The sequence below is a fragment of the Heloderma suspectum genome, chromosome 2, assembly GCF_057233095.1.
Source record: "Heloderma suspectum isolate Gila_16-S chromosome 2, 16-S_ref, whole genome shotgun sequence".
Lineage (NCBI taxonomy): Eukaryota > Metazoa > Chordata > Lepidosauria > Squamata > Helodermatidae > Heloderma > Heloderma suspectum.
Window position 1 is genome coordinate 338,819,903 of NC_139459.1, and position 60,948 is coordinate 338,880,850.

General features: G+C 46.9%; 3 protein-coding genes across 7 annotated transcripts; all 3 read left to right on the forward strand.

Moving 5' to 3' along the window:
• Positions 1 to 3,249: 3,249 nt before the first annotated feature.
• Positions 3,250 to 41,674, forward strand: LOC146355123 (uncharacterized). Its single transcript, XM_084829842.1, has 4 exons — positions 3,250 to 3,578; positions 6,375 to 7,388; positions 32,332 to 32,397; positions 35,533 to 41,674. The coding sequence occupies exons 2-4, from the start codon at positions 6,449 to 6,451 to the stop codon at positions 36,708 to 36,710; spliced, it is 2,184 nt and encodes a 727-aa protein (XP_084685968.1). The 5' UTR covers positions 3,250 to 3,578; positions 6,375 to 6,448; the 3' UTR covers positions 36,711 to 41,674.
• Positions 17,868 to 30,487, forward strand: LOC146355124 (uncharacterized). 2 transcript variants are annotated; one of them, XR_014788597.1, is made up of 3 exons: positions 17,868 to 18,325; positions 20,114 to 23,480; positions 23,535 to 30,487. XR_014788597.1 is itself a non-coding variant. In XM_084840679.1 (2 exons), the coding sequence occupies exons 1-2, from the start codon at positions 18,299 to 18,301 to the stop codon at positions 21,143 to 21,145; spliced, it is 1,059 nt and encodes a 352-aa protein (XP_084696805.1). In that variant the 5' UTR covers positions 17,868 to 18,298; the 3' UTR covers positions 21,146 to 30,487. The 2 variants fall into 2 exon arrangements, 1 of the variants encoding a protein (XP_084696805.1); XM_084840679.1 differs by having other exon boundaries at positions 20,114 to 30,487.
• On the forward strand, positions 30,632 to 58,709 carry LOC146355125 (uncharacterized). 4 transcript variants are annotated; one of them, XM_084840682.1, is made up of 2 exons: positions 30,632 to 32,397; positions 57,096 to 58,709. In XM_084840682.1, the coding sequence occupies exon 2, from the start codon at positions 57,158 to 57,160 to the stop codon at positions 58,175 to 58,177; it is 1,020 nt and encodes a 339-aa protein (XP_084696808.1). In that variant the 5' UTR covers positions 30,632 to 32,397; positions 57,096 to 57,157; the 3' UTR covers positions 58,178 to 58,709. The 4 variants fall into 4 exon arrangements, with proteins under 4 accessions (XP_084696808.1, XP_084696810.1, XP_084696806.1 ...); XM_084840684.1 differs by lacking the exon at positions 30,632 to 32,397 and adding an exon at positions 54,100 to 54,196; XM_084840680.1 differs by lacking the exon at positions 30,632 to 32,397 and adding an exon at positions 54,193 to 54,813.
• Positions 58,710 to 60,948: the final 2,239 nt, after the last annotated feature.

Below are 60,948 nucleotides of genomic sequence, written 5' to 3' on the forward strand. Positions count from 1 at the left end.
CCTCCCCTGCCTGTGCTTCAGTCCTAATGATATCCCCAACTATCTTCTCAAAGAACCAGATAGCCTCAGCATTTTATGGTAAGCCATCATCCTAGGTGAATGGAGAAACTTTGAACATCTCTTGATTCCAAATCATAATTTCTTTCCCCACCCCAATGCCAACGTACTGTTTTGAGCTTTGTCAAGCTGGGGAAAGAAGGCTGAAGAAGTGGTTTTTCAATCAGGTTTTTGAGATTTCCTTTGTGTCACAAAATACTATTTGTTTTTCAGAATATTTTTTGATTCTCAGGTGAAAATATTTGGAAGCAAAACTTTAAATTCCTTCAGCTGTTTTGGTCCTGATATTTCTGAAAAGCTAAGAACGAGAAAAAATAAGTTAAAGTTATTACAAATGAACAATAAAGAGGGTTTAAAAAAAAATAAAATTATTTGCCAAAACCGGGAAAGGATAACAGTGGAAAGAGGGGATTTCTCTCTTCAAATCTCTCTGTCTCTCTCTGTGTGTGAGTGAGATGCATGTGAAGACATGCATGTGAGATACATGTGAAGACATGCGAGTATATGTAGGTGTGGGGCCATGGGGAGAAAAGGGAAGACCGTGAGAATGTATATGTGACTGCATGTGTACACGTGAGGTGGGGAGGAGGGGCTGGAAAGAGGAAGGTGATGGAGGATCATGGGAGAATGGAGCAGATAAGAGCTTCTCCCCTCCCTAGTTTTGTACACAGGAGAAAGTGCAAAGGAACATATGTTTGAGTGTGTGTGAGGAAGACATAATGGAGAGGGGAAGGATGTGTGTGCAGCAGAGGTGGCTCTATCTTTGGGGCAAATGGGGCAGCGACCCCCTGCCTGTCCCCCATCCACTTGTAGCAGAGAGATCCCCCACCAAACAGGCACACTTGCTCCACTGTGCAGCTGACGAGTGCCACGCGTGATCATCTACTGTCATCCACTGCCCCCATAACTCCAGCTGCCACTGTGTGTGTGTGTGTGTGTGTGTGTGTGTGAGAGAGAGAGCGAGCACTGGAAGATCAGGAGTGGGAAAATCTTCCTCTCCCCCTTCTCTCACTCCATCATGATTTTAAAATACATATTTATGATGCTCTTGCACTGGATTCCTTGTGGTCTCTCATTCATGGGGGCTAATTCATTGCCAGCTCCAGGTTTTTGAGCCCCTTGGGCAAGGGCTCTGCAATGCACCCTTTCCCTCAGTGAGTCGGCCTTCTCACCGCCATTGTCACCAGCTGCCCTGGCTCCTCATCCTCTTTCTCATCACTGCTGCCACGTCCTTGCTTGACAGGCAGGGAGCCAGGGAGCAAGTAGGCAGCGGCATCTCCTGCTTTTCATCACCAAGCTTGTCTGGGCTAGAGGGAGAGAGGCGGGGGAACAAGCAGGCTGCAATGATGAAGAGGAGCAAGTCGAGGGGGCTCTTGCCAGTGGGGCCCTGCTGAGCTGTGGGCCCACATGCCTACCCTTGATCTCCGTCCTGGACTAAGTAGCAGCAGCAGACCCCGTGTGGTTATTACTCCTTGCAAATTTATCTCTAACCAGCTCATTATAGTTCTTGTTCTAGGCAAACTGAGTGAGTGAGTGTCACATAACTAAAAACAATGAAGAGTCTTGTGGCACCTCAAACCCTAACACGTTTATTGTAGCGTAAGCCCGCTTCTGATGAGTTATAATCCACAAGAGCTTATACACAAAGTGGACTGTCCTCCACAAAAGCTTATTTATTTATTACATTTCTATACTGCCCAATAGCCAAAGCTCTCTGGGCATGTATACATTTCTCTGCCATAATAAATGTGGTCTTTACGGTGCAGCGAGACTCTGGTTTTGCCACCACAGACTAACACAGCCACCCCTCTGGATAGCATGTGCATAAGTAGGTGGGCCTATGTATGAGGTGTGCACACTAAAGGCGTGAGTCCCTTTGCTTGGAAAAATGTGTGTGTGCGCGCGTGCATGCATAACCATTAATCTTGTGTTCTCACTATTGCAAAGCATGAAAAGGGAATTAATTACAAGACATGCTTGTTTAAAAGATATGCCTTTCTCTTCAACCTAACGTGGTGCCGGTGTGGTGGTAGGAGTGTTTGACTGGGGCTCAGGAGATCCAGGTTCTAGTCCCCACTCATCCATGAACCTCAGCGGGTGACTTTGGGCCAGTCACTGACTCAGCCTAACCTACCTCTTAGGGTTGTTCTCTGGATAAAGTGGAAAGGAGGAGGATGATCTTGGGTTCCTTGGAGGAAAATAGGTGGGATATCAATATAGTAGTAAAAAATAAAAATAAATGTGTACAAGAATGGGCTTTTGCTCATTGCTGAATCCCCCCCCCCTTCTCACACTTCACTGAAGTGGAGGGCCAACCCTAAAATTTTCTGAGTTAGTAATGAGGGTGTGAGACTCAGATTTTTGTTGGGCTTTATGTAGGTCAGATGGAGGGTTGTATCCAATGTCAGTCCTACTTAGAGTAGACCCGTTGAAATGAATGGGACTTCAGTTAGGCTAATACTGGATACAACCCAGAAAGTAATGTGAGCCTGGGCTGAGAAGCTCAGCCTGTGTTTAATGGATGCCAGGATTCTACTCTGGGATATCTGAAACGATAACGCGTTCAAAGAGTTCCCCTGAGCGCGTGCAGAGCGCTTTCCCTTTACATCCCTGAGGAGCCGCGCACCACAGCCAGAGCTCTCCTCCGGGATCACGACTCAGCGCTCCCGCCAGAGCCGCCAGCGCAATTGCCGAGCAGGGCACGTCTGACTTGAGACGGACAGCGGGCCGGGGGGGATGGAGGCGGCTCGGCGGGCGGGGTGGCGGCGGTGCTGGCTGCTCGGGCCGCGGCCGCCAGAGGGCCCTTGCGGCGATTGTTCAAAGGCTGCTCTCTCTTCAGGACGGGTTGAGCTTCCTAGGTCAGGGTCTGTGGCGGCGGCTTCTTCCTCCACTGGGAAGCCGGGGAAGTCCGGGCGCAGCTTGGGCAGGAAGGGCGCTTCGCGCGCTGTGCCCCCGGCCCCCTCTCCATCTTGCTGCGCCCCTGGAAGAAGCGGCGCGCAGCGCAGCAGATCCCGGGGCGGCTGGTGACTCCGCGAGGGTGCGAGCAGGCGGGGGAGGGTCTCTGCAAGGCGCGTCCCTCTCCGGTCCCGGAGGGAGAGGGGGCCCCGTGCGTGCCAAGAGCCGGGAACGCCTAAGCACCAAGGACAGGCGGCCCCCTTGGCCGGCAGCAGCAGCAGCCATGCGGTGAAAGAAGGGACGGAAAGAGCAGCGGGGAGACCAAACACCCCAATGGGCAAAGGCGTGATCGCAGGCTGGAATTCGTTTCCACGGGATGCCAAAGAACAGCTGCTAGCTTACAAAGCAGTCCCGCCCGTGTTTACTTCGGGAAGCACGTCCCACTGGGCCTTAGTCCCAGGTGCGGCTAAGTAGGGTTGCAGCTGTAGATCGCTTAGAAAAAAAAAGTTAGATAATGTAACAGCACAATTCTATTTATTTATTTAAAATTATTTTCAGGCCAGTAGAATTCTATGCACGTTTGCTCAGACATAAATCCTATTAAGTTCAGTGGGATTTACCCCCAGGTAAGTTAAGATTGCAGCCTTATGGTGTGATCCTATGTGTGTCTGCTCCGAGTCTCCCTGAAGTCCCAAGTAAATGCGCTTAGGATGGCAGGCTTCAGGAGGGCTGAGGGTCAACCGCAACCTTCATGTCTCAGGCTGTTTCCTGACAAGGCTTTTATTGCATTGCCTTCGTTCACAGAATTTTACAGGGTAGAGGTGGAGGATGTCCAGACACCATCATCTTCCACTCATAACTCTCCCAGGTTTTCTGACCACTTCTGTTGTTGTTTTCTTACCACAGAAAATCCATTAAAGAATTGAAAATTAAATAGCTGCACAATGCCTTTGGATTGTGAGTGCTAGGAGCCCACCATCTGGAAGCACCCCGTGTGTCTTGGCCATGGGTCGGATCTACGGTCTGCTTTCCACAAGAGGAAGGGCTCCACTCCCAAAAGGTCCCTCTGCCTGATTTTGGGGGATCTCCCCCCCCCTACACACACATACCACAGCTGTTCCCATTCAGCAGGGTCTCCTGACTTGGTGTAGTAGTTTGAGGGGGCTGGAGAGGCTGCCATGGGAAAGAGGGGGCAGGACTGTCCACTTCCACCAGCATAGTTGATCCAGTGTAAATCTGGACCAACCACATGTTAGTAAATGAAACCTCCATGTTCAGAAGCAGCTTCCCTCAGTACACTAGATTGGGGCAGGAGGGAGAGACAGGACGGGGGACACTTCCCTTACTTTTGACTTTCTTTTCCTTTTCTCTCCATAATACACTTTGCCATTTACTTTAGATTTTAAGTGTGTTCTTGTTTTAATCTTTGAACAGAGCTTAGTAATTTTTGGTGCTTTGTAAATATTAATAAGCAGCAGGGAAGAGCAGCCTCTATTATTGCTGTTGTATATTATTTATTTATTACATACCTCTATGCATGCATGGCCCTTTACAAAGAATGAGAGTGCAGGTCCCTACCCTGGTCTAAACCTTCTGCACAAGGCAGAAGAAGATGGTGACAGGGAAAATATGCAAGTCTCTAGGGCCTAGTCCCAGTATCCTATTCTAATTAAACCTATCATGCTATTCTTATGCGAAGCTTTTGAGCTTCTAAAGGGCATCTGGCTAGCCACTGAAGGCATCACAGGGCTTAGGGTTAAAGCATCTGTTAGGTTGACCTATCAAGACAATTCTTCCAGTTTTGCTGTCATCCTGGGCTGCCCCAACTTTGGAAAGATTTGGGTCAGAGAAATGACCTCTCTGCCTCCACCCCTGTATTGCAGATGGCAGGCATGGGCTGAGGCTGATTGGGAGCAGCTTGCTTAATGCCACCCAGTTTGTTCTTGGCAGAGTCTCTTAGCCACTAAGCTATACCCCACCAGTTCTTGATCAAATAAGGGTGCAATCCTATGTGTGGAAGTTGTTGGACTTTTTTCTCTCTTAACACATATAGGATTCTGCCCTTAGTCAACCTAATTATCACCCTGGTTCTATACTCACAACCGCTAAAACCCTAGTTCTATACTCATCACTAACACAGACCCAAATTGCCACTCAGCACTGAAGCATAGTAGAAGCACTCCTTTTATTTGATCACACTGATAGTAAAGCATGCCAAAAAAGGTGATGTAGTGGGAGAGATTTCAGTGTGTTAAATGTGAGCTTTTAAAAATTTATTTCAGATGGGATTTTGATTTCCCTCTGGCATGTTTTAAGGTCACAATGCTGATTCTAGGACTGCCAGAACAGAGGCACCATTCTTAGTATGTTTTTGTGTGTGTGTTATTCTTGGACAACTTAGGTTTCCCTGGGGTAACAATTTCTGTTACAATTTCTGACATGTCCCTTTCCATTTTTGTCACTGATCTCCAGAGAAAATTGTTATCACACTTGCTTTTTAAATAATACTGAGAATTTGCTAGTGGCTTTTGCCAGTATCAGAGGCAATGTGTCTCTGAAAACCAGTTGCCAGAGAACACAAGCAGGAGGTTGCTGTTGCACTTCTGTCCCATGGTCAGCTACCCAAGGAACATCTAAGTGGCCACCATGGGAACAGTGGGAACAGAATGCTGGACTAGATCAGCCTTTGGTCTGATCCAGAAGGGCTTTTCTTACATTCTCATACAATTTATTTTATTTTTAAAAATGTATATCCTGCTTTATCTTCAGTTAACTCAAAGTAGCTTACAACAAATCATTAAAACAATAAATTTCAAACTACAAACCAATAAACTAAAAGACAAACAGCAAAAACAGTATAATTGAATAAATAAGAAAGCCCCAGCAGAACAGAAACAGCAGTAATAAATAAAAAAGAGGAATAACTCCTATTAATCTGGAATCAAAAGATGTTGTACATGTGACATCATTTGAGTGGACTTGTGCATCTTTAGGCCACAATCCTAGGTACATTTACTTGGGAGTGACTTAGTCCCTCTTCTCATATATCCACCACGGTGTGGGAATTGTGTCTTCATGGTGCAGTCCCTTGCCACTGGGGCATATGGTTGAATGAAGCAACCACTTGGATGAGACCAGTGGTGGGGATCTTCCTTACCAGCTCATAGTGAGGAGGAAAGGGCGACAATCAGGTAGAAAAAGCCCACCTGATTTCCTGTGCCCACGTGGTAGCTTCATTTGCACACAAGCCACAGCAACAAAGGATCACATTTCTCATGTAACTGGCTCCCATGCCCTTGTGGGCACATGAGGAGAGAGCCTTTGGAAACTGGGTTGGATTCTTAGTGGTTTTGGCCATTGTGGATAGATATGTGTAAAGGGGGTGTCACTATATCTGATGTTTGAAAATTATGCCTCCTCAGATATAGTGGACAATACAGGACACTGTGCCATGGAAGGCCGACTGCAGAGTCCCTCCCTCTGAAAACCCAGTGCGATGTTAACCACCAACCCTGAGTGTAGCCAGTCCCGCGAGAGCAACTGCAAGGTGAAAGCCAGAGAGGAGGGGATGCCACGGACCTGGCCAGCAAAAACCGTTCAAGGCATCAGGAAACGCAAAGACTTTGTGGTGTATCAGGGCACTCAGACAGAAGAGAAGCCCAACATCTGCATTGAGTGTGGGAAGACCTTCAGCCAGAACTCCAGCCTGGTCAACCACCGGAGGACGCACTCGGATGAAAAACCATACAAATGCCCCGACTGCGGGAAAAGCTTTGGGGTCAGCTCCAGCCTGAACAGACACCAGAGAATCCACACGGGAGAGAAGCCCTATAAATGCAACGAGTGTGGCAAAAGGTTCAACGACAAATCCAACCTCACCCAGCACCAGCGCATCCACACAGGCGAGAAGCCCTACAAGTGCATTGACTGTGGCAAGTGCTTCAGCCGCAGCTCGCACAAGAAGCACCACCTGCGGCACCCGCTGGGGAAGAAGCTGGGCAAAGGAGGGCAGGCGGACGGGGCTTGTGCAGCGGCCAGTGCAAAGCCCAAGGCCAAACGGAAAGTGGAGGTGCTGAACACCTGCACTGAATGCTGGCAGAGCTTCAGCCAGAACGCAGACCTCATCAAGCATATGCGCATCCACACCGGAGAGAAGCCCTACCAGTGCAACGTCTGCGAAAAGAGCTTCAGCGTCAGCTCCAACCTCTTCAGACACCAGAGAATCCACACGGGGGAGAAGCCGTATGTGTGCTCCGACTGTGGCAAGAGATTCACCGACAAATCCACCTTGGTTCAGCACCAGAGAATCCACACTGGGGAGAAGCCCTATGCCTGCCGATATTGCGGCAAGAGCTTTAGCCACAGCTCCCACCACAAGAGACATGAGAAGATCCACAAGGGAGAGTACCCTTTATTGTCTTACCCTGCCCCACTGAGCTAGCAGGTCACTGGTCGCAAGAGAGAAAAGGAGTATGCACTGCTGGGAATCTGTTTTCAGAAGCCTACAACCCACTTTGAAAGCAGTCAGGAAAAGCTTGAGGCTGGGCTGGGCGAGTGTTGTGGTGAACCCCATATGACTGCCAGCCCACTCAACATCAGCTGAATAATTCTTGGATCAAGGGCTTTTATTGAGTGGAAGCATACCATTCAAAAAGGGACAGGCTAGGCTAATCAGCAAAATCATGTGGTAAATATTTTCCTGGACTGTTATCATTTGAGACTGCACGTGGGGGGCATTGCATATTTTAATGGTCCTCACATTAACCAAACTCCTTTCATTTAAAAAACTAGCATGTTAGACTGAGGGTATCAGTTTGAACTTTTCTCCCTGATGTGCTAGTTTTCTACATATGGGGAGTGGGGTTTTTTTAACCCCTAATGTAGGAGAGTATTAAACAATGTGATCCCCTACCTGCAATCTGAAGTGGTCCAATCCAAGAAGGACCCTATGGTATGGTTTTGCTGAATATAGATCAGCCCTTGGTCTCTATGCAGAGATTCTGTCTTTTCCCTGCAGAGGCTGTTCTGGTGGTTAATTATCCTCATTGTTCAAAAATACCCAACCTCTTACTTCTATGGTGAACGTCTGTTGAACACCTTTTGCTGCTTTCTGCTAACCTCAAGAAGCTTCCTGCTATTAAACAAAAAAACCCTTCTTTTCAGAGCTACACAGAGGCTGTGGTTCCACCACCTTGTCAAGCATTTCCTCAATAAGCTGAAGAGGTTTGAGTAATGCTTGTTATTTCCAAACCTTGAAACTGTTGTGCAGTTTGTTTCCTCTAGTTTTTCAATTACTTTTCAAAGTGGGGAGGGGGCACTAAAACTGGACCCAGTGATACCACCAATCCAAGATGAGTGCCTTGGATTGGTGGGGACTTTAGATGGGGACTGAAACAGCACTCTGAAAATTCCCCAAATGAGCAAGGCTTGGAGAAGTTTGTGGGTTATATCAAGACATTGTGTGCGTTGTGCTTACCCTTTCCATAAAATATCCTTTATAAATGTTTGTCGTTCATAGAATGTCAAATATGAAACCAACCCTTTTGACCCGCACAAAAGGTAGCAGTGGTGTCTACATGATAGTTTTCCTCTTGTTCTTCTGGAATAGGAGGACGAAACAGCATCTCTTCCACATAATACGCCCCATTCATCATCTCAAGCACTTGTCATATCTCAGTTATTTTCCTCTCTCTTTCTTTAAAAGCATGGTTGGACAGGTTTGGTCCATACCAATGGACATGCTGGCAATGTATAATAAGCCGGAGAGGACCTTTGGCCTGTCTCTCTGCACATTTAATTTGCATGCAATTAACAATCTGCATAAAAATAACCGGTGGATTGCCAGTTCATAGATTTAGGCTGCATTGCACTTCTTCCCTTGTGCTGTTTATGAAGTTTCCAATATCAGGCTCCCTGGGCTACCCTGCAAACAGTCAGTTATTAGCGGAGATCTCAGTCTTTTACATTATCATTGGGTGCGCTGGTGAAAGAGAGAAGATAGTTGAAATGCATATTGCATACATTTCCCTATTATAGCCTGACTGAAGCTGTGAGTATTCCAACAATGAGGATTCTCTGTTCAGTGCTTGCGAGCAGAGCACATCCATTTCGTCTGCAGCTGTGGTTCATGGTTCAACATCTTCAAAGGACAAGTGGTCAGTAAGAAATGTTGCCTATCTTCTTTAAACTTGAAGAACCTTGTTGTTGTTGTTGTTGTTAAATTATTCTACTGCAGTTTCTGCAAATCACTTTGCTTCTTAGGGCTGTTCCTCTTGGCATGTTATGGTTGGAAATCAGAGTACAAAAAATACACATACCGCCATCAAGTACAAAGGGTGTAGGAGTGATGTTGCAGTATGAGCACAGAGACCACTAGGTGGGACTGTGCAGGGAGGCTTCACCATCTTGTGCTGGAAAATAGAGTCCAGTTCACCTCATCATGGAGTCACAGCTCTTGGTTAATTCTGTGGCATATATTTTTGTGTGTTTTCCTCTGGCCCTGCTCATGGCTATTTTAAAGTGGATGAGAATGAAAAAGTCATACATCTTCCCTTTGTACCTGACACGTAGTCAGTACTTGTATTTTGTATTCAGGAAGTCATACCCAGATACAGAAAATCCCATGAGAAGTGGCTCTTATGTGGCATATTGTCTTCAGGAAATCACTTTTGATCTTTTGGGTTATCTTCAGTGTCTTGCATCCATATCAAGTGACCAAGGCATTGGTCAAGGATCAACCATTTTTTAAAAAATGGACTGATTGTTTTTTGGGCAACTGGTCCAAAATCAAAAACAAGGCTATTTTTCCCACCAGATTTTTTTTTTTGGCTGTACAGTTTAGATTAATAGACTATTATTTGTCTGGACTCTGCTCCTGGGCCCATTATAGACAGCCAGCATAGTGTAGCGGCTAGAGTGTTGGACTGGGAGCCGGGAGATCTGGGTTCCAGTCCCCACTCGGCCATGGAAGCTCACTGGGTGACCTTGGGCCAGTCACAGACTCTCAGCCCAGCCTACCTCACAGGGTTGTTGTGAAGATAAAATGGAGAGGAGGAGGAGGATAATGTAAGCCGCCTTTGGTTCCTTGCAAGAGGAAAAAAGGCTGGATATAAAGGCAATAATAAGTAAATAAATATAAATCACCAGGTTCTACCCCCAAACCAGCCAAAACCTATTGGCTTCACCCCTAGGACTGTTTGAGCTCTGCCCCCAGGCCTTGCCCAGCACTCAGAATTTTTTTTAATTTCAAGAGTTGACAAACCCAGGATCAACACCTTGAGACAGAGAGCAATCCTAAGTGGTGCGGGGAGCAAAGCGGTGGATCATCCATCACTCCTAGAGCCCTACTGGCTCATGCTGGCCAGGGCAGGAGGTGGGAGAGTAGCTTTACCAACATTTTTAGCCCAGTAGATCTTCTCTTTTTACCCCTCCCCCTCCATTGAAAGCAATGGGAAGAGGGAATAAGCCACAGCGATCCAAATTGAGGAGCCTCAGGGAGAGGAACCTCAGGGGAACAGAGGGGCTACGGATCCAGCAGATCCAAAGTCGCCTTCATCCTGCCCCCAAAACACCCCATTTTGGGCATACCACTCACAACTGATTTACTAGGTCAGACATCCCCCCCCCCCATATCAGACATCCTTGTTCACCCTATCCTAACCCTTGCCAGTGGGTTAGGATTGCTCTGCCTGTGATTTTAAAATTAAATAAAATTGGCAATGGTCCAGTAGCTGTTACATTCCCTTTCTCATCTGTGGAATGCGCTTGTACTGATTGTGTCTTGCCTTCAGTAACCCAGAATACTAGTGTGGGGGGAGAAATCAGCAAGGCTGTTTTTTCTATGAATATTTTTGTTTTTTAAAGGTTAAACTACAAAACCATAATAAGTTTAGGGGGTTGTTTTGTTTTCCAACTTGGCTCAGATGTCTAAGAGTGCCATCCTATGCAGGTTTAGATAGAGAAAAGGCCTACAACTCCCAGCATTCCCCAGCCAGCCATGTTGGCTGGGGAATGCTGGGAGTTGTAGGCCTTTTTTTCTGTCTAAACATGTATAGGATTGCACCCTAAGAGTCTGACGCAAGTCACTTAGGCTGCAATCCTATACACCCTTACTTGGGAGTAAGTCCCATTGAACTAAACATGTATACAATATATTGAGTATACATGTTTAGGATTGCGCTGTTAGAGTTCATCCTGAATCAAATGGATATTTAAAAATAAATTAATAATGATAATCTTGATCCTTGGAACATGTGTTCATCATATTGCTTATTATTTGTTGAACCTCATTCAACTTTTGCTCTGTGCATAGAAGAGTCATCGTCAGACCTTAGTACCAAAGTCAAGACTGCAACAAATGAACCTTACAGTGGCATTAAGGTGTTTCAAAAACTATTTTAACTTCTTTCTTGTGCATCCTGTTCTGCTTATCTATCAGCATTGTACAATAACCAGAGATATTTAGCAAGCTCTTTATCCAGGAAAACGGTTTTTTTCTTAATTTACTGTAGGAACCCAGCAAAGCATACATGGAGTTCATATTGTTACTTCCTGATAGGCTATGTGTGCCCGGAAATTCCAACTTGTTACTTTTATAAAGGCATGAGACATTCTACAGTACTCACCCTCATGGCTTCTAAGCACTTCCCAGCTGAATTCAGTTGTCATTACAAAATAAAGTAAGATTCACTTCTAGTCTCTCTGAATTGCCTCCTCTATCATTTATTTAGTTATTTTAATCATTTATATCCTGCTTTTAAAAAAATTCCCCAAAGCAACTTACAAATCTATGAGAAAAACAATTAAAATCAATCAGACAGTATAATGAGCACAAAGACATCAGCATAAAAATCTAAGCAAACAGCATGAAACGAGAAAATAATTAAAAGCTTTCTGGAATAGTACAGATTTTCAGAGCCTGCCTATAAAATGGATGCTGAAAATACCTAAGAGCATAGGAAGAGTCATGCTGGATCAGACCACAGGCCTGTCTCATCCAGCATTCTCTTCCCACAGGAAATCCACAAGCAAAACATGAGTGCAACAGTATCCTCTCAGTGTGTTCCCCAGGAATTGGGATACAGAGACATACTGCCTTTGATTGTGGATGTAATACATAGCCATCGCAACTAGTAGCCATTGATAGCCTTATCCTCCATGAATTGGTCAAATCCTTTTTAAAATTGTCCAACTTGGTGGCCATCATTACAGCTTGCATGATAAGTTACACCTGCTGAAATTCCTCCTACATGAGTAGTAAAGTTATGGGAGCTCTGTCCACCTTTGCATCTGGCCATTTGAGTTGCAGCCAGCAAGCCATGCTACACAATCTGCCTTTATCTAAGGCCCTCTCTGGCCCAAGCAGAGGGGTCATGTGTTAGTTGTGGCCCCTGAACCCTCTTCCACCCATTTTTCTTACATCTACAATCTTCCCCTCCAGGTAATACCAGAAATGAGCCCAGCTGGGAGAAAAATGATGGGAGGGGTTGTAGATGAAAATGCTGCAGGTGGGGGCAGAATTTGGTAGGCCCACACCTCTTTGGCTCTCCAACTCACCCACACCCCCCACTTGGCACATTAATGAGACAAGTTTGGGTTTAAAGAATAGAGCTGCAGCTGTCATGTAGTTTGGGCCTCTGTGGGTGACTTGCTGGGAGAGTGAAAGCCATGTGAGCTGTAGCTATCAAACTCAGCAAGGAATAGAAATAAGATGGAGTGGAATAGGCAACAGCCTTTCCCAACCTGGTGCCCTCCAACTGTTTTGGGCTACAACTCCCAGCATTCCTGACCATTGGCCATGCTGACTGGGGCTGCTGGGAGTTGAAGTCCAAAACATCGGGAGGGCACCAGGTTAGGGAAGGCTACGATGCGGGGACAGAAACAACAGAATAAAGGAACAGTGGAAAGAAAAAACATTGTGTTGCAGAGAGAAGAGTGAGCACTGTGGGGCAAATAGAAAGGGAGAAATAGTGGAATCAGTGATGAGCAAGGAGAGCATGTTTGTGGAAATGCTGAAGAATTACATATGGTGAAATGTCAAGCAGGCAAAGTAAACATGACACACCATCACATGCATCTTTCCTTGGATGTTTTTAAATGAAAAGCAACCTTTGGCGATTTTACATTCTGCCAGAGGGTCATCCAGGGGAAGACTGCTTACCCCTCCAGCCATTTTGCTGTTCAAAAATCCCCCCCACACACTGCTTTTCCCCCCACAGGGGAACACATAAGGGTGGGGAGGGGTGTAATTTTGAGAGGAAAAATGGCAGGAAGGGAAAATTTAAGCAGACTCTCTGTCATTTTGATTTTTTAAAAATGTGTTGGAGGAAAGATACCTACTACTGCATGTCACACGTGCTGTGAAAACTCCAGAGGGATGTCTCTAAACTGAGTTAAGGTGCAATCCTATGTATGTTTAGACAGAAGAAAGTCCTACAACTCCCAGGCCTGCCTGGGAAATGCTGGGAGTTGTAGGACTTCTTTTCCGTCTAAACACGCATAGGATTCCTAGCTTCACATGCACACTGATGGAGTCTGAACTGGCTATGACTACTTAGGAAAGGAATCTTGAGGTAAACCCATATTCTGTAAACACATTATGTACACATCTGGAATCCTGCTGAGGGGGGAAAAGCGGCCTGTGGGGGAAAAACAATTTTTAGTGGATAAACTACCATTGGAGAAAGTTCTCTCCCTGCACACCACTCCTCCATTCAAAACTGCCTCCTGAGGAGAAATTTCTTCCCTTATTTATTAATTGGTTCCCCAGCACAATATTCAAGGTGGCTTACAGCAATAAAAACCATACAATAACAACTCTATCACACATCATGTGATGTAGGGGTTAAGAGTGTTGGACTAGGGGGCCCAGGTTCTAGTTTCCACTCAGCCATGAAGCTCACTGGGTGACTTTGGGCCAGTCACTGACTCTCAGCCTGACCTACCTCACAAGGTTGTTGTGAGGATAACATCGAGAGGAGGAGAATCATGTATGTCACTTTGGGTTCCTTGGAGGTAAAGGTAGGATATAAATGTAACAAATAATAATTACATGGCTTTGTGTGTAACCTGCCATTGGACCCCTGCAGATAAAGAAAAATAAACCTCTTACTAGTTTGTTGTCTGAACACTTGATGCCAAAATGCATGTGCAATCCATAGTGAGAAAATAGTATCATGGCTGATTAAAACAGCTAGATGCAAGGGCCTCCTCCTGTGACTTAACAGAAGGCAGGACAGGACAGGGCAGGACATCACAATGAGGATGTCTGCACATGCTTCTCTGCCTGCTCTTCCATTCATATATTCCATAGCAGCCAGCCACATCTGGTGACCATTCTGCTCTCTTCTTGAAACCTAGCTTCAGTAACTTTCCCATAGGCCAAATTCTGAAAGCAAGTGCAGAGGTGAAATTGATCTTATCAAGCGCTATTGAAGCCACATCCTCACCACCGGGGAGGATGTCAGCCCCACAACAGCTATTGTTAAGAATTAGTAAAAATCCTCAGCTGCCCTGATACAGTGGCCAACGGATCAGGAGAGAGTAAAAAACAACAGCCTGGCTGGAGCTTTGGCTTTTAGGCAAGTTGCTCGTGTTTTTTTTCTTAATCAGTGTGCCTTAAAACATTGCTAGTTTTTTTTTTAAAAAACTAGGGAGCTGGGGGTGGCGACAGCCGACAGGAAGCTCTGGCGTGGGCTGGTCCGTGAAGTCACGAAGAGTCGGAAGCGACTGACCGAATAAACTACAACAAATTTTTAAAAGCTGTATACCTAGATGAAGAGAGCTTTGGGTAGGTTGCTAACTGCAGGAAATGTCCCTTTAATCGGCATATGACAGTGTTTAGCTCCAGGCCTTGAAATCCACCTCAAACTACTGTTAAAAGGCTGGGAGCCTACCAAGCTCTCTCTCTCCTCTTTCTTCCGGCCACTTAGCACTCTAGCCCAGCCTTAGGGCTGAGATTAAATCCCCTTTCCCAGCCCCACTCAGAGGTTGTGAAAGTAGGGGGACTTCAGGCATTTTCAGAGGGTGGGGTAGAATTTGAGGGGAGGGATGCAAAGTCATCAGAAGTCCCATGGCTCTTTGAATCACCAGCTGCCATCTTAAAAAAAAAAGAAAAAAGTCACTTTCAGGGGGATTCTGGGAAGGGAGGGAGGAATGGTGCCATCCTGGTGGCAGCCACCTAAGTGATAGTTTCCATTTTACTGCTAGAATGTCCCTCAGAACAACTTTACATCAAGACACAAAAGTTGTTCTGGGGAATCAGGAAGAACAGCGAGAGTGCTGGTGAGTTTTAACCACTGTGCCTCAAAATATGGGCCTCCCAATGCCAAACACTACTTTACTGCTTCCTTTGCCTTGTGCCCCTCAAAATTTGGGCCGAATGTTTGAGTACCAGCTCTAGTAAAAATCACTATTTGTTTAAAATGTGTTTAATATGTCTTTCAGGTCAGACTGCCTTTACAAGATGGTTTACAACATTACAAAGCACATGAAAATACAATGACATTAAAAACAAACATCCCACACACAGTTGTTGTTGTTGTTCAGTCGTGTCCGACTCTTTGTGACCCCATGGACCATAGTACGCCAGGCCTTCCTGTCCTGCGCTCTCTCCCGGAGCGTGCTCAAGTTCATATTCATTGCATCCGTGATGCTATCTAGCCATCTCATCCTCTGCCGTCCCCTTCTCCTTTTGCCTTCAGTCTTTCCCAGCATCAGGGTCTTTTCCAGAGAGTTTTCTCTTCGCATTAGGTGGCCAAAATATTTCAGCTTCAGCTTCAGTATCTGTCCTTCCAATGAGCACTCAGGGTTGATTTCCTTTAGGATGGACTGATTTGACCTCCTTAAAAGCCAGTCATGACGTGGCCATATGTACCTCCCTGCATCTGGCTACCCTATTAGCCATATCCAGTGGATTTGCTATGCAAACTACAGTGTGGAAATGCCCAGTTCCACACATTTATTAAAGGTGCAGGAGCCCTGTCCTTGTCTGCTTCTGGCCACTCTAGCTGCAACAGGCTGGAAAAACTGATGGCAACTCCACCATGCCTCTCAGAATTCAGGCAGGGGAGGAGCGGACAAACTATCCCCACCTGGTTGGCTACAGATGTTGCCAGAAAGAGATGGGAAAGAGTCACAGGTAGGAGTCCAGGAGGGGAGCACAACTGGTCACAATCCTTACATTTTTGGAGATACTAGCCTGATGTCCATGGGAAGCCCACTTGCAGGCTGTGTGGGTCTCCTAGGGACACCTGGCTAATATCTCTGAAAACAAGTAATCCTTTGTTTGTTTGTTTGTTTGCCCCAGCACCTGGTATCCAGAAGTATACTGTCTCTGAACATGAAGTTAGAGTCAAACATTTTATTGTATGACTAATAGCTATTAAAGACATAACTAAAAACATGTAATGACAGAACACAAAACACGAGTCAAGTTAACATATTGCCTGCACCGCCGACTGCAATAGCGTTCAGAGCGACTACAGAGACATGTTTCGCTACCGTAGCAAACAACGCTGCTTTATATGTAACATAAGAATTACAACCGGACAGTAACCAGTAAATCTTCACATAGATTCTTTTACCCTGCAATGATGCCAAAATCTGCCCCAAGAACCTCTCCCATGAGATTTGATCTAAAGAGCAGCACAATAAATAATATCCTCTACCTCTGCCAGACCGCAGCTATAGAGCTGTAGGTTTCTTAAAACCCGCCTATATCTTCTGTCCAAGAACGCTGTAGGCATGACTGAAAATGTAATTCTATAAATGCAATTCTCAGTCAAGCAAAACGTAAGAGTTTGTAGATGCTGGGTCTTTCACGATTCATTTCTCAAACAGTACCATTGAGAAAAATTGGAGAACTTGATAAGCTCTAAATCCAGCTCATATATCCAATCTCTCAATTTATTTTTGCCTCCAGGAATAGTGGTGTCAAGTGTCGTTTTTCAAACTAATAGCTCTTGACATGACTTGGCACAGCCTACTTTCATTTGTTCTCTCAAGCAAAGTTCGGAGAGGTGTTACTCAGCAGGCCTGTACCGGGGAGGGCTGCCCCCTTTTTTTCAGACAAATAATTAAAAAACAAGCTTACAATTTTGTCTTTAAAAGGCCTGCAGACCAGATGAACTGCTTCCCCTACATTTTTGGTCACCCCCCCCCCCGAAATTTTAGGCTGGTTTTGGGCCTTATCCTCAGGCATATTCAAGACTCTCCTGCCATCCAAGAGGGCTACTGCCTTCAGAGATCTAGCTTCTACTGACAACAAACCTGTTGCTACCCTAAGGAAAGGAGCTGGAGTCCTGGTGGTTCAGGAACTTGTTCTGACAAACCACCAGCTCTTTCAAACTGTTGTGCCTTTGCTCCTACGGTTGCCCTCCTATACCCACTTACCTGGAAGTAAGTTCCATTGAACTCAATGGGACTTACTTCCGAGTAGGCCTTGCATAGGATTGCACTGTCACTCTCAATACCATATTGGATTTGAGCAAGTTTTCCCAAGAAACACTTTCAACACTGGGACCACTGACTTCTCCTCTCTGAGCACACAGGTTTCACCCTTAGCCCTTTATTTTACTACCCCAGCTAGAATGTAATCCTCTTAGCCTGTTGCCACATCAGAAGAATGTAGCGCCAGAAAAGAGTGGGGTCGGGTAGGGGGCTTTTAATCTAAGGACCTTTCCTAAGCGGAACCTCCGTGCACTGGTTTCCAAGGCCTTCTGTCAGAACTGAAAGGCACTCTGCCCAAGCTCAGAGGCACTCCGCCTGACGTACCAGAACTTGTTTGTTTGTTTGTTTGTTTTAAAGGTGGGAACCGTAAACATTCGGTCCGATCCGGCCAGGCAGCCCTTTTTAAGGCGAAGCGGAGTCGCTCCTGCACATTTTCGCCGTTATCCAGCAGGGGGCTCTGGCATTGCTAGCAGGCTTCTTCCTTTGTCTGGTCGGGTCGGCCTTTTCGGATTGAGTTTCCTGGGTCAGAGGTAGCTCCTTGGTGGTGGTGGTGCTGCTGCTGCAAGCGGCGGCCGCCTCCTTCCTTCCCTTCCCTTCCCCTCCTCCTTCTCTTGCTCTTCCATTGTGGACGCGAAACCCGCGCTCGACAGCAGCTGCTCCCTAGATGGAGGCGGGGAGATCCCGGTTCCTACTGCTCCTCGAGAAGCCTTGAGTGCAGTGGGGAGGGTTGTGTGGGGCGGCTGGTGCAGGCAGGATTTTAGACCTTTCAGCCATTGAACCAAGGAGGCGATTGAATTAGCCGCACAAAAGGGCTTCCTTCTTCCCCTTCTCCACTCTCCCACCCATTTCTGGCTGCCACCGGACAGGGCATCCGTCGCCGCTTCCTTTACTGACCCGCATGAACTCTGGCTTCCTCGATCACAAGGTAGGGACGAGCAAAGACCCCCCCACCCACCCCACTACCACCACCAGGAATGGGAGCGGGCGGGGGGAGCGAGGCTCCAGATTTGTCCTGCATGCCTCGGTCTGCTTGCTCCTTGCATCACACCACTGGGCGGAACCATCTGAGGATCGGAAACGGGATTTGCTCCGGATTGCTGAGTTACAAACCTCCTCCTTGCCTGCAGCCCCCTCCGCCTTCGGCCTGGCGCACAACGTTGGCTTTTGCTCCCTGCCTGTGTGTCAGCCGTAATCTGCATGGGGTGTCTAGTTGATCTCCAGTGGGGTAGAGTAGATTTGAAGCAGAGTTTGGATTTGCTACATGGGGAGCAAGTGAAGGAGAGTGACTCTGGGCATGTGCAGAGTATATTTCCTTCCCGCATTGATTCCTGTGCTTGGGGACCCTCTCTCTCCTCCCACCCCCCCCAGCACAAAATACATGCAAACAGTGACACTTATGAGTGGCAGGCATGTGGTATAAATTGTGGCTATTTGTTGGCGACATCCACATGTGAATGGCAGCTTGTGTATTTTATACATCTCTCAAAAATAATGATGCTGTTTGCATGTGTTCTGTGATAAGGAATCTGCTCCAAAGAGTGGAAAGTAGCATATGGAAGAGGCCTGAGTACCTGTAGTTCCCCTCATGTGTTTGGGATTACTAGTGTGTTTGGGCTGCTTGCCGGGTGTGATGTCCAGCATTTCTTTTTTAGTCATTAACTGCTTGGGAAAAAGTTGCGATACAATGCAAGTGCTGGTTAATAGTGGACAATCCATCTGTGGAGCAGGGTGGGCTTAGGTATGCTAGTCTTCTCTCATTTTAAGGGCCAATAAAGGTTGTAAAATCAAAATTTAACAAAATAAAGGTAGCTCTGAAACTATGGCGCATAATCTGTGCTGAGGTCAGAAGCTGGCTGCCTGGAAGCCAAATCTGCCCCTTTCTAGTGCCACGCGGTTTTCATGTCTGCTACTCCTCTCCTCAGGGAGCAGTGTGGAGGCAGGAGGGAGCAGAACATGCGACATGCAAATGTGCCCTGAGTCCTGTGGAGAGGACTGGGCTGGAAGCACCAAGTGATTTTGGCATGCACTGCTTTTGGCCCGCACAGCTGCCCTGTGTGAAGTTGGAGCGCACCCAGTTGTGTACGCCATTTCCAGGAGTCTTCTGAGCCTTTTTAGTGGTGCAGAGGACTCTAAGGAGCATTCCAACTCAGCATGTCCCTCCTTCCTGGCCATAAGGTCTAGAAACCTGCTGAAAGAAAGAAAGCCTGAAATTCTTAGGAAGCTGAATGGTGAGGCTGATACCACATTCTGCAGCTTTTCTGTAGAACTGTGGCATATGCACAGCCTTGAACAGAGAGCAAGTGTACTTAAAGGAGTTAAACTACATGACCTCAGAGGTTTTTTTAGTCCTATGATTATTATTTTGCTAAATTCCTTTGCCTAATAACTATGGCCAGAAATAGTTGATCTCTGCTCCCCTTGAAGTCAAGAGCAATTGGCCAAAATTATTTTTGTCTGTGGTTGAGGGCCAATTCCTGCATTAAACTTCTTTTCTTGCATCTTTTAACATTTAAGTAGAGGGGCAGGTAGAAAGTGATGGAAGATGCCAGCGAGAAGGCAGTGCCGCATTTTCTGGGTGTCAGAACCTCCTCTGATCATGGAAATTGTGGGTTTACATTTGGATAAAGGGGTGGGATTTTAAATGTCGATGTTTTTGCTATTCTGAGAATTGTCCTTCCCTCTTAAAAGAGCAACACATTTGATTTCCTGTTAGGTAAGAGGAAGTAACAAAATGAGCCACATGGAGGAGAACTTTAGCCCTGAGGAGGCTAGATCACAGCTTGTGACAAAAAGGAAACTCCTTAAGATGCTGAGCTTAAGTCCTGGGCACAGCCAAGCACGTGGAACTGAAGTGAGGGAGAAGAAAATACCTTCAATGACATGGCCAGTGAAACCGGTACATACCTTCAAGAAACGCAAAGCCTTTTTGGTCCACCGAGGTACCCAGACAGAAGAGATCCCTGACATCTGCATTGAGTGTGGGAAAGTCTTCATTCAGAACTCAAGCCTGATCAACCCATGGCCAGTCCAACCCGACGATAAACCGCATAAGTGCTCTGAATGCGGAAAAAGCTTTACTGTTCGTTCCAGCCTGAATAGACACCAGAGAATTCACACAGGGGAGAAGCCTTACATATGTCTTGATTGTGGCAAGCGGTTCAATGACAAGTCTAACCTCACTCAGCACCAGCGAATCCATACGGGAGAGAAGCCCTATGAGTGTATCGACTGTGGCAAGAGCTACAGCCGCAGCTCGCACAAGAAGAAGCACCTGAAGGACTCCGCGGAAGAGCAGCAAGAGGCTTGCATTCAGGGGGATGTTGCTGACACCAGCAGTATTGGTGAGAAGCCCAAGCCAAAACAGAAGGCAGAGGTGCTGAACACCTGTACAGAATGCCTGCGGAGCTTCAGCCACAATGCTGACCTCATCAAACACATGCGCATCCACACAGGGGAGAAACCCTACAAGTGCAACATCTGCGAGAAAAGCTTCAACGTCAGCTCCAACCTGTTTAGACACCAGAGAATCCACACGGGCGAGAAGCCGTATGTATGCTCCGAGTGTGGGAATTGCTTCACTGACAAATCAACCCTGGTCCAGCACCACCGGATCCATACCGGGGAGAAGCCTTACGCTTGCCGGTTCTGCGGCAAATGTTTCAGCCACAGCTCCCACCATAAGAGACATGAGAAGATTCACAACAGAGAGAACCCCTTATTTGCCTACCCTATCCCATTGTTTTAACAAGTTGCTCTCAGAGAGGGAGGATAGAGAACTGTGTGCCTCGGGGACCTTTTTTTTTTTTTTTAAGAGTGCAGGAACCATTTTGAAGGATTTTGCCAGTATGATTTTAAACGCCACCAGAAAAGCCGCCTCTGACTGAATGCAATTACAGGATATCAATGTACCATATAGTACCTTTAATAAGATCCAAATGCTATGTAGCTTACAGTGAATGTTCAAAACTGGTGAATTTGGGTGAGAATGTTGATGATCCCAGATGAATTCTCCGAAAGCAGCTACGTGTTTCTCTTGTTTTTGGACATACGCTCCTGAAATACCATCAGATTTAGGTGGCTGTCAGCATTCACTGCTACATGCCTGGGTTTGGGGGCATTCCCAAAGTTTGTCAGATTGTAAACATTCAACGTTACCAAATAGTTCCCTGACAGGAATATTGGGAGTATTTGGGAATACCGTATATTGGATTTTATTAAAGATACTGAAGAATTATGTATTGATATCCACTAGTTGTATTGAATTGTGAGCAAACTTCCTAGTGGTTCCATTATTTTGATTCACTGGGCCTCCTTTTTGTTTCTGGCTCTTCTAACTACCTACACAAACCAGGCCACAGGTCTCTTTGGGGAAGAAGAAAGAGACTCCCAATCTCTATGCAAAGACTCTTGAGTGATAGAGAATCTGCCCTTAGGAGATAGTGCTAGTAGTCAATTAACCTCAGTAGCCTTTTGCTTCAGGGCTTAACTTCTTTTTGGATGGTAGCTCCCAACCACTGGATGCGCTCTGTTATTGTCTGCTGAATTAGGAGGCCCTGGCTGGCAGAAATCTCTTTGCCACTTACGTTTCTGCAGATTGAGGTTAATCCATGTTACAAATGTCTCATTGGTAGCTAGGCTGAGGCCTCTGTAGAAAGCATGCTTCCCAGACCTTGGAACTGTGTTTTTATTTTCCCTTGCTTTCTGCTCTTTGCTGCACTTTCTCAGTAGTGTGGCTATTAGGACCGGATATCCAATGGCGGAAGAGCCGTGTTATCCTATAGCAACAGGAAGACAAATTGTGCTATGGCACTTTAACAGACTGGGTGGTTTATTGGGGCCTAGGTTTTCCTAGGCAACAGACTCCATCAGATGCTCACATAATGGACTGAAACGGTGGAGGGGATATATATATATATGTGTGTGTGTGTGTGTGTGTGTGTATGATACACACACACACACACACACACACACACAGGTTGAAAGCCAAATTAACCAAGGAAAGAAACACAACATGCCTGGATTAGTGGACCACTGAACACAATGACTAATGAAATGGAGGACAGTTTCCCTTTTGTAGTGAGCAAACTACCGTAATCCTTATTCAGGCCCTGAGAAATCTTATCAAATTTGTTAATGGATTCCTGTTTTTGTGTGTGTTTAAATATCACAGCCCTAAGGACCGTGGTGGAGGATCCAGGATGGCTGTGACCGGTTCACCCCATTTCTTTCTCTATGTTTCCATTCGTCAAGTCCAGTTTATGTTCAGAAGTGTGTTCTCGCCAGTTCTAATCCAGCTAGCGGTCCCTCCTAGTCAGGTTGGAGAAAATGCTATTTGAAACTCTGCTCAGCCACAGATCCAGTGGGCAAGTCATTACCTCTGTGCCTCTGCTCCTCCTCTGTGTTTAAAAAAAAAACGAAAAGGAAATTGGGGGGAGTTCAAAAAACACCCCCACCCCCAGGAATATTTAGCGATCTACTTAACTGGGTAGTTGTGATAATTAATTATTGAAAAGAAGGCAAATAATGTTGTGAACCGCCCTCAGCTTTAGACTTTGGGTGGGACTGTGAATCTAGATCTAACAGAGGTAGCCTGAAATGAAGCTAAAAGTAACGCAATGGGAAAAGTTTGGAATTAGCTGTCCATAGAAGACTGTTGTTTGCTATATCTAAGTAATTTTGTGGTTAGCTTTTATCCTTTCGGTAGGCATCCTTTATGGAAATGTTTGTCATTTAATAGAGTGTCTGATAGGAAACCTAACCTTTGACCTATTGTAGCAGTTGATTCTACAGGTTAATTAAACACTTTGTACAATTGGCTTTTTGCCATCTTGAATGAGATTGAGGGGGGCAGTCCCCTAATTCTGCAGATACAGGGAAAAAACAAAACAGCATTTCTAAATCATCCACATGTGCTGTATTCTGTCCAAATCCATTTTTTGTTTCTGCTATATGCATTTTTGTATCCCAGAGGGCAAACTCTTGGTTAATATAGAGGCATTTAGAATATTTCCACTATTATTTGTAGATTATTATTTTGGTGCATTTGCGCGTGTGTGTATGTTTTGTTTTTAAAAAATTAAGTTGGCCTTGCACAACACCCTTATTGCAAATATTTATGCTCCTTTGTCTGCCAGCATCATCTCTGAAATGCCCTTGCAGCACTATCACGGCATCATGGTTTGTTACGTTTTGCCAGTCCAGCACTTGATACAACCCCCTCCTCTTAAAGTATTTTTGGGCTGGCACAGCCTGTCTTACGGTCGATCCATAGTGATCAGTCTTCCTTTTTTGGATAGCCGAGCCTGTGATCTTGTGTATACCGAAACTCATTACAAACCAAAAACTTTACATGCCAGCAATTGTACAAGATTCCATTGCCAGCATCCTGACTTCAGCCATTTCTTTCAGGCTGGTGATGGCCACTAGCGTAGATGGCTTTTTTTAAAAAAGGGGTTAGATAAATTATTGGAGGATAGGCCTATTGAGGGCGATTAGCTATTGTAACTAAATGGAACCGCCATGGACTGAGCACATGTATACCTATGAGCACCAGATGCTGGAGACAAAACAAGATGGCCATCTCCCATCATGGCCTACTAATGGATTTCCTGGGACCCTCTGGATGGGCACTGTTAGAGGAAAAGTGTTGGATTAGATTAACTTTCTGTCTGAACCAGCAAGGCAATCCTTATGCTCTTATGTTCACCCAGTGATGAATGTGGATTATTTGGGTGTTTTTTTCCAGAATTCCCACAATGTTATTTATACCTGGTACTCTAAGCTTAGTGATGAACATGGGTGGAATATGTTGTCAGACTTCCACAGCGTTTTGCTGGTTCTCGGTACCTATCTGTACCTTCCCACTTCCATCAGTATGTTTTCAAATGCACAATGGCCCCCAACCCTGCCCCACCCTTCTGTTTCCCAGTGGAAGGTTTCCCCCATTAATTTCAGTGATAGACACAGCTCCACGTTCCAAAAAACTCCCCCTCTAAAGAATTAAATGGGAATGCTGGTTAAACAGGATCTCGAAAGTATACTTTATGGAAGAGTCTGAATTGGGGGAGAGGGAGGGGATTCCTCCCTCCCCCCTTGAGTTACAGCAATTAATTTAGAGCACATCTGTGTGTGTGTGTGTGTGTGTGTGTAATTCACATTTTTTCCTTTTAAAAAAAAGGTGACGTGGTGTAATAAATTTAAAGCAAGCCTTGCTGTTGAAGTGAATGGAGAGTTATAATTAATTTAATCGACATAGTATCTAAGCATTTCCCTGGTGAATGAAATCTTAATTAAAAAATAAACTGCGATTTATTATTGTGCAATCTGCCTTCTTGTGCCCTTTTATCTAGTCTGAAGTTCATGGTTAGTCAGGCGGTTAATTGCCCATCTGCTTCAAACAATGGCCCACTTAAATAATGGGCCACCTATTTTAAATATGGTTGAAATAGGAAGTATGGGATCCTTTTCAAGAGGAGTATGAAATCCCACTCCTGACCTGTTGGATCATCCGGCGTCCCCACTTTGTCTTTTTCTAGGTTGCAATCTGGAGATTTTGCTTTAGCTTTAATTCTGCCACAACTGGAAATGGGGCTGTTCCTCTACTCCTTGCCCAGTTTCTTGCTGGGCCCTCTTGCTTAGCCCTTTTGTGATCTGCTGTTGGCATAATGGAAGCCCTAATTGCTTTAGTACAAGGGTGAGCAACTTGTGACCCTCCAGATATTTTGGCCTACAACTCCCATTAGACCTCACCATTGGCTATGCTGGCTAGAGCTGATGGGAGTTGTTGGCCAAAACATCTGAAGGGATCAGAAGTTGCCCACTCTTGCTTTAATAGGGGGACAGGTAGTAAAAGAACCTAGCAAGAAATCAGGTAAGGTATATTTCGGAATTACCATTGCTTGCTGTAGCTAGGCAAAGTTTAAAAGCAGGGGTGCTGTTAGGCCTAGACCCATGGGGCCCCAGTCCCCAATTTATTTCTCAGGGGGCCCGTATCTATTCCCCAGACCTTTGAGTATCCATGGGTGCCAGTGGAAGGGTTTTTTCCCTCAGTTTAAAATGGCTGTGTTCACCTATCGCTTTAAACTAGGAATATTGGCTTATTGTACCAGATTGGGGAAGTCTGTCTTAGTATGGTACCTAAACCTGGAATTATGGTTTATTGTGCCCAAACAAACCAGGATTTGTTTCCTGTTATGAACTCTGGTTTAAAGTTGGCTTACGGTATTGGCTTGTTTGGGACAATAATCCATAATCTCAGATTTGAATATCATGCCAAGCTAACTTTGCTTGTTTTGGTTATTCGCTCAGGTGAGTGGGAAGAGCAAAGCAGGAGATGTGTGTGCACTAGCACACAGCTCATTTACATTGTGACACAAACACTGCCAATGTCTCTATTGCCAAGAGGACCAAAATCACAAGGATGTACAGATGTTCCTATGTATGTGCAGTTCATATAGAGTTAAAATTAGTCCTAGTTTCCTTGCATTCAGTGCTTGGAAACAGCAGCTGGATTGACGTTTTTGCACACAGAGTTTCACAAGGGGAGGAAGAAAATAATACTGACAGGTAGTGTTGGAATCAGCTCATGTTTCTCCAAAGCAAATATAACTGCAATCCACCAAACAGCCACTAGCTATGTGTCATGGCCTGCCAAGTGCTTGATAACACTCCTGTTTTTGCATTTCCAAGCAGGCAGCAAAACCAGATTTATTTCAGCCCCTGGTGGGCCACCATACATGGCTGCTAGGCTGCAGTGGTCCCACATTTGGCAGGCTTCTGGTGCCTCCATCTGAGCAGGAGCTTGTCAGGAAGAAGGGCTCTGGCATGCAAGGCCTCTGTCAGACTAAAACTTTGGCTTAGGTGAGCCAGAATCTTCTGATTTGGTCACATACGGTAGAGCTGTCAATGGAACCACCATCTGGCTTTTCAAAGACCTGTGGGAGGTAAATTGCATGGGAACTTTGGCTTGTTTTTATATGATTTTCAAAATAAGATCATTTCTGTTGAAAAGACACAATGGCCACAGTTATGTCCAAAGTATGTTGGATGATTAAAGAGGTCATGGGCCAAAGACAGCAGTCGTGAGGCAAGGGCGTAGTAGAATTCGTTTGATTTCCTTGGGTACATATATGAAGCCACTCCCTTTTATGTGGGATGAATGCAAAATAGTCATTGCCAGCCTCTTCCATGCTCAAAATCCGTACTTTGCAAAACAAGTGGAAAGGGCAGGTGTGCGCGCACTTTAACCAGCCTGATAGCCTCCTCCAGTCCCTTCCACACAGGGGTTTTGCTGCTGCCCCCATCTCTTCTTCTGTAGTTGCTTGAAAACACCCCACTGATGCCAATGGCTATGAGGTGCTTCATTCCCCAAAAGGAGGGGAGAGTTTCTGGCCACGTGGCACTAGCATAGCAGCTTTAGATTCACTGCTGCAGTGCTACCTTGAAGAAGTGATCTCAGTGCATATTCACAATGGTTTGAGCCTCTTTACTATGCCTCTTGTCTTGGCCGTGGGTTGCCTTGGGCAGCCCTGCTTCCTCAGTATAAAGGCTGTGTTGAGCTTTGTACTTTAGAAGTGCAAACAGGTGATTTGCAGGAATATTTTACCTGAAATCTTATGGCCAAAAAACCGGATGTGACAAGGGGAAGCTGCATTGGTTGGTCAGGTGTAATGCAAGGATGGGTCTTGATCTTTACAACAACAAGGCTTTATTTAATTTTTATCCCACCTGTCCACTAAAAATAGTGCTAACACTAAAATATGGAGAATATACACAATTGTAAGTTGGTAACGAATGAGACAAAGTTGTGATGTCCAGCAACATAATAAAAGCATTTTCAGTTAACACATCTAGAGGTTTCCAGTGCAGTACAAAAACATGTTCATTCCCCTAATGTTGCAATATATACCAGCATTAGCTACAAGCTAATTAGCAAGTCTACAAGCACCTTAAAGGCATATCCAAAGAGGTGTTAACACCGCCCCCACTCCAAAAAAGTTGACTGTGTACTCTTGGATAATACTTAGGTGGGTGAGGGGAGATGAGCCATCACACCACCTTTCTTTCCAGCACTCCAGGACACCAAGTACTTGTCTTCTAGTCTACCTCTAATAAACATGTGATGTAGTGATTAGAAAGACCTGTTTTGCGCATAGCGACAACCCATGGGTTGCTGGGGCTGCATGAGAATGAGCGCACTGCCTCCCATCCACTTGTTGCTTCTGTTTTCCTTCTGTCTTACAAAACAAGTGACATGCGAATCCAGCAGTCTGGGTTGTTGAGGGAGAAACCACCCAAAGCTTTAACCCAACAACAAACCATGGCTTCAAACTCTGGGTTGTTTCTCCCTCAACAACCCAGAGTGTCAGGCTTGCACGTTGTTTTGTAAGCCAGAGCGAAAAAGGCAGTGTACTCTTTGAACCGGGTCAATATCTGACTGAGATAGGGGAAGACCTGGGTCCAAATCCCTACTTAGCCATGAAGCTCCCTGGATCATTCTTTTGAGGATAAAGGGCGCGGGGGCAGGGGGGGAGAACCATGTATGTAAGTTTGGAGGGCAAGGCAGGATATAAATGTAATAAGCTAAAAATAATTTTTCATATTAAAATAAGCTAACGTGGCTACCCCTGTCTGATCTAGTCTGACAATGAAGGTTGCATGATAGTGTTTATTTCTAATATGTATATCCCATCCTTTTTTTATATACCATAAATCAAGGCAACTAAACAACAACAATACAGTAAGTCATTGGCTTTCTCTGGGAAGATGAAGTAGGGGGTGCCATCTTTTTTTTTCTTTGCAGACAAGGCTCCTGCTCTATAACTGCTGAATGACAGGCAGAAATTCAGTAGGTGATGCTTCTCCCACCCACCACCACTGCTTCTCTCTGCTGGCTGGGGAGATATGCCAGATTTCTGTCTGCAGCTATTAAAGCAAAGCTGATGACCCATCAAGCCAAACACAGCACAGCAGCCACACACTGTGCCCTTCCAGAAGCTTTTGTAGCCTTGGGCAGGCATGAAAAGCAGGAATTTAATATCAGACCCCTGGCTAGCCAGCATACATGGCTGGTTGGGTTGCATTTGGCTTAATGGGTCACCAATTGAGCGGGTGTATATTAAAGACATCAGCACACATGGCCAGGGCCAAAAAACCCTTCATGGGGAATATTTGCACAGAGTAAGAACGACTGAAGTGTATCATCTACGCCAAATTTTAGATGGGCCCTGGCACTAGGGAAGCCGTCAGGGACATAATCTGAAATGAGCTTGGCTACTGGGATATAAGCGGGATAGGCCATGTGCTTTGCATTAGTAAAATCCCTCAATCAGTCCTTGGTCGCAAGACTTGAAAGGTCTTAGGCTGCAGGGCTGCAAACATGAGTGGCTTGAGACTTAGGGTTGTTGTCCAGTAAACGTTATTGGACTAGATGGAGCAAGAATCTGATTAAGACAGGACTTTGAACAAGGGCTGATTGGTTGCTTGCAATTCAGGAGGTTGCCAGTTCTTGCCCAGAGAGGGCTGTTCCCTTGTGAGAGGGGCCAGCGGCAGAGCACGTGCTTTTATGTCAAAGGTTCCAAATCCAGTCCAGTATCTCTGATTAGAAGATCTTAAGGACAGAAGGAGAGCCCTGCTAGATTAGACCAAAGGTCCATCTATAGTCCAGCATCCTGTTTCACACAGTGGCCAATTGATGCCTCAGGGAAGTTTACAAACAGTTAATCTGCTAAGATTACCATCTGCTAATCTTAGGTTAAACTGGGCTGAGAAAGGCATCTTCCTTGAGATATAGGGTGCTTGCAGACAGAGGATTCCTAGTGTTACTAATCCAGAGGCATTGTGAGCTAGCTATTCTGTATTTTCCTCAATGGATTTTTGTCTTGTAAGAAAAAAGATGGAAGAAGTGATGGGAAAACACAGGATGGTGACAAATTGAAGGTACCCCACCACCAGCAAAATTCTGTGAATGAAGCTGGACGATTGCACAATAAAAGCCTTGTCTGGAAACACCTATCAAAACACTGGGCTAGAGCAGCGGCAGTCAGAAAGAAGGTAGATCTCTTGATTTGCAGTAGACCAGCAAGGATTTCTAACTCCCGATGGTTTAACAATAAGTGACAACAAAAAGCTTTCCCCTTCCTAAATTAGGCTGCAATCAAGCAAGCTGGAGGGAAGGGAATGATAGCAGTAGATTGTGTGTGTGTGTATTTATGTGCAAGCTCTAGTTCCGGTACTGAAAATAAATTCCCAGGCTAAGCTTGTACTCAGAGGCACCTGGTTCCACAATTCTATGCCCACCTTCCTGAGCCATTGCACCTGGCTCCAGTTGGTGGATCTTGGGGTTCTAGTGAAAAACAAAGTAGATCCCATCAGTCTAAACCCTAGAGAGACCAATGGTCTGAGTCAGGATGGGGTAGCTCCTTAGAGCTTACAGCAAAGGCCTGCTTTCAGTGTAACACCAGGCATATTTAAAAACAAACGTTACATTCCACATATTTGGGCTGCAACCAAGTCATTATGGCTGCAGTGCAAGGGCAGCATACTCCTAGACTTTCAGATTTATTATGATATTTCTTTCTTTAGTAGATTTATATCCCGCTTTTTGACTAGAGTCCTCAAAGTGGCTTACAATAGTAATAAAATCCAACAGACACAGCGAGAACCATGTAGTCAAAAGACAAAACTAAATGATACAACCAGTTCCAGTTCAGTCATAGTGAGCATCTGATAGTCCTTCCCCCAGGGCAGTTGATGTCAAATATCGGGGTGGGGGTGGGGGACAACAGGAGCAGGCCCTGATATTCCCTTTGCCTGCTCCTGTCTTCCTCACTTGTTCTTCCTTCTCACAGAACTGAAAGCCAGCATAGTGTAGTGGTTAGAGTGCTGGACTAGGACTGGGGAGACGGGGGTTCTAGTCTCCACTTGGCTGTGAAGCTCACTGGGTGACTTTTGGCCCCTTACCAACTCTCAGCCTACCTTACCTCACAGCAGGGGCGTCATTAAGGCAGGGCCCACCTCGACACAGGCCCTGTATCTTTTTGAGCTGTGCCCCGGATCTTTTACTCTGTCCTAATTGTCATTTTTTTACATTTTCCCATTGACTTGCATTGGAAAATAGAAATGGCCATAACTTTTTTGGTTTGTACGATAAATACATGACATTTGGAGACCTGGTAGCTCCCATGGAGCTGACTGAACCTGCCAAATTTCAGACAGTTAGGTCCAGTGGCTTTTGTGCTAGCCGTGCATAACCATTTCTCAAAGACTAAAACAAACAGTAAAAACTGTCAAGCCACACAGGGGATTAGAGATCTTAATCAGAAGGTGTTTAGGGTGACCATTAGGAGGTCAGTATCCCTAATCTCTGGTGTATGGTTGTTGTTTTTTTGAGGTGCAAAAAACCTCTCTCCCCCTACTTTTCTGCTCTCACATGCCCACTGTTGGGAGCTTGCCTGCAATTAAATTTTGAAGAGGGAGATGGAAGGGAAGAAAGAGTTCCATGTGAAATGCTGGTATTTCACACAGCATCTGATTTCACTGCCCCAAACTGGAATCTTTGATTTCTGCAGAAGTTTAGTAGCTTCAGTACAGCAAAGGATCCAATCAGGCTCCACAAACTACTTCCCCCCCTCCACTTCAATTTATCCTAAATAGCTGTAGGACTCCAATTATTCCAAAAGGGGGGTCAAGACTATGTGGTGTCATGATCGAGGAACTGCTGAGGCTTTTAAACAGGTTCTCTTTTTAAAAAGCTAGAAAAAGCCCTCAGCCACCTCACCTCATAAAGTTAATGTAAGTATGTGAAATCCTTACAAACCCTCCTTGGCCTCCTAAATTCCTCTGAAAGGAGCCACTTGCCTTAAGGAATCTCTCTACACGCCCCCCCCCCCCGCATTTCCAATCACCATTCTTCTTTTCTTCTTCCCTTTCCTCCCCTCCCCTCTCCTGTTCTTTCTTTCTCTTCTTTATTCCACCCAAGGCATAGCTTGGGGAATTCTTAAAGGAAATTCTCTTTCATGGGCAAGAGAAGTTCTGAACTGTATTTGACTTTATACAAACAGACAAGAGGGTTGGTTTTTCTCCTCCTCACTCAAGCCTTTGAGAAAAGTGGGTTCACATGGTTTTTTGTTGTTGTTCAGTCGTGTCCGACTCTCCGCGACCCCAAGGACCATAGCACGCCAGGCCTTCCTGTCCTGCGCTCTCTCCCGGAGTGCTCAAGTCCGTATTCATTGCATCGGTGATGCTATCTAGCCATCTCATCCTCTGCCGTCCCCTTCTTCTTTTGCCTTGGATAGAAATGTAATAATAAATAATGAATAATCAAAATAACATTGCGCACACCAGCAGCGGTGACCCAGGCTGAACGTGATGCCAGGCACGTGGAACCCTGCATAGGTACCTTTAAACACACACACACACACACACACACACACACACGAAGCATGCGTCGATGTCAGGGTTAAACCAGGCCTGTGTCTCGTTTTGGCCTGTGAAGCGGTCGTAGCTTCCAGCCTCCGCTCCACAAACCTCCAGCGGTTCTCGCTGCATTGGTTCCTATGGCAGCACACTATTCTAAGTGGGTCTGCCACGGCTGCTCTCGTCTTGCCCCCAGGTTGAATTTCCGGGGGGGCGGGCTGCAAAGCAGGGGGACGGGACCGGCGCTGGCTGCCACCAGAGGGCCCTGGCTCTCGCCAAGGGCGGGCTTTCTCCCGCTCTCTCCCCTCTCCTCACTGTCCCCCGCTCAGCCGTCTCAAAGATTGAGCTTCCTGGGTCAGGAGCTGCTGCTGCCTCTGCCTCTGCCTCCATTGCGAGCAGCCGATGCCTTCCCCCAAGTAGTTTCCTCCTGCAGCTTGGGGGGTCTGAGTGTTGTGGGGCGGGGGGGGAGCGTGTGGGGGGGCGCCTTGATCCAAGCAACGCTCCTTGTGCCCCTAGGGGTGCTCAGCTGGAACCCCCAGCCTCTCTCCAGGCACCCACTAACTCCTGAGCGGGAGAACCCAGGTAATCCTCGAGCAAAGCATGAGGAATGGCGGGGGCTAGGCGCGGATGGAAGAAGCGGCCTTCTCGTAGGGGGGGGGGGGCATGGCTCGGCGGCAGCGCTCCTGCTTCGCTCGCCCGAAGATCCGAGGCTCCGTCCCCAAGTGCTCCAGCTATAAAAGGGCTGGGAGGCTCCTGAAGGAATCGACACAGGAGCAGCCAGCCGGAGAGGAGATGCAAGAAGTGGGATGCGTCAGGGATAAAAAGGAGTGTTATGGCTAGCTCGCCTGAGCGTGTGTAGGATGCTTGCCCCACAGGACGGTGGACCACGCCTGTCCCGCATGCATACTTCCCCTATGCGTAAGGGTCCATCCCTTTCAATTACAGCAGGGTTGAGAAAGATCTCTCTCTCCCTGCAACCCTGGACAACTGCTGGTGGCAATGGGCGATGCGTGCCTTTAGGATGTGCCTGTAGGGACAGCTCTTTCCCTTTCGTATACAGCTTAAAGACCTCTTTGTTTATTTACCTTTTCTTAACCAACCTATTGAATGAGGACAAGGCAGCATCAGTTATGATCCAAGGAATGCTGTCGGAGAGTGGTTGGTGTATAGGCTAGGATGCTGCAGTGCGCAAGTGGTAATGGTAATTAATTAAATAATGGCTCCTGCTAGCTGGGGCTCAGGAACTCTGTACAAACAATACCATCCTGCACATAAATTAAATCGGCCCAAAATATCAGAATAGATTTAAGGAAGCCAACAAAAAAGGGGGGGACTTGGGTAATTTTTAAACATAAGTAGGAGGAGAAAATAGTAACTCTTTGGAGAGAGCACATTCCGTATTAGGAGACCTGCCAAAGCAAAATTAAATGCAAATCTGAAATGTGTGAATGGTAGACAACAGCCTGGTGGATCTTATGACCGCGCGTATGACCTTTTGCACATTACACAGTTGCATGCCTGCCCTGCTAACCATTTCTGGCTGCTCTCTTCAGGGCTGGCATCAACAGTATTCATGGCTGGGTACCTGCTGAGGGCCCACACCCTAGTTGTTGTTGTTCAGTCCTAGTAGGGGCCCACCAACAAGAACCCCCAGGAGTTGCTCCTCATTTTCAAATAGCAACCTGCTTGTTCCTCTGCCTCTCACTCTGGCCCAGATAAGGGTGGCGGTGAGAAGGAGCAGCAGCAGATGCCGCTGCCGCGCCGCCGCCAACTTGCTCACTCGCCCTCTGCCTGTCACTCAAACAAGTAGCAATTATAGGAAAAAGGAGGAGGAGCAAGAGCAGGTGACAGTGGCAGTGAGAAGGTGGACTCACTGAGGGAGGGGGCCCATTGCGGGTATTTTGTCCAAGGGCACTCAGAAAGCCGGAGCTGGCACTGGTTCTCCGACACACGTTTCGAGAGTAAGAATAGGAAAACATAAAGTGGGGAAGCACCAGTTGATGTTAATCCAGATTGTGTTCTTGGCACAGACTGTGGGCTGCTTCTGAGGTTAAATTGCATCTTAAGATTCTTGTGTTTAGATGCATGCAGATGTCAGTTAAGAAGGGCTGCCTACAGTCACCCTTCCTGGAGTTTTCCCAAACACACATCTTTCCCATAAAATAGACATGAAGTGTAACTACTTGTATGTGTAATTCTGAAGTAACATTAGGTATTTGGCTTTCAGATAATGTGTTAGAGCTGAGTTTCTCAAATTGGACAATGGCTCCTGGGAGTATAGCATGCCAGTGTGCAGGGAGCACAAAACTATTGTATGCCGTATTGGTTATATAGGCCTTTATTCTCACTATTATTCATGCATTTGTTTGTTTGATTATATAATTTATATTTCGCCATGAATCTGTGCAATATAAGAGGTATTTTGAAACGTGGTCAGCGATAGATAGACAGACAGACAGATAAATATACAAGGCAACAAAAGCAAAAAGACGCCCCTGTCCCAAGGAGCTTCCTTTCTAAATATTTCCATGTAGGAGACAACAGAGTTAGTTAAGCCGAGGGGTTCTGCTAAGCCAGAGGGTTTAAGCCAAAGGCCTTATAGAAGTGATGTGTTTTGAGGAAGTGAGGGAAGATGGAATGTGATTTCACAGACATGTTCTGTGAGGCAGTTCCAGGCATAAGACACATTCATAGAGGATAAGGATACCAATATCTACTAACCATGATGGCTATATATTATCTCCTGTATCAGAGGCAGTATGCTTCTGTGTACCAGTTGGTGGGGAACAGAAGCAAAAGGGTGCTATTGCACTCATGTCTTGCTTGTGGACATCCCAAGAGACATCTGGCAGACCACTGTGGGAACTTCCCTACATGGGCTTCCTGACCACTCTCTTTTTCAAGAGAAATTCCTTCTCCTTTCCATAGATGTTCTCCTTGGCCTTGCCTCGCTTTATCTTTCCAGCCTCATAGCCCATAATATCCAAGCCCTGAGGCCCGCACTCCTCCAGCCATACCAGTCATAGCCACAGTGTAAGGATTTAAGGAAGGGAGTCACATGGTCTATAACACAGGGTTTTTCCAGAGTGAGGGCCTCAACCCCACAGGCCTGAAACAGAGCACTGGGGTTGCAAGTCTGTGATCACTACAGGCCTGATTCTCTCAGGTTTGAGATGCAACAACATAGGAAGAGTGAGCAGGGAGGAGTTTGGAAGAGAGGTTGATGGGGAGAAGTGGCACCATGGAGGGTGGGTAGAGAGCTGGGCAGGGTGTGAAGAGACGGATGGGGGGTGGAGCTAGGAGCCAGGAGAGTATAGCCAATTAGCTTCCAAGGTGAAAGGGGGAATAAAGATCTAGTAGCATTCTAAATGAGACCTGGTTGAGAAGTGTAATCATGTACAGGTGCCCTCAGAGTGGAAAATGGAATCTAGAACTCCTGACTCTGCCTTTCCTACCTTCCACTAATTTTCCAATTCTTACCAATGAATTTTCCAAATCTTTCCAATGAATACTTACCTAATTTAACCTGTCAACTGACCTGTCCTCCCCAAATTTCCCTTCGCCTCTCCTCATGGGCATGTAACTGTTTGTCTGTCCACCACCAGATCTCTCTGTCCTGAATGGAATCTCTTTGTCTGTCTGGCTCTCTGTGTGAGTGTTTCCCATCTGGATTCTCTCTGTCTTTCCCCTCCTTGTGGCAGGCACAGTGTTGGTAAGGGGGAGGTGAGTCTTTGGCGGCAACTGCTGGGATGCCCCCCAAGAAGAGCAAAAACATCGCCAGTGTAAAGAGCACAGTGGGCAAGTGTGCAGGAGGGGAGAGGAAGAAAAGGAACAAGCGCAAATCCGAGCGGCCCTGCCGCAGCCCTCCAGAGGAGGAGCAGGAGGCGGTGGTGGTGGCGGCTGAGAAAAAGGAGGTGCCATGTCCACGGCCAGCCACCGCAGCCAAGGGGATGCGCCCCAACCTCTGCTCGGAGTGTGGGAAGAGCTTCCTACACAGTTCAGATCTGGTGAACCACCAGCGCATTCACAGTGGGGACAAGCCCTTTGTGTGCACAGAGTGTGGGCACAGCTTCAGACAGAGCTCCACGCTGATCACGCACCAGCGCATCCACACCGGCGAAGCCCCTTATGCCTGCGGCTACTGCGGCAAGCGCTTCCGCGTCAGCTCCAACTTCGTGCGGCATCGGCGCATCCACACCGGGGAGAAGCCTTATTCGTGTCCCATTTGTGCCAAGAGCTTCACCGACAAGTCAACGCTGACCCAGCATCAGCGCACCCACACCGGGGAGAAACCGTATCGCTGTGCTGACTGTGGCAAAAGCTTCAGCCGCAGCTCCCATCGCAAGCGCCACCTGCGCCACCCGCCCACCCGCGGCCGCTCCCGCTGTGCCCACCGGCCACTTCCACCTCCTGACAGCAGCAGCGACAAAGTCACGACTGCCAAGGAAGCAAAGGCCAAAAAGCGGACCTTGGTGGCTCCCGCAGCTGAGCCAGCCCTGGAGATCCCCAACACATGCCTCGAGTGCTGGCAGAGCTTCAGCCAGAACTCGGACCTGGTTAAGCACATGCGCATCCACACGGGAGAGAAACCGTTCCACTGCAGTGATTGCGGCAAGCGTTTCAGCGTCAGCTCCAATCTCACGCGGCACCAGCGCATCCACACGGGGGAGAAGCCCTACACCTGTGACGCCTGTGGCAAGTGCTTCACGGACAAGTCCACACTGACACAGCACCAGCGAACGCACACAGGCGAGAAGCCATATGTCTGCATCTACTGTGGCAAGAGCTTCAGCCGCAGCTCCCATCACAAGAGGCATGAACGCACCCATGCCTCTGGCGACAGCCCTCAGGCCTTCCTTCCCCTCTGGCACTACCCCCCATCACAGGCTTTCTAGCACATGGAAAGGGACATTCAGCCAGCAAAGGTGTGTAACTACAGTGGTGAAGTTGGGTATGAGCACACAGGTACCAAGTACCAGAAAAACATTGCACCTACGATCATCACTTAGCTTAGAAGACTGGCAGAGCATTATGGGAGTTCTGGCAGCAGTACATGTCCACCACTTCTGTCACAGGGTAATTAACTGTAGGGACAAAAGATGCCCTCCCCTCCCACCTTTTCCCCATCCTTAATTTATTCACTTATTAATTGTGTACATGAAAACAAGTTTCTAATCCTCCTCATACTTGTGACACTGATCGTGTCAGTGTGAAACAGAATGTAAAATGCTGCAAGGACCTTCTTCCCTGGTCCGCAGACATACTCGGTCTTAGCAATCAGAAGGCATTGTGCAGTCCATCTTTCCTTCCTCAGTGGATTTTCTGCTGCAAGAAAAAAGACAGAAGAAGTGGTAGGAAAACATGGGAGGACTACAAGTGATATTGTCGGCTCCCTGTCCCGCTCAGTAAGACTCCGTGCATGAGGCAGCGCAATTGCCTAATAAAAGCCTCGTCCAGAAATATTAAGAACTTCCTGAGATAGTATCTCTCTTGAGATGTGATCACAACCCCCTGTGGGGGATTCAGACATGAATCATGGCATTTTTCTATAGAACCACTGGTCACAGTGGTTTGTGACCAGTGAGTACAAAGAAGTGGCAGTTGCTCCAGTTCATGTATTTTGGGAATGGGGATTTTTGCTCTCTTGGTTTCAGAATATAAGGGAAAACAAGATAGGCCTGGTGAGGTCTTGTTACTTGAAGTGTTTGGACTGTTTTATTCAAACGGTTTCTTCTGATAGCTATATAGCACTTCACTTCAGTTTCTGTGGAGGCTGGGCCTTTCATTTTATGCTCAGCACTGTAGGGTTTGTCCAAGACATTTTGGTTCTTGAGGCAGAAAATCCAAACAGCATTCTATACCCTACCACTAAGTAACAAGAGACACAATCCATGAGGAGGTTCTACTTCACAAGCAAATTGAAACGAATGGGAGCTTTGCAAGAACCTTGGGCAGGAGAGTTTCCTGCTGGATTACGTTCCATGGTTAAGTCAGGCGGCCAATTCGGGTAGGAGATGTTGGGGTCATTGCAGCAATGGCAGCCCATCTGCTGTTGCCCTTTTGCTCCCTGGCCATTCCCCTCTGTTGAAAGACAGAGCTGTGTGTGGCCTGCCCTGAACCCTCTAAGCTGGCCTGCGTCCGCCCTCAGGTGTGGTGGACATAAGGTTCACCTGCCAGTCTGGTCAGCTTCTGTACATGGAATAGCAGAAAGCCATCTTGTCCTTTGCCTCAGGTAGCAAAACATCTTGGGGTGGCTCTGTGTCTGACCCCCACTTCAGTGCCCTTAATGGTGTCCCAAATCCATGAGGTCATCTGGCCTCATCGAAGGGCTGCCTCCTGTTTCAGTCTCTGCTTCAGCCCTTGAATTTCCAGGATCCGAGGCAGAACTCCAAGTGGTGTTCACATTATGGAAGGTGCACAAATTATGAAGAGAAGTTGGTCTTAATAAATAGGGGTGCCACTTCATGTTTCCAGGGGCAGAGAAGGAGGAGAGATTTCAACAGGCAGGGGTAGCGAATGGAACTGGTTTTGCAAGGGTTGGAATATCTCTTAGTTTGATAGAGGGAAGCCTTCAAGCAAACTTACATAGGGTTGGACACATTGTGGCCACCACATCTGAGAGATGCTATGCCCATTGGCACCCCTAAGCATGGCCCCTGCTATAGTGCACCCCTATAGCCTGCTGAGGGAGGGGTCTGTCCCTTCTATTCCCATGGTGAAGGGAGCAGCCCAACAGCAAGGGAGAGGGGGCAGATGTATAACTCTGTCCCTTGGCTGACTAATCTCCCCTGGCTTCAAACTGTGTGGATTGCAAAGCTATCTAGGGAGGTGGTGGGCTCTCCCACACTGGAGGCGTCCAAGACGAGGCTGGACAGCCATCTGTCAGGGATGCTCTGACTTGGATTCCTGCATTGAGCAGGGGGTTGGACTCAATAGCCTTGCAGGCCCCTTCCAACCCCACTATTCTATGATTCTATGTGCCGATTAGGGAAGTCTGCCCCCAGTGGCTGCAGATGTTACTTCAGATTTCAACCACAGGGACCGATTAAAATTAATGTCTTTTAAAAACCAAATAACCCCGAGGTGTACGCCCATAGGGTCCCTTTAGAATGCATTCCAACTTCCAGGTATCTCGGTTCCGCGGCCTTGGTGCTATGGCAGTGATGGATGGATGGACAGACAGACAGCCTCTTTTATTATTATAGATAATAACCAGGCTATAGGTGTTGCTGAAGAATAGTAACATGGGGGCTGAAACCCATTCCCCCCCACCCCGATGCCACTTCTGCTAATATGAAGCGCTGCCTTGCTCATTATTTCTTTTCTATTTTGGGATACTTCCAGACAGACAGCTCCTAGCACTACCAGTCAAAAGATGTTGTGAAGCTATTCTGTCTTTTCCTCCTTAATGGATTTTCTTTGGTAAGAAAAAAGACAGAAGAAGCAGGATCACAAGGGAGGGTTACAAATGGAAGACAATATCTGACATCTACACCAGCCCCTAAAATTCCACGTTTGAGACAGGGCAATTGCACCATAAAAGCCTCAGCTGGAAGCATCCTCAGTCTATAACAACGATTCTCAAAAGTGTGAAATGGGCCTTCCTAGTGGGACCGTAAAGCTCAATATCAGCCCAGCAGTTGATCATTTCAAAATGTTATATCCCCCTCCCGCCTATGCACCTGAACACAGGCTTTGAAGGCTGTTTCAGTAAATGACACAATAAAATCATTTTTAAAACATTTAAGATGAACTAAAATAACAATTCAATGAAGTGACAACCAATCCGTACCAGCAATAAACCCAGCAGCTATTTTATACTGAAGAGGGTTGTCTAAACAGAAAGGAAAATTGCAAGCAAGCTGGCTTGCTAGGCCTACATAAGCAAATAGAGAAATACCAAAGGGCGGGGGGTGTAGCCACCAACCGCCCCTGTTGATCTTGAAGCAGGTTTGGGTGTAAATGGGAGCCTGTCTATTCCTTCTCTTGTATTGATTATCAAGTGCTGGAGGATCTATAAGGAAAACCTAAGGATCTATAAGGATTTTGTGTGTGGGTGGCAAATTCTTTCCTATGATGGCCTCTGCAGGAACTTTAAAGCATGCTGTGGTCTCATGCAATCTCCTGCATTCATTTTCTCAGTGGCATGTTCCCGGGTTGAGAAAAAGAATGGATACTGCAAGTGAATTTGCTTAATCTTTTACACTAAGGAAGGTTGGGATACGTTCCTTGATTTAAGGGGAAGTTCACTATGACACCTTGAAATGCCCTGGTGTAGAACCTGTGGGCTGTAAAATTGGAGACATCGATAATGTTGAGAAATTGGCCCTGATAGAAATGTTTTCTAAGGGCTTTTCTACATGAGGCTTTCAACCTGCCACTTTATCAGGGCTTTGCTTGCAGATTCTTTCTGGGATTAAGGTCAGCTCCTTTACACATGTTTTTTTTTCTGTGGGTTTTCTTTCTCTGTCTTTATGTTCCATTAAACAACCACTAGGTGGCACTATGGTATAGTAGAATTGCGCAAATACACCAGGGACTCCTGCCACCATTCATAGAAATACTTGACTTTGTTAGGAAACCCCCCCCCCCCCCGCCCACTATAATGTTTGCAAAGAACAGGAGAGGCCCTGGAGGATGACAAGATCATGTAAAGCAAACTACCATGAGTGAGGAATCACAAGCGCATAATAAATGTCTCATGTAGAAAGGTTCTAAGAGCGCAATCCTATGCATGTTTAGACAGAAAAAATGTCCTACAACTCCCAGCATGACTTTTTGCTGTCTAAACATGCATAGGATTGCACCCTAAGACTCCTTTAATGAGCTATGTGTTTTACAATATTTTACCTTGTGCACAACCATCCTGTGAGGTAGATCATCATTGCCCCTGTTTTATACATGGGGAACCGTCATGGCAGAGAGAGGTCTCTTGGGTCCATCCTCCATTGCTGACTAAACCTTGGCCCTTAATAGTAAAGCTGATGATGCTCAGAAGGCTTCCCCAGTGTTGTCAGCATCATGTCTTTAATATATGAAAAGCTGCTGCTGATTCATCTTGATGTGGTTTGACCTAGGAGTGCTCTTTAACTGGGAGACAGATTAGAACAACAATTAAAATATATCTCTACATAATGCAGAATAAACCAAAATGTAATTCCATATACTAATTGCGATACAATCCTCATGACTCTGATCCTCCCAACAGTGTCAACCTTAGTGTAGATATGCCTAGGGATGTACGAAAATCACTTACCTTTCCGGGATTATGCTGATGGTGTGGGGGGAGGCGTTCCGTCCCTCCCCCCGGAATCCTCGCCGGGGGGGGAGGCGCTTCGTTCCTCCCCCCCCCGGAATCCTGGCCGGCCAGCTGTGCTCCGCAGCAATTCTGCGGAGCCGCCGGCCGGCTCTTCCAGCAGCCAGACATCCGGCTGCTGGCTAGCAGGGACACAAATGGCGGCGGCCATAGCCGCCGCCGGTTGCGTCCCCGCAGTCAGCCATGATAGGCTATGTAAATGTTTACGTAGCCTATCACGGCTGATTAAAAAACAAAACACACTATTTGCGTTCCCCTTATTTTCGCCATCTTAGTCTATGTAAATGTTTACGTTGACTAAGACGTGCCAAAATAAGGAACGCAAATGGCGGCGCCCATGGGCGCTGCCATTTGCGTACGCGCGTTGTTGTTGTTTTTTAATCAGCCGTGATAGGCTACGTAAAGATTTACGTAGCCTATCACGGTGTTTTTTTAAAATCTAGCCATGATAGGCTACGTAAATCTTTACATAGCCTATCACGTTTTTGTTTTTTTTTAAACCTGGAAATGGTGGCGGCGGCAGCCGGTTGGAAGACCGGCCGCCGCCGCCGGAGCCGCCACCACCAGGAAGATCCGCCCCAGGTAAGTCCCGTCCCGGGGGGGGGGTGGCGGGCCGTTCCGCCACCGATTTCGGGGGGCTGAATGTGCTGGCATTCGGCCTCCCCAAGATCCGTGGCGGAACTTTCGTACATCCCTAGATATGCCCCACACAAGAAGGAGCTAACTGGTAATTTGGGCAATTACAATACCTATGGCTCTAGATGGGGTAAGCAACCTGGGATACTCCAGATGTCTAACTCCCACTACCTGTGACCATTGGCCATACTGGCTGGGGCTGAAGAAGGTTAGAGTTCAACAACAACTGGAAGGCACCTTAGGGCGCAATCCTATTCAGATAGGCGTCTGCCTCCGAATTCGGAGGAGACCACCTATCCAAAGCAGGGCAGGAGAAGCACAGGGGATTGTTCCCTCTGCACTTCTCCTGCCCTGCATTTTTGGCCAGACAGCCGACTGCGGCTGTCTAGTCACGGGAGGGCTGAGTGGGGTAGGAGGCTGCTGTACGACACATGGGATGTGTCATACAGGCATTTCTGCCCTCCCTGCCCCGGAACGCCCCTTTTTGGCTTTTCCGCACTCCTCTTGTGAGCATGGAGGATGGGGCTGTTCTGCGCTGCCTCGGAGGCAGCGCAGAAGTGGGGGAAGATAAGTTCCCAGAAAACCAGACATCCTATGGCAATCTAGCCGCTATCTAGTGACCATAGGATTGCTCCCTCTGAAGGGTTCTGATCACTGATGGGATGATACTGAAAGCGTCTATTTTTTTCCTTCACACTTTAAGGAATGAAAAGAACAGATCTATTATTGATGGGGAAATTGGTTTGGAAGAAGATTTCAAATGGATGATATTATTATTATTATTATTATTATTATTATTATTATTATTAAAGAGGGCATAGCTGATTTGTGGAGCTCAATAGTGTGGAGCACTGTTCCTCTGACAGAACTGGGTTGTCTATCCCTCACTGCTGCAGCTGGCTGTTCAAGGTGTCTGTAAGAGAGAAAGCTGGCAGGGAATGACTCACACCATTGTTACATTTTTGTGCCTTCTTGGAGGTAAGATACTGGCCTAGGTGGATCACCACAACATGCAGTTTTTATGTCATTATGGCTTATTTATTACATTTATTATTACAGAGTGTAGTTTGGGCCAGTGGCAAAATAAGCCCCGTCTGTGATGCAAGTGGTCAAGGTAGCCAATCAGACATTTCTCAAAAAGATGGTTTCATCTTCCTAATGAGCTTCAGCTTCCCTGACAAAAGAGCTAGCCAGTTCAGACCAGTTGGCTATTGTGAAAAAGGGGGAAAACTGGTAAAGTGGCTGCATCCAGAACCAAGATATTGCTCTATACAGAGGTTCTCAGCAGGGATCTATAGCACCAGACACTCTAGATGGTTGCAGTCACCCAGTGAGCTTCATGACTGTGTGCAGATTTGAACCTGAGTCTCCTGTCTCCAGGATTAATGGTAAACACCTGCTGAGGGCCCACTGACACCCCCCCCCCGCCGAGTTGCTTCTCTTCCCCTTTGCAGCCCGCTTCTCCCCCTTCCTCCCCCTCTGGCTCCGACATGGGTGGTGGTGAGGAGCAGCAGCAGTAGATGCCCCTCCTACTTGCTCACTGGCTCCCTGCCCCCGAGCAAGCAAGCTGTGGCAATGATGCAAAAGACGACGAAGAGCAATAGCAGCTGGTGGCAATGGCGGTGGAAGGCAGAATCGCTGAAAGAAGTGTCTTGTCCAAAGGTCCTTAAAAACGTGGAACCGGCACTGCCCCGCCCCTACTCCAGTTCTAAACACTGTATCACCCTGGCTCTCTAGGATGTGTTAGAGTGTGTATGTGTTTTTGCATGAGTCCGTGTTCCATGAATGTGTCCTGAGTGGAAGAATGTTCAACCTGCACAGTAACTCATGCAGGGATACAAGCAGCAGCCACCTCTGAGAACAGGGAATTTCCCCGAGTTGCTGTATTAGGCTGGACGAGGCTGGACAGCCATCTGTCAGGGACGCTCTGACTTGGATTCCTGCACTGAGCAGGGGGTTGGACTCAATGGCCTAGTAGGCCCCCTCCAACCTACTATTCTATGATTAGGAGTGATTGAGTTAGGTGTGCTCCAATCACACCCAATGCAGAGGGGAAGCAGCAACCCCTGCCCCAAGCAGAGTCTGAGTGGAAGGAGGCAAGACTGGAACAATGAAGCATGCATAGGAAAGCTGCTTTATACCATTGGTCCATTAGCTCAGTGTGGCCTGCACTGACTGGCAGTGGCTCTCCATAGTTTCAGAGAGGAGTCTTTCCCAGCCCTGCCTGGAAATGCCAGGGACTGAACAGGGGGCCCTTTGCATGTAAAGCATGTGCTCTACCACTGAGCGATGGCAGGGATGCGAAGGCAGCCTCTTGGGTGAGTGGCTCCTTGTGGGTTCAGTGGAACCTTTCATTATTCAGTTAGCTTCTTCCCAGTGACATGGCAACGTGCCCCCTACAGCATGCATTGACTGAGGCTGCAATCCTATACCCACTTTCCTTAACTCAATGGGACTTCCTTCAAGTACTCATGACTAGGATTGAGTTGTTAGCGAACATACTCAATTTTACTAAGCAATGGGGACATGTAAAGATCAATGCAGATCATATGACACTGCCTTATACCAGGCCAGAATGTTTGCCCATTTAGCCCAGTATTCTCTGTTCTGACTGGCAGCAACACTCCATCACCTGCAACCTGATCTTTCTAACTGGAGATTGAACCCGGGGCCTTCTGCATCCAAAATGTATGCTGTACCACTGAGTTATGGGCCCACCCATGGATCACTGAAGTCCTGCCCCCCCTGAAAAGCCTATTCAGTGCCCTCCCCATTACCTTCCACACACTTTGAAACTTATCTTTACTGGTCTAAGAAGGGAGAAACCAGATGTTCTCAAGATTTTATTCATTCTGTATTCAAAGCATTTTCATTCTGCTCCGGTTAAAAACCTCCCAGAGCAGCCTTCAAGAATCAGAGTCTCTGCCCTCAGGCTTACAATCTAAAGAGACACAACGCACAAGGAAAGGGACTGGGAGGGGGGAGGAAGAAAGCATGATGGTAATGCTTGATTCATTTGGTCAGACACATGTATGAATATACCTATTCTGGAATCAGTTGAAAACTTTGTGCTGCATCTATTGTCCTTCTAAGCTGACATGTTCTTTGCTGGTATGTTCCTTTTTTATTTCTTCTCTTATGCAGTTTCTCTTCTCTTCAGCTCAAGCCCACGCAGTTTCTTTTCCCATTCCCTCAGGGCATATTTCCTCAGAGCCCTCAGTGGCAGTTGAGGGCGGGGGGGGGGGATTGGGAGCTAGATGGTGGCAGCTCACAGAGCTATTTCTGCTGCTTCTCTGATCCCCTCGGGGCAAACGATGGAGTCCTTGCCCACAGTGGAGGCTGGTGGCTTCGATGTCAGTGGGGTGGTGAATCCGTTCCGGGTTTCAGTCAGAACTCTAAAGGAGCTATCCAAGGTATGGAAGCACCTTAGATAGCTCCTTTAGAGTTCTGACTGAAACCTGGAGTAGATTAGGCACCCCACTGGCATAGAAGCCATCAGCCTCCACTGCTTGCCCAGTACTAAATGCTACACTTGTGCTGTGCATTATACACATAGTCCTGGCTGATGCAGATATTCTATATTTATCTCCACCTGTGAACATGACTACTGCCCCCTTGTCTTGTGATGAAGATGCTGCCACCACGCTCTCAGTGGCAAGGGACTTTTTGAAAGGCTTCAGTGCAGTGAGTGAGTGATGTCAGTATGATTCTTTGCACTGGGTGTCATCAATATAATTGGCCCATAGCGGATGCCCTAGTTTAGCTGGGGCCCTGTTCTGTGCCATCATAGCATAATGATTTGAACTGGACAATTCTGGGAAGCTTCCAGGCTTGGTAATCAGGGGTCTTTTCTGAAGACCACAGTGCTATCCCAATCACCTGTTTATTACAAGAAACTCACAGCTATTCCAGATGAGAAAATATACTCAATTGTCCTATTTGTAAACAGAATGGTTGTAGTCCAATGGTAGAGCACATGCGTTGCAATGAGAAAGGATATGGTAGGGATGGAAAAGACCCCTGCTACTCAAGAGCAGACAGTTCAGGTCAGATGAACCAGTGAGCTGACTCAGTATACAGTCAGGGCCAGAAATATCGGAACAAGGATAACTGTTTTGGTCAGGATTTTCAGGACAGTCAGGACTTTCAGCTGTAATTCAAGGGGTTGGACAAAAGTGGGGCACTAACCATTCAGGAAGGACAGCCAGTGGCATACACACACTGCTGTCGTTGGTGACTCATAAGTAATGGAACAAACCAACATCATTTCAAACGTAAGGATCACCTTTAATACCTGGATGAAAATCCTTTGCAGTCAATGACTGCCTGAAGTCTGGAACCCATGGACATGACCAAATGCTGCATTTCCTCCCTCGAGATGCTTTGCCAGGCCTTTACTGCAGCTGCCTTCAGCTGCTGCTTGTTTGTGGGTCTTTCTGCCTTCAGTCTTGTCTTCAGTAAGTGAAAAGCATGCTCTATTGGGTTGAGATCAAGTGACTGACTTGGCCATTGAAGAACATCCCACTTCTTTGCCTTCCGAAACTCTTGTCTTGGGTAGCTTTTGCTGTATGTTTTGGGTCATTATCCATCTTTAATATGAAGCGGTGTCCTATCAGTTTGGCAGCATACGGCTGAATCTGAGCAGAAAGTATAGCCCTATACACGTCAGAATTCATCCTGCTGCTTTTATCAGCAGTCAGGTGATCAATAAACACCAGTGACCCAGTTCCATTGACAGCTATACATGCCCATGCCATAACACTGCCTCCACCATGTTTGACAGATGATGTGGTATGCTTTGGATCATGAGCTGTTCCTTTCTTTCTCCATACTTTTCTCTTCCCATCATTCTGGTACAAGTTAATCTTGGTTTCATCAGTCCAAAGAATCTTATGCCAGAACTGGGCAGGCCTTTTTAGGTGTTTGCTGGCAAAGGCTAATCTGGCCTTTCGGTTCTTGAGCATTACCAGTGGTTTGCACCTTGTTGTGAAGCCTCTGTATTTACATTCATAAAGCTGTCTCTTGACTGTAGATGTTGACAATGACATGCCTACCTCCGCAAGAGCGTTCTTGTGTTCTTGACCTGGCTAGATGTTGTGAAAGGGTTCCTCTCCACCATGAGCAGAATTCTGCGGTCATCCACTTTAGTTGTCTTCTGTGGTCTTGCAGGCCTTTTACTGTTGCTGAGTTTGCCAGTTAATTCCTTCTTTTTCAGGATGTTCCAAACTGTTGTATTGGCCACTCCCACTGTTTTTGCTATGTCTCTGATGGGTTTATTTTGTTTCCTCAGCCTAATGATATGACCTCCTTCACTCACACGGACACCTCTTTGAACCTCATGTTGGGAGTTCCAGTGAACAGCTACCAAATGCAAATGTAACACTCAGAACCACCTCCAGGCCTTTCATCTGCTTGCTTGGTCATGGGGTACCCAGGAAACAGGCCACATCTGGCCATGCAGCTGCTTGTCAGCCATTCATTCCATTACTTATGAGCCACCAACGACGGCGGTGTGTGTATGCCACTGGCTGTCCTTCCTGAATGGTTAGTGCCCCACTTTTGTCAAACCCCTTGAATTACAGCTGAAAGTCCTGACTTCACTCCCATCTGGGTGTGTTTCCTTTCAACTTCAATGTGGTGGTGTACAGAGGCCAACTGCCAAAACAGTTATCCTTGTTCCAATATTTCTGGCCCTGACTGTAGGTAGTGCCACATGTTGGCTCTATACCGAGGGTGTTGCCTGCCATTTATCATTAATGTATTATTTTTGTGGGAATGTTTACAGTTAGTCTTCCTCTGCCTGGTGTTTTTATTGTTTGATTCTATTTATATTGCTTTGTTCTTTCTTTAAAAGAAAGATACTGTAAACCACTTTGAGCATTTTGCCTAGAAAGACAGAATATACACTGAAATATGTTCAGAGATGTGGGAATATATTTATTAAAGCTGTGTTTCCCCCTTCTTCCAATGAGCTCCAAGCAGCATACATATTCCCCTCCCAATTTTTTCTTCAAAAGAACCCTGCGAAGTAGGAAGGGTGAGAGTCAGTTGCTGGCCAAAGGTCACCAAGTGAGCTCTATGGCTAAATGAAGTTTTGAACACAGGTCTCCCCAGTCCTATTCTGACACACTACCCACATGTTTCCTCTTGTTGCCTGGATTAAGGGCATCTTTTCTGTTTCAGAACCCAGGACAATAGCAAGGTATATACAGGGTGGCCCAAAAGTAGGTATACAATTGTTTAGAACGTTGATGGGATGGGGAGAGAATTTTCAGTCTTCCAGTACTGCTTTAGAATCCACTTTTTTTGTTCTTGACTCAAGTTCGCTGCCATCATTCACAATATCAGTAAAAAAAATAACTAAACAACTAAACAATTGTATACCTACTTAAGGGCCTCACTCCCCTCACTCTCTACACTTAACTGATTTAACTGTCACTCCCTGTCACTCACTCTTCCCAACTGTCATTCTGACTCCACCCACACATCTTCTACTCACACATTCTCTCCCCCTCCCATCAACATTCTAAACAACTGTATATCTACTTTTGGGCCACCCTATATGATGGGAATTCTGCAAGGATTCTATCGGTGCTTTCAGACACTTGAAAGACATTGTGCATCTATTTCATCTTTTCCTCCTTAGTAGACTTTTTCTTTTAAGAAAAAAGATGGAAGAAACTGCGGGAAAACACAGGAGAGTTACAAATGGAAGATGACAACCATGATATCTGGACTCCCCCACCCCCCACCCCTCATCCCGTGCACACACACACACACACACACAATTCCGAGGTTGAGGCAGGGTGATAAAAGCCTCTGTCTGGAAGCACCCTTTGCTGGTTGAATTGCTGGGACAGTGTTGGCTCACTGCCTTAGTAATATGGCATTCTGGAGGGCGCAACAAATGCACCATCGATTACAGAAGGATGTCTGGTTTTCAACACTTAAGGAAGAGTTGGTAACCCTCACTGCCCCGACTAAGGGAATTGTTGGTGTAATCTGTGACATTTTCCTTTGTTACAGGAATTTGTTTCCTGTACCTTCATGGATCACTGCCTTGTTGTGGCGAAGGGGCTTGCGTAACTCAGTGAAGCCATAAGCTATGCCGTGCAGGGCCACCCAAGACGGACAGGTCATGGCAGAGAGTTCTGACAAAATGTGGTCCACTGGAGAAGGAAATGGCAACCCACTCCAGGATTCTTGCCAAGAAAACCCCATGGAACGTATCACAAGGCTAAAAGATATGACACCGGAAGATGAGCCCCTCAGGTCGGAAGGTGTCCAATATGCTACTGGGGAAGAGCAGAGGGTATTTCCAAGTAACGCCAGAAAGAGTGAAGCGGCTGGGCCAAACCCGAAAGGACACTCAGCTGTGGATGTGTCTGGTGGTGAAAAGAAAATCCGATGCTGTAAAGAACAATATTGTTTAGGAACCTGGAATGTAAGATCAATGAATCAAGGTAAGCTGGAGGTGGTCAAACATGAGATGGCAAGATTGAACATCGACATCTTGGGAATCAGCGAACTAAAATGGACAGGCATGGGCGAATTTAATTCAGGTGACCATCATATCTACTATTGTGGGCAAGAATCCCTTAGAAGAAATGGAGTAGCACTCATAGTCAACAAAAGGGTGGGAAAAGCAGTACTGGGGTACAATCTTAAAAATGATAGAATGATCTCAGTACGAATCCAAGGCAAACCATTCAACCTCACAGTAATTCAAGTCTATGCCCCAACCACTGAGGCTGAAGAAGCTGAGGTTGATCGGTTCTATGAAGACCTACAACACCTTCTAGAACTAACACCCAAAAAAGATGTCCTCTTCATCATAGGGGATTGGAATGCTAAAGTAGGAAGTCAAGAAATCACCGGGATAACAGGCAGGCATGGCCTTGGTGTACAAAATGAAGCAGGACAAAAGCTAATAGAGTTTTGCCAAGAGAACATGCTGATCATAGCAAACACTCTTTTCCAACAGCACAAGAGACGACTCTACACATGGACATCACCAGATGGTCAATATCGAAATCAGATTGATTATGTCCTTTGCAGCCAAAGATGGAGAAGCTCCATACAGTCAGTAAAAACAAGACCTGGAGCTTACTGTGGCTCAGATCATGAGCTGCTTCTTGCAAAATTTCGGCTTAAATTGAAGAACATCGGGAAAACCACTAAACCGTTCAGGTATGACCTAAATCATATCCCTGATGAATATACAGTGGAGGTGAGGAATAGATTTCAGGGATTAGACCTGATAGACAGAGTGCCTGAGGAACTATGGACGGAGGTCCGTAACATTGTTCAGGAGGCAGCAACGAAATCCATCCCAAAGAAAAAGAAATGCAAGAAAGCCAAGTGGCTGTCTGATGAGGCTTTACAAGTAGCTCACGAAAGAAGGGAAGCGAAAAGCAAGGGAGAAAGGGGAAGATATACCCAACTGAATGCAGAGTTCCAGAGAATAGCAAGGAGAGACAAGAAGGCCTTCTTAAATGAACAATGCAAAGAAATTGAGGAAAACAACAGAATGGGAAAGACTAGAGATCTCGTCAAGAAAATAGGAGATCTCAAGGGAACGTTTTGTGCAAAGACGGGCATGATAAAGGACAAAGAAGGCAGGGACCTAACAGAAGCAGATGAGATTAAGAAGAGGTGGCAAGAATACACAGAAGAACTATACAGGAAAGATCTGAATGTCCCTGATAGCCATAATAGTGCGGTCACTGAACTTGAGCCGGACATCCTAGAGAGTGAAGTCAAGTGGGCCTTAGGAAGCATTAGTAACAACAAAGCTAGCGGAGAGGACAGTATTCCAGCCAAGCTATTTAAAATCCTAAAAGATGATGCTGTTAAAGTGCTGCATTCAATATGCCAACAAATCTGGAACACTCAACAGTGGCCGCAAGACTGGAAAAGGTCAGTTTACATTCCAATTCCAAAGAAGGGCAACGCCAAAGAGTGTTCAAACTACCGCACAATTGCGCTCATTTCACATGCCAGCAAGGTGATGCTCAAAATCCTACAAGCTAGGCTTCAGCAGTATGCGAACCGAGAACTACCGGAAGTACAAGCTGGGTTTAGAAGAGGCAGAGGAACTAGAGATCAAATCGCCAACATTCGCTGCATCATGGAGAAAGCAAGAGAATTCCAGAAAAACGTCTATTTCTGCTTCATTGACTACGCTAAAGCCTTTGATTGTGTGGATCACAACAAACTGTGGCAAATTCTGAAAGTGATGGGAGTACCAGACCACCTTACCTGTCTCCTGAGAAACCTGTACGAGGGTCAAGAAGCAACAGTAAGAACCAGACATGGAACAACCGAGTGGTTCAAAATTGGGAAAGGAGTACGACAAGGCTGCATATTGTCACCCTGCTTATTTAACTTATATGCAGAGTACATCATGAGAAATGCCGGGTTGGATGAATCAGAGGTCGGAATTAAGATTGCTGGGAGAATTATCAACAACCTCCGATATGCAGACGATACCACCCTAATGGCAGAAAGCGAAGAGGATCTCAAGAGCCTCTTGTGGAGGGTGAAAGAGGAGAGTGCAAAAGCTGGTTTGAAACTCAACATTAAAAAAACTAAGATCATGGCATCTGGCCCCATCACTTCCTGGCATATAGAAGGGGAAGAAATGGAAGCAGTGACAGATTTTACTTTCTTGGGCTCCAAGATCACCGCAGACGGTGACTGTAGCCATGAAATTAAAAGACGCTTGCTCCTTGGGAGGAAAGCTATGGCAAACCTAGACAGCATAGTAAGAAGCAGAGACATCACCTTGCCGACAAAGGTCCGTCTAATCAAAGCTATGGTTTTCCCAGTAGCAACGTATGGCTGTGAGAGCTGGACTATAAGGAAGGCTGAGCGCCGAAGAATTGATGCTTTCGAACTGTGGTGCTGGAGAAGACTCTTACGAGTCCCCTGGACTGCAAGGAGGTCAAATCAGTCCATCCTAAAGGAAATCAACCCTGAGTGCTCATTGGAAGGACAGATACTGAAGCTGAAGCTGAAATATTTTGGCCACCTAATGCGAAGAGAAAACTCTCTGGAAAAGACCCTGATGCTGGGAAAGACTGAAGGCAAAAGGAGAAGGGGACGGCAGAGGATGAGATGGCTAGATAGCATCACAGATGCAATGAATATGAACTTGAGCACGCTCCGGGAGAGAGCGCAGGACAGGAAGGCCTGGCGTGCTATGGTCCATGGGGTCACGAAGAGTCGGACACGACTGAACGACTGAACAACAAACCAACAAAAACAACAACAACTAGCTAACCAACTGCAGGCATGCAGAGTTTGAACAAAAAGACTCCCTTTCCCTTGAACTTAGGTTACTAGAGTCTCAGGTATGTGATAACCCAGATGTAGGTTTGTACTTAGGGCCGCGGTGGCTTAGTGGTTAAGACGCTGAACTGCAGACTGGAAGGTCGGCAGGTCAGCAGTTCGAGACCCGGGTGCCGCGTGACGGAGTGAGCTCCCGTCTTCAGTCCCAGCTCCTGCCAACCTAGCAGTTCGAAAGCAAGAAATTGCAGGTAGATAAATAGGTACCACCTCGGCGGGAAAGGTAACAGTGTTCCGTGCACCTCGGTGTTCAGTCACGCCGGCCACATGACCACGGAAGCGTCTTCGGACAGCGCTGGCTCTTCGGCTTAGAAACGGGGATGAGCACCGCACCCTAGAGTCGGACACGACTGGCTGGGGACACCCTTTTTTTTTTTTAGGTTTGTACTTGTCTAATCAGATTCTCCAGTGTATATGGAACATAGGAGCATAGGAAGCCGCCTTCTACTGAGTCAGACCGTTGGTCCGTTTAGCCCAGTATTGTCAACACTGACTGGCAGTGGCTCTCCGGAGTTTTAGGCAGGATCCTTTCCTAGCTCTGCCTGGAGATGCCGGGGATCGAAGTCGAGACCTTCTGCATGCAAAGCAAGTGCTCTACCACTGAGTTATGGCTCATGGGATGCAGTAGGGTCATTTGCTTTGCTCCCTGAGCCACCATTTCTCCCCACCCATCCCAACAGTATTTTGCACCTGGCTCTGATCAGTGGACCCTGCAGTTCTACTAAACAAATAGTAAAGTCAGCTGGTGCCTGCCCTAAAACACACAACACTCCCCTATGCATGGGTTGGGGGTTTCAGGAGAAGATTAATAATATGGGCAAGCCATATTTTTAAAAATTATTATTTTCATTTCTATGCCACCTAATACCTTAAGTTCTCTGGGCAGTTCACAAAAATTACAAGCCACAAATACAAAATAATAAAAACATAAAATCTTTACATACAAAATTTGAAAACATTTTGAAAACAGCTAAAACCAGCTACAATAAGATATTGGACCTGATAAAAACAAGTGGCATAAATGCCCCATTATATGCCATCAAATGCCTGGGAGTAGAGGACAGTCTTAACCTGGCACTGGAACGATGACAATGTTGGCACCAGGCAGACCTCAGTGGAGAGAGCATTCCAGGATCGGGGAGCCACCACTGAGAAGGCCCTCTCTTGTTGCCATCCTCCAGACCTCCCTCAGAGGAAGGCCTCAGATGTTGATCATAGAGAAACTCTTGCTGAACTGCTAATCGAAGAACCCTGATAAGCAGGGTCTGAGGTGAAGAACAAGATGGCACCCCCCAACCCACTGACCCCATTTCATATACAGATGTCAACAGACAGCTGAATCTTACTTCAGTCCTGATAACACTATACCTGAGAGCAGCCGACTAGCTTACGGGGCTCAGGGAGAATGGGGAGGGGGGCTACCATCACTGCCCCACCTCCCCAGCTGACTGAGGTGGCTGCCTCACTCTGCCTAGTGGCAAGGTTTCCCCCTCAAACGTGACAAATTAAAAGCCTCTGAGGGCCAAAACAAGCATTACTTTAAATCAGGCCTGTAGTGGCGGGGGGGGGGGGTAGGAGGGCCCTGCCCCCCCCAATTTTCTCTGCCCTCTGTTTTGTTTTTTAAAAACACTTTACAATTTTGTCTGCAAACCAGTTGAACTGCCCCTCCACTCCCCCCCCCCCCGCAAACTTTTAGACTGGCTACAGGCCTGTTTTAAACCTGTGTCCAGCAGCAATGTCTTCTTTTCATTTTTACTCTAGAGTGGGCACAGGGACCTGATCCGGTTCTTAAAAGTCCCGCTCCCTACCCTTCCTCACGCTAAGAACCTGATCCGGATTGGGGCCTGGCGCCTATTCTAGAGTAAAAACGGAGAGAGAAAAGACATAGCTGCTTAAACACACATTTAGGGCGCGATCTTACGCATGTTTAGACAGAAGAAAAGCCTACAACTCCCAGCATTCCCCAGCCAGCACGGCTGGCTGGGGAATGCTGGGAGTTGTAGGACTTCTTAAATCCTGTCTGTCTGAACAGGCATAGGATCGCCCCCTTAAAGCAACGCCCGTTTCTTCCCTGAGGAGGTGAGTCACGACGAGCTCGACTTCAAGAGCCACCAGAGGGCTCTACTCGTGGGAAGCCGCTCTTCCTCCCTCCTCCCTGGCTTCGCCCTCCTCCTCCCTCCATGGTGAGGTTGGGCTTCCCAGGTTAGACGGTTATGCTGCTTCCTGTCGCTCCTCCTCCATTGCGACCCCCAAACCCGAGCGGACCCCCGCCGCCGCCGCCGCTCCCCCAGCCCAAGTGGAGGCGATCCGTGCAAGGGAAGGAGCCCGGGCCGCAGTTCCCGCTGCCTGTGCCAGCCGCAGCGGAGGCGACGCGCTCCCGGATCTCAGGCCCGCGAGGGGACAAGCCCCCTTGCGTCCCGCCCAAGCCCCCGGGACGGACGCCTGTCTCGCTTCTGCACGGCTCTTGGCGGCGGTTTCCCTTTAAGATCCTGGGGAGCTGATCCGCTTACGGCGCCGCGCAGGAGAAAGCGCCGCCCGCAGCCCTCCGTGGAAGGGGGCGCGAACTTCCCCACCCGAGGACGGGGCTTGTCCCGTAACGTCCCTCTCCCTTCGCGGAGGCTGTCGAAGGAAGCGCGGCCTTCTTTGTGCCTTGTCAGGCTGCCGTTTCAAAAAAAGGGAAGCAAAGCCAAATGCGAGTAAGGACAAGAAATGGCACCGCTGCTCTTGTTTAAATGTATTTAGGGCTAGGTGGGCAAGGTAGGACCCAGAGAGGCTTGTAAGAGCTGCGCAGAAGGCAGAAGTCCACCAGGAACAGCTTTCCCCATCACACTGGTGCAGCTGCGGGAGAAGCTGCCGCTGGTGGAATTTCCTCTTCTGTGCCACTCTTAAAGCGACAGGAGCCTTCTCAGGATCTGGTCTCAATTCCCTATACAGAAGCGGTAGCCCCAACCTGCACATCTGACGAGACAAGAGGGGGTGGGAGAGGCCAGGTTCTGAAAAGTCAGATTGCGAGATTGTTAGCGGGGACTGGCCAGCATTATGCCTGTGCTCTGTGATCCGCACTAGCTGCTGGTCCATTTCTGGCCCCAGTTCAAAGGTTGTTATTAACCTACATGGAGTAGAACTGCCACCATTTCCCCCTCTTCCAAGGTTCCTCCATCTTTAACTGTTGTAATGATGGACAGACAAAACAGGCGAGTTTCCCTTATTAGAAGTGGTGCTCAGTGACTAAGCTACATGTGATGCCTGCAGAAGGTCCCAGTTTGACTCTCTGGCAGGTCCAGGGCATGGCTGGGAAAGGTTTCTCTCTCAGACCTTGGAACACTGCTGCCAGTGGGGTAGAGTGGACAGTACTGACCCAGGTGGACCAAAGGCCTGACTTGATGTAAGGGAGTCTCTTGCTACAGAGAGAAGTTTGGCCTGTGCTGGGGGAAGTTGTTCTTGTTGGATTTCTGCCTGTTATGCCACTATAAAATGCACAGGAACTATTTAAAAAAAAAACAAAACACGTGGCAACCTTCCCATGGGTGTTCAATAAGGTACCAACTGTGATCCTATCTGGACAAAGATAGCCTAGCTACAGTTATCCATGCTCTGTTAGCCTCCCATTTGGAGGATCACTGCAATGCATTATATGTGGGGTTATCTTTGAAAACGGTCTAGAGACTTCAGCTAGTCCAAAATAGGGCAGCAAGTTTGTTAACAAGGACTGGCTAATGTGATCGTATTATGCCAGTGCTTTATGATCTGCACTGGCTGCCAGTCCATTTCTGGCCCAAATTCAAAGTGCTGGTATTAACTTACAAACCCGTAAAGGGCTTGGAGCCAAGTTACCTGAAACATTGTCTTCTTCCATAGATACCTCCCTAACATCATCCTCGGAGGCTCTTTTCTGCGAGCCCCCGCCAAAGAAAGTGAGGCAGGTTGCTACTGTGAAGAGGGCCTTTTCAGTGGTGGCACTGCTCTCCAGAGAGGCTTGATTAGTGCCTACATTGTGGTCTTTTCATTGCCTGGTGAAGAAGACCTTTTTATTTTCCCAAGCTTTTTAGCCATTCACTTTAAAAACGTGTGTTACTGCATTTTTCATAGAATAGAATAGTAGGGTTGGAAGGGGCCTATATTTTATATCTTTGCACTGCTGCTGGCTTTTATCTTGGTTACTACTTTGGTCTTATTCTGTTTTAAATATATATTCTCTGTTACTATGTTATTGTATTTTACAGTTTTAAGACTGGTAATCCACCAGGAGAGCTTCAGCTAATGGGCAGTATAGAAATGTAATACATAAATAAATGTAGGAAAGGTCTTGACAAAGGACTTGGAAACACCCATTTTAAGTTGCAGCACTCTGAATTTAAGTGGGATGCAAGGGGGAAACTACCTATTTGTAGTTTCCTCCTTGCATTGCCTAAGGTGGCAATGGGAGTTGGTTCTCTGGAGAACTTTTGAAGAGTAAGCAAGGCTTTATTTGAGCTCTGGTAGAGGAGACAGTCACTTTATTCTGGAGTAAAGATACCAGTAAAGGGGCATTTACTGCATTTCCAGCATCAGATAGAAAGACACTGTGCATAACTTGGCATTTATTATAGTTCCTAAACAGGTGACTGCAATTCTAGGTTTGATAGCATGTGAGAAGCTGAACCTGGTTAAACGGATACTGGCCATACAAACCAATGGGGGAAAAGAGTATGAGACACTTCTTTTGCATTATCAAGATATATTTGAAGGACTTGGCTGTTTACCAGGTGAACATAACATCCAAATAAATAAATCAGTTTCCCCAGTGATCAAGGTGGTGGTGAGGGAACTTCAGACAGGACCTAAAGATGGAAAGTGCTATGTGCAGTTTGTGATGTCCAAAATTTATGCCAAAGCAAATTATTACACCCTATGCATGTGGTTGTACACCATGACAGACATAAAAACAGATGAATCCTCTGTTTTTATGTGAACTTTGTGCCTTTGTTTATCTTAACAGGTTATGGAACTGCACTTGTGACTTAGGGAGAGAGTGTTCAGCTTCACCAGAACCCAGACAAGATGCCTCCAAAAAGGTCCAAAGGGAAAGTTCCGCAGACTTCAGGTCAGAAAAGACAAGTGAAGGGTCGGAGGAAGTCGGTAGAGCAGCAGAAGAACCTCCTTGTAGAGGGGCCAGGGAAAGCTGGCACCCTTGATAAAAAAGCGAGGAAACGCAAAGGCACTACTGCTCCTCAGAGAACATGTTCAGGTGAGAACCCTAACATCTGCACTGAATGCGGGCAGACCTTTTCGCAGGGCTCAGACCTGATGAACCACCAGAGAATCCACACGGGAGAGAAGCCCTATAAATGCTCCGACTGCGGGAAAACGTTCAGCGTCAGTTCCAACCTGAGCAGGCATCAGAGAATTCATACAGGCGAGAAGCCGTACCTTTGCTCTGAGTGTGGGAAAAGTTTCACTGACAAGTCGACCTTGGTTCAGCATGTGAGAACCCACACTGGAGAGAAGCCCTACCAGTGTATTGACTGTGGGAAAACCTTCAGCCGTAGCTCCCATCACAAGCGCCATCTGAAGAGCCCACCGGAGAAACGACAGGGCAAATGCAGTCACCAGGAGAACCCTGCCACTAACTCTGCAGTTCCTGGCAAAGCCAAGAAGGCCAGAGTCTCCAAGAAGCAAAATTCTCCCTTCGAAATCCCTCACACATGTGCAGAGTGCTGGCAGAGCTTCAACCAGACCTCAGACCTTGTCAAACATATGCGTATCCATACAGGTGAAAAGCCCTTTGAGTGCAACCACTGTGGGAAGTGCTTCAATGTCAGTTCCAACCTTATCAGACACAAGAGAATCCACACAGGGGAGAAGCCCTACACCTGCTCCGACTGCGGGAAGAGCTTCACCGACAAGTCCACCCTGACCCAGCACAACCGCATCCACACAGGAGAGAAACCCTACACCTGCAGTTACTGCGGGAAAAGCTTCAGCCGCAGCTCCCATCACAAGAGACACCAGCGGATCCATGCAGGAGAAAACCCTGTCTCCTTTTTGCCCCTGTGGCCTTACCCTAACCAAATGTACTGAGAGTCACACCCGTGTGTCATTTAGCGGGACAGAATTTGCAGTGGGCCTGTCTTGCTGGAGCCCCAGCCATCACCTCACAGCACCAGGCACTTCTCAAATTTGAATAGATTTATTACTTTCACATGCCCCTGCAGTGGCTCAGACTGATTGTCTGCACCCTAAATCACTAACAGTTCGTGATGGACCAAAAAGCAAATTTAGAAGCCCCAGCGCTCAAAATCAAAATCCACCTTGGGTCATTTGGCAGATGTGATTGGTGCTCCCTCTATGGGGCTTTTCCTGCTTCCCTTTTGCAAGGATCTCTGCCCTCCCCAGACCTGTCCTTAAGCACTCTGTTTTATTTAATGGCATCTAGGATGTGCAGCCTATAGATTTTTTAAAAAAATACTCCGTTAATAGAAATATTATTGCAATGTAATAAACACTCATGATGTATGATGTTTTCATATATAATTGACATTACTGTCCTGAACATACAGTATAGCATCTTCTGTCGGTGAGCACGGTAAGAGTGTGGGCCCCTCCTACTTTTCTGAACACCTCCTGCCAGGTTCTGTAGGCCTTGTTTGCCCACTCTTAGGAAGCACATGGACGTTTCCTGTAAAGTAGTTCACTTAATGCTTTTTAAAGTGGCTTTGAGTAGCATTTTTGCAACTACCTTGTTCCTGGGCTTGCCTTATATGTTGGGTCGTGGCCAATGGGCCAGCTACCAGGACAGAAAGCAAAGCTACTATCCAAGGCAAGCCTGATCTCTTGATGTGGGAGCAGGGTGCAGGCGGTGAGGCTACAACAATACATAAAAATCTGTTCGTAGCCCCTAAAAGGGCTACAATCAATTCCTTGCAAGCTAGGCCTGGTACTTCTAGGGGGTGGGAATGACCTTTTTGCTCCTTCTCACTGTGGTCATTGTTCTTTGGTCTTGTGGAGCAGGTTAGCCCATCAAGGGCCCAGTAACTCTCACACCTTACCACTGCAAGCAAAGTCTCTGAAAACATTTCTTAAGTCTCAGAGCTGACATTTGCTTACAGCAAGAGACTCCCCAATCGTTCCCCCTTCGCCCTCACAGCTGGTGGGCTCCTTCCCAACAAAGTTATCTCATGAAGGTGATTTGTGGGAGATGCAGGACAGATCAAAGGAAGTCCTCCACACAGTGCATAGTTAAACTATAGAATTTACTACCACAAGTTGTAGTGATGGCCACCACTTTGGATGGCTTTAAAAGGGGATTGGACAAATTCATGGAGGAAAAAGTTGTCAATGGCTACTAGTTCTGATGACTATATGCTACCTCCAGTATCAGAGGCAGTATGGCTGTGTACACCAGATGCTGGGGAACACAACTGGGAGGGTGGCATTGCACACAAGTCCTACTTGGGGGTTTCCCACAGATAGCTGTTTGGCCATTGTATGAACCAAATGCTGGATGAAATGGACTTTGGTCAGATCCAGCATGGCTCTTATGTTCTTAAGGTATCCCTGGGCTGGGCCTACAGTCTGGTGTTTCTGGTGCATCTTGTGAGCTTGGAGCTGTCCTCTGTTCTCGCTAGGACATGTAGTTTGCTTCTGATCTCATCCAGGTATGACTGTTTGCTATCATATTGCTTCCTTTATTCTTGAAATGAAAAGTGATGCTGTGCTTGTGATCTGGGTCTCTGGCACAACACTCTGTCCTCCCAGAGGCTGCTGGGGGTCAAACTGGAAGATATGGGATCATACCCCTTTCTGGGTGTGTGTTAGCACCTGGGAGATCTTGCATGGACTGCACCCACCATTGCCCCCTAATATCTTAGCAGAAGCTCTCAACTCTGATGTCATCCCACTGCAGCAGAGTTGGACCCTTGGTCTACACAACATGTAGCAGAATGAGGCGGTAGAATTCTTGCATTAATATCCCTACAAACAAAACTAGCACCTCAAAGAGTGAACTAAGCTAGAACATTTGTCCTTGATGTGCAAAGTTTCTGCTTGCAGGGTGGCTTTGTTTAATACAAGGAGCATTGAAAAGTGGCACCTCCCAACTACAGCCTGCAGTCCATTCTATCACCTCAACATTCTCTCACTTCAGTCAGCTGCCTGTGTAGACCAGGCCTGACTGAGCCATAGATGCTCAAGCCATGTACATCCCATGGCAGTAAGTTGCACAAATATTCCCAAGAGCAAGTCAGAGTCCTGAATCAAAATCCTCTGAATCAGAGTAATCTATGATTGCGATCCAAAGCCACTCTAAAACTGGCAGTCCATGCCATTCCACTGGGCAGTTTCGAGGTGCTCTGAATTTGGGGCTTGGCCTCCTGGCTACTGTGATGTAGACATGTGGCCAACTGATTTGTGGAACCATCATGCAATTCAGCTATATGATCAGCCAATGCTGAGGCATCATGTAGGCTTGAGAGTAGTCGACAGGTAGGAACCAGATGTGACAAGTGACTCGGGCCAGGGAGAAGATCCAGGCCTAGCTGCTTCCGGTCAGGCTAGGATGGAGATGGCAGTGTGGTAAATAGACGCATTCTGACACACCATAGCTGCGCATCTCAGGAGGTGGAACTGCTTTGCAAGATTCCCTGGAGAAGTACCATAGTGACCTAAAATTAACAGGGAATGCACTGGAGGCCTCAGTTGTCCTCTAGACCAGCATGGCAAGTGCTGGGGTGTGGCATCATTGTACTTATACCTCTATCGCTTGAGCAGTAACTCTTAAAAGGGTCTGCAAAGCCTCCTCGATGCCAGCGTTTGATCCCCGCTGAGTCCCGGGGGGATGAGGGGGAGTTGGC

Excerpts from the sequence above, each read along its gene's own strand:
- LOC146355125 (XM_084840682.1), top strand. The coding sequence starts at position 57,158 with ATGCCTCCAAAAAGGTCCAAAGGGAAAGTTCCGCAGACTTCAGGTCAG.
- LOC146355124 (XM_084840679.1), top strand. The coding sequence starts at position 18,299 with ATGAACTCTGGCTTCCTCGATCACAAG. Across the intron at positions 18,326-20,113 it reads CTGGCTTCCTCGATCACAAG|GTAAGAGGAAGTAACAAAAT; the intron begins GTAGGGACGAGC and ends ATTTCCTGTTAG.
- LOC146355123 (XM_084829842.1), top strand. The coding sequence starts at position 6,449 with ATGTTAACCACCAACCCTGAGTGTAGCCAGTCCCGCGAGAGCAACTGC. Across the intron at positions 7,389-32,331 it reads GTCTTACCCTGCCCCACTGA|GGGTGCTCAGCTGGAACCCC; the intron begins GCTAGCAGGTCA and ends TTGTGCCCCTAG. Across the intron at positions 32,398-35,532 it reads TCCTGAGCGGGAGAACCCAG|GGGGAGGTGAGTCTTTGGCG; the intron begins GTAATCCTCGAG and ends AGTGTTGGTAAG.